Genomic DNA, 72,089 nt, shown 5'->3' on the forward strand with positions numbered 1-72,089 from the left:
CTCTTCCTCCCTGCTCTGTTCATAGTTGCTCTCATTATATCAAAGAAGACATTTGGTATTTGTTTTTTAGGGATTGACTAGCTTCACTAAGCATAATCTGCTCTAGTGCCATCCATTTCCCTGCAAATTCTATGATTTTGTTGGACCTCATTTTTAAAAGCAGAATTATTAGGGCAAGTCAGTTTCTTCTTGCTCACTCTGTGTGGACACACTAGAAGGGAACAAAGTCTCCTTTAGTTCCATAGACACTATGTTAATTGTGCCTATTATAACTAATAGCTAAATCTGCTATCTTCAAGATAGCTTCCAACATGGATACATGTTTTCTCCATTCTCAACACCCACTCAGACAAGAGGGGAGGAGGGAAATAACTCTGCCAGATGGTGTTAAAATCCTGGAGCCTCTCATCTATCCAAGATATTGGAGGAGGATTGGAGGAGGGGGACATGAGTAAGGAGACAAAGGAAGATTGGCTGACAGGAGATCCTGAGACACTGGGCCCTTTTCTCTCCATGGGCACCTCTCCCAGCTCTCCTTAATGCTCAGTTTGACTGGATTTTGTACAAGATAAAAACATTTGAGAGGCCAGTACAGTTTTACAGGAGTGGCCCCACCCATTACCTTGGCTTTCTATGTAACATAGATATTTAAAAAAAGAAGCTTAAACCCACATGGCAGACACTCTGCTCAATATCTCATACCATTTACAATGAGCAATTGGCAATGGTGGGATTCTTCTAATGAAACCAAGGACAAGGAAATACATTAGGGTGTGTTCCCAGGGATAAATGTTATTTTTGAAAACTGATATCTCCAGGCCAGTAGCAATTCAGGACACTGTGTGGTACAAACAGAGTGATTAAGTTGATTTCATATAATCACTGTCCATGTTTCATATTGGATGAAGGTACTGCATGTTCTAAGCACAAATTAGAAACAAAGCATAGCCTCTGAAAACGGACAGTTTCCATCTGGACTGTCCTCAGAGATCTCATACATATGACTTAGGTGCTTGCTAAATGCTTGAAATATAAAAAGCAGGACCCAAGGTGCTTTGAATATTTTTCTTAACTGCTTACCTACCAGAATTCTCTAATAGAAATGTTAAAGGGAGTAGGTAGTGTGCCATTGTTTAAGTCCTCTGTGGTCACCTGGTGCTCTAGAGTACAGTCTGAATGGGAGCTTGGAGGGATGCTCAGGATGTCTCAATTATGAGTTCACAGCAACCCAATAGCTATAGGTGGCTTGGAAAAACTCACTCTTCCAGACTAAGCTTGGTTATTGGTGGCCCATGGTGTGGAGACACTACATTTGGGTTGGCCATGCTTTCTCAGATTTCTTGAGCCAACTACTCTGGCAATCATGCCCATCTTTACTGTGGATAGAGGAGGATATCTCAAACCATATTCTTAACTTACTCAAGGTTACTGCTTACTAGAAGTGGCTCTGGTGACATTTCCACTCAACTGTCCCCTCTTAGCTACCTCTAGAGGGGTGTGTGTGTGTGTGTGTGTGTGTGTGTGTGTGTAGGCAGAGGAAGAAAGAGAAAGAGAATGAACACACCTCAGGGATGATATTGCAGCCTTTTCAAACCACGAACTACATTAACAGATAAAGAGCATGTGAGGAACATTTTGATTCAAAGACTCTTGGGGTAGGTTGGGATTTTTCTTTCAGTAAGAATCCAGATGGCTTTCACTCCATATACTCTGACCTTGGACATCAGACCATACCTTTTGCTCCATCCATGCTTCTAGTGTGTAAGTATGTGCTCTTAACCATTTAAAAAATTTAAAAAAAAATATTTAATTTTTAGTTGTAGTTGGATGCAATATCTTTATTTATTTATTTTTATGTGGTGCTGAGGATCAAACCCAGGGCCTCGCATATGCTAGGCAAGCGCTCTACCACTGATTCACAACACCAGCCCTGCTCTTAACCAATTTGCATGCTGCTCTGCTCAATGTGGAAAGGTTCAGCTTGAAGGGATGTGTGTATGTGTGTGCATGTGTTTGTGTATATGCATACAATTTTGCAACTATGTATTTGTGTGTAATTTTGTGTGAACATGTATGTGACTGCATATATGTGCATGCATTCATTGAAATGGCATTTAGTCATGTCTTACCACATGTCAAGTACCTGCACAAATTCTGGGGACAAGACAGTGAACAAAAGAGAAATGATCTCATCTTTTTAACGTTTATTGGGCCAATTTTCTCTCTAGAAATCCAGAGAGAATTTTTCTGAGAGAGTAGTATTTAATTTTTGTATGAAAAGAAATTCGTTTGGAATAGGGAGTCATAGCCTCACACGGGAGCCAGGGCCTCCATGATGGGATAGAGTGGAAGATACTCTTCTGGCATAAAGGCAAATGCTTACATGCTTCTAGAAATTTCAAGATTTTCCAGAAATATATATGGGTAATTCCAGGGGCCCTTGGTCCTAAAACCAGGCCTATGCACAGAGCACTAATCTCCATTTCTTGTTCTGCCTCTTTGGAAGAAACTGGTAGGCCATTTCCCTACCTCCCAAGCACACTCAGAGACATCATTAATTCTTACTCATATATACTCTCTCTGGATTTCTAGAACAAAGATTGTTATCCTGTTACTTTCTGTGACTACATCCTCTTTACTTCCTTCCTAGTGGTAATCCTATAATTTCTTCAGTTACTCATTTATTTGATATTGGCCCTCTCCTCTACTCAGTAAACGTTAAGAGAGATGAGATCATTTCTCTTTTGTTCACCATCTTGTCCCCAAAATTTGCACAGTTCTTGACATTTGGTAGGACTTGACTAAATGCCATTTCAATGAATGCATACACATATATGCAGTCACATACACGCTCACACAAAATTGAACACAAATACACATAGTTGCAAAAATGTATGCATACACACAAATACATGCACTCACACATGTGCATGTGTGTCTATTTGGGGATCTGGTTCACTCTTTTATAACAACTTACTTTCATAAGAACTAACTTAGGGTCCCATGAGAACTACCCTCAAACTGAACTATCCCTTCAAACTGAACTTTTCCATATTGAGCAGAACAGCATGCAAAATTGTTAAGAGCACAGACTTTGAAGTCAGACAGGCTTGGAGTCCAGTCCCAGATCTTTCATATCTTAGTCATGTGACACTGAGCAAGTCCCCTCCCCCTCTGAGCTTCCTGGGACTGTTGTGAGATTGGGTAAAACAATCCATGCAAAAGGGCTTAGCTTAGTACCTGGTATATACTAGGATCTCAATAAATAGTAGCTCTTTTATTCATATTATTAATCATTTCAGTTTATAAACCCAGTTTGGCTCTTTTTTTCTGGTTTGCAACACTCAGTATAATCAACCCAGGAAGAAACAAGATGGTAATTAAGGTATGAAGCCTAAAGAATCCACCCTGCCATTAGTTATCTAGTGCCAGAGAATGTAAAGGAAGAAAGGACTGAGCTGGGAAGCCCCCAACAGCAGCAGAAGTTGCAGCACTTCAGGGCTGGAATGAAGGAAACAGTAGATATTGGCTATACAGGAAAGATTTCAGAAGCCTTTGCTCAGTCTATGTCCATCCCCAGGGAATAAGATATCAGAAGTGGGCAGGAACAATTTGTAAATATAGATTAGCTTTTGTTTACTGAGCAATGACTATGGATCAGATGTTTTGCTTAGCACTCTGTATATATGAGCTCATGTGATCCTCACAGTAACCAAAATGAGTAAATAGAGTCTGAGAAGTTAAAGTAATTTGCCTTAAGGCCATATGGTCGGTAAGTGAGAATGCTATCTCATTCCAAACCTCATACTCTTACTGGCTGTGCTTCCACAATATTCCAAAGAATGCAGTAAGCTGGGCACTTTCACACACTTCTTGTCTCTTGCCCCTTCCTCTCTGTCTCTGCTTCCTGGATGTCATGAACTGAGAAGATTTTCTCCACCACACCTTTCTGACATGATGTTCTGTCTTATCTTCATCCCAGAGCAATGGAGCCAGCTGACAACGTACTGAAACTGTGAGTCAATATACAGTTTTCCTCTTCTAAGTTGAGATATGGATTCCAGTCATTGGGGGAACTGTCCTCAGAAGGGAAGGTAGTTCTCATGGGACCCGAAGTTAGTTGTTTATGACCAATATTTTGGTCACAGTGATAAAAAACTAACATACAACAAATAAAATGTTGGGGGACACACTTAAAGCATATCCAAACCATAGCACCCAGTCATTCCACTCACCACTGAGATCAATGTCCTCCAAAAGACTCATATGTTGAAGGCATGGTCCACAGTGTAGTAATGCAGCTTATGCAAAGTGATGCTATGTAAAAATTAGCAGGTGTGATTAGATGTTCATGTGGTTTATTTCTTTCCTGAATATGTATCTGTGTTCTCTAAATTTTCAGATATGAACACATATCTTTATTTTATTTATTTATTTTTATGTGGTGCTGAGGATTGAACCCAGGGCGTCACACATGCTAGTCGAGCACTCAACCACTGAGCCACAACCCCAGCCCCAGAAAAAAGCTCACTTTTGAGACAGAATCTTACATGACATGTTGGAAACTTGGTCCCCAGTGGGGCATTGTGAGAGGTAGCAGAATCTTTAAAGAAGTAGACTCTAGTGAGAAGTCATTGAGAGCAATGCCCTGAAAAGGATTAAGGTAGATTATGTCAGTTTGCTCTGTTGCCCAGGCTGCCCTTGAACTCCTGGTCTTAAGTGATAATCCTGTCTCAGCCTCTCAAGTAGTTGGGACTAGAGGTACATACCACTGCACACAGCTAAGCTATTTTTTAAGCAAAAATTTAAGAAACCACTTGATCAGTGAGTCTCCTAAAAGTGAGTTGACAGTTGTAAAGACCAATCCATAATTGCCTGATTTCCCTTCCATTCATCCTTTCTTCTTTCCCACTTCTCCTTGTGCTGTGTGTGTGTATATGTGTGTGTGTGTGTGTGTAAGACCAGTCCTGATTTATGATGAAGGTTAAACCAGACACACATGCGCGCATGCACACACACACACACACACACACATTTTGTCCCACAAATGTCCAAACTTTGGCTTGTCCAGTCTGTACACACTGGCGCTCCCCTCTCTACCAGCATAGCTGGTAGCAATAATCCCTCATTCATTCACCCCAGGATCAAAGCAGGTAGTCCTTGAACTACCTGAAGTTAAAATAACACCACAAGCAGAGGGACAGCTTAGAGAAGAAAGTCCTGCTTTGGGATAACAGAAAACCCTGCTCAGTCCCAATCCCTCCTTCCTAGTCACCTCCCTGGGGTAGCTAGTGCAGATTCCTTGAAGGTAGAGGTCAAATACAAAACATGTGCCTGTATTTTGAAAGTTGAGTGGCTAAGAGCTCAGAATATGGAATCAAGACCATCTGATGACAAACACTATAGTCACCCCTTACTAGCTGTGGTATCTTGGACAAGTCACTTGACTCTGAGCTTCAGTTATCTCACCAGAAATATAAGCACAGAAGGAGTAACCAATAGGGTTGGTGTGAAAATTCAATGAGATAATCTATGTCACAGCCCCTAGCAAAGGGCCAGGCACACAGGAAGTACACACTAAGTGTTAATTGTTGCAAACATCTTCATGGGTATTAACCCTCTCTCTGTGGTGTCATCAGGGTCTACAAAAGCAGGAGAGTAAAGTCAAGAGACTGGCTCTGGAGTCAAACAGACCTGGCTTTCAATCTCTATCATTCACTGGCAAGGTGACCCATCTCTGAGTACTCACCATTGCTGGGTTACAGTTTACTCCTCTGTAAAATGAGGACAAAGTGGTTTTGTGAAATACAAGCAATGTGCAGGAAAATTCACAAATACAAGTTTTCAGCTGGAGGAACTTTCACAAACTGGATAATAAGTACCCAGACAGAAGAACAGAATGTGATTAACACTTCAGAAAGCCCCCTCAGGCACTCTCTCCATCGCTAACCCTGACAAACATCTTCTAACAAGACCAAATCCTGTCTTCTAAGATCATGGATTTGGTTTGCTTATCGTTGAACTTTATAAATCATAGTGGGTTTTAAGGACTGAATTAAGAGTAATAATTTTAATGTGGTGTCTGGCACCTAGTGGAGGCACAAAGTTGTCAATATTCACAGGCACCATAAACAGCCAGCATGACTATAGCTTGTCTAGATATTCACACTAAAAGAGAAATGTAGTGTTTCTTCCTACCCTGCTAATCATGGCAGATGGAAGGCAGGGAAGATCCACTGGGTCCCTTTGAGACTGGTTAAAGAAGATTGCTAGGTGATCAGGTATATAGCTTCTCTTCTCTCAATAGTTCTTGAGCATGTTACCAGGCCTGCTCAAGACTGGGGCTGGGGGTGGTTCAGGAGGAATATGGGTTGAGAAGTGCACGAAGACTGTGTCCCCCAAGAACTTGCAGTTATTGAAGCTTCCCCAATTACTGACTGAAAATTCCCAGGGTCCATCAAAATGGAAGATAATCCAAAGATACCTTCAACTTATATTTTCTTTTCTGAAGTGCAGTCCATATAAATTATACATAAGTAAATTTAAAAATAACTTTGATTTTGGAAGGGAAGCCAGGAAATTCAATGGCTTTTCCTAGCCACACAGGTCTCTTGTGTTTGGGCTTTGCATATTTGACTTGACAGAGTGCCCTTAGAATGTGGGCAAGTCTTCGACGGGAGCCCATGAATGGGGGTCTGTTCTCCTGAATCTGGTTTAGCTGGGGCTGACCTGCAGGGGTTAAGAGGATGCTAACTAGCAGTCAGTAATGAAAGGCCACTTTATAGGTTTCCCACCATTTTCAAAGCTGTATGTGTGTCATTTAACATGTCCAATAAGAACCTCAGCAGGACTGGACTTCTTTCACGGAGCCCTCCCCTGAGGCAGCAGAGTTCGTGAGAAACTTGACTCTTAGCTATGATAAGAGGGGCCTTGAGGGAGACAGTCTTTCCTTCAGTTGCTCAATCACCAGAAAAATATTTGCCTAGCCCACACCAACCTCCATGAGGCAGGCAACATCTTCAGAGTCAGGGGATTTGTGAGATTCTCACAGGGAAAATGCAACAAGAAGATAAGGGAAGAAAACCACCTATCTGTTTGGCTTGTGAAGGCTGGCTTGGCCTAGAAACAGGGCCAAGCCCAAGCTCCCAGACAGAAGCTTCACAGAATTCAATCAAAGTAAAGTCAGAAGGCATAGAAAACATGAAAGCAGCCACACAGCAGGATTCCAAAAATCTTGGAGGCTATAGGAGAGGCCTGCATTCAAAAAACATGTCAGCCTTTGGCATTATCCACACAAAAGTAATTAATACCTACATAGCATTCACTACTTGCTACCTGACACACTTTATCTCATTGACTCCCTCAAAGCACTCTCCTATAGTTAAATATTTGATTTTAGCAGTAAGGAAACTGAGGCATAAGCAGATAAAGTAAGATGCCCAGAAATCATACTGTTAAGAAGTAGTGGAACTGTGTTGGCATCATACTACATAGTTCTAAAGCTGTGTACCACACCATATCTCCTCTCTATGGTGATCCCTATGGTTTGAATATGACTTGTCCCCTCAGAAATTCATTTTAGGATTTAATGTCCTCTGTGACATATTTTGAGGGTGGGCACTTAATCTAACTATCATGCTTAGAGGTGAAACCTTTGGGAGATTATTGGGGACTAGATAAATTTATCAGGGTTGGAGCCCATGATTAAATTATTGGTGGCTTTATGAGAAGAGGGAGAGAGACCAAAGAACACACATATGCTCTCTTAGTCTCTTGTCATGTGATATCTGCACTGTCTTGGGATTCTGGCAGCAAGACAGTCATCACCAGATGTGAGCCCTCAAACTTTGACCACAACAATCTCCTTCCTTCATAATTTACCCAGTCTGTGGCATTGTGTTACTAGCAACAGAAAATGGACTACATACCCCATCTTTAGGATCAATACCCTATGATTCAAATCATAATTTCATTCATTCCAGCAATATTTATTAAGTGCCTCCCATAAGTCAGGCATTGAACTATGTACTTAAAAAGCAGTAATTTTAACAGACTAAATCCTGCTGCCATAGAATTCAGACTAAAGGGTGTGCAAAGGAGTCCAGAAGAATATATATAATGTGCTTGGTGATGACAAATGCTGAGAAGAAAAACAAAACAGGGTAAAATGACAGAGTAGGGGTTTCTCATTTTTACCACATCACCCAAACAATTCATGCCTTTCCACATGTGTACTTAACCCACAAGATTCTCTGAGAAAGTCAATTCATTTGACTGGAAAAATCATTCCTAAGAAAGAAGTAAATTCTGCTATGGAGAGTACATCAGATACACACCAGTGCTCTGTCCAGACCAAACAGGAGAACCAGAGTGATAGTATCTGGAAACAGGTGAGCTCTTTGCCCACAGGCAGAGGCCCCATGTGTTCACTTTGTACAAAGTGTCCCACTTGGAGACCCACAGGTCCTCCAATGGAAGCAAGACATTTAACTTGTGGGCTAGGTAACCGAAATAAAAAGCTCTTAAAATCAATCAAAAAAGGTAAATGGGAGCCATATTGATTCTCCTCTGGCAGGCAGGGGTGCCTCTATTAAGCATAAGAGGCACAGTGACTAGGGCCTGTGAATACTTGTAGCGGTCCACAGAAGTGATGTAACTTATTTCAAAATCAGAAGAAAAAGATGAATGTGATAATGATACCGATTAAAAAGGAATTCAGCTTGGTTTATCCTCATCTCATAACAAACAGCACAGTTATAAAATGTAACTTTTAATACTTTTATGGATCAAGGGCTCCATGAAGGCAGAAGTATCTGGGGTCCATGAGAGACATATTGTGGCCCCTGCCAGCTTAAAATCATACTTTCCTCCAAATCTGCATGCTTTGATATGCACATTGTGACATAACCCTGTTGAGCAATATGCATCCCTGACCCGGAGAAGGGTGGGAGAAGGATGTGGCAAGACCCTTCATTAGTCTCCCTCTGGCCCCTATCCTTGCTCACCAGATTATCCACTATTGGTTGAAAGGAGGCTGAGAGCATCAACCCAGGACATGTTTATCTTATCATGGATGCTTTGGTGTTCTTGCCCTCTGGCCAACAGCAAGAATAATATTACTGATTGATGGTAACAGTGAGTAGTCATGAAGCTCTTATTGTATGTTGAGCAGGGAACCTAGCACTGAATGCAGTTGAAGAAATAATGAAATAAGTGAACTAATTTGATTAGACAATGTCCATTTTTGCATTAAACTTCTAAGAAAAGTTATGACTTCTCACTAGGCAGTGTGACTTGCTTTTAGCAAACATACACATGTAGAATGCATTAAAAACTGGGGCTTACAGTGAAAGCTTGGACAGGAAATTGCAGCCTCCTCCCTCCTGAGATGCTCACCATTCCTCAGGATCACATCTTCACTCTGGCTTGAGGAGTTCAATCCTTGGGGCCTCTTGATATTGCTCAGAGCTCTTGAGAAGTGCTCATCTACGACACTGTTGATGTCTCCTTGGAAATAAGTGAAAATGACACACTGGGAATTCCATTCCGTCTTTATGGGCTTCTGACGATCTTTGGGCTGTTGGATGTCGGTCTTGTTCATTTCTGCCATTGTCAATAACACAGGTGATGGCTGCAAACCAAATACAAAAAGTCACTGGTACTATTTCATCAAGGGGTTTGGCTGTTGTTTAGTTGAGCACCATCCTTAAGGGCAAGCAATTTCTTCCTACCAAGTACAGGCTCTCACTAGAGCCCTGGGGAGTCACTGAGTTCCTGAAGGTCAACAACAATGCTGTGTTGGACTGTGAGAAGCTGAGGAGCTCAATCTGATCAGCGTTCAGGAAACAACCTAAAGTTCTACCAACAGCTGGAGGTGGCCTTCTCTTACAAATGAGAATTGTGAAACAACAGGACTAGAAAAGCAACAGGAGATGTGTCTGGAGGACAGTAAGTCCAAATAGCAATGTAATTTGCCTTCTGGTGAAGTTTCTTCTTCCCAAATGAATGAGCCAGGGTCAGCCCATAACTACTTAGAGACACAGGCTCCCCAAGAAAGGACTAAGCAATGGGTACTGGACAATTTCAGCTAGCATGGCAAACACTACTTTGCAGCATGACTATTTTAATGCAAGAGGATAAAACCCATGAAATTCTGCCCTAATCTATGTAAGATAGTGTCTTGCTTCCACCCAGACTCTGACTTAGAAACTTAACAATTATAAACAATATGAGCTCTAAGGCTTTCAGATGGATATATTCTGAGCCACATACAGATCTCAAAAAATGTGGGAATAAGTTGTAGTAACATTACTGGAAAGCTCCTGAAAGACCATAACCTTGTCAATTCTGTTCACTATCATATCCTCTGTATCTGGAACCATGCCTGGAACAGAGTGGATGCTCAATAGCTGTTTGCTGAATAGATTTCAAATTGGAACCCCTTGGTGGCATCAGCTGATCCCACCTTATGAGTTCCTTGAGGACAGAGGCTGTCCATCTGCACCCAATCCAGGACCCAGAACATGGTGAGCACTCAAGACATGCTGTGACCTTCTTTAACTAGGGAAGTAGTCTGTCTGAATGCCTCTTACCTGGAGCCACCCAACCTGATTTGCCCTGTGCTCTGACCAAAGATGTGTTTAGTCTATTCATTAACTCAATAATTGGGGTTGAATAAATTGTCTCCATCTCTAGTTTATGAGATCTTTGAGATTGGGCACTATTTCTTATTCATTTCTTTATCCCTAGTACCTAGCACAAAGTGGGTGATCAGTAAACAATGGCTGAATGACTGAATGTCATTTCATGCAGAGAAAGCACAACTCAAGGAAATTATAGCAGATTAGGAGTCAGAAGACCTGGGGTTTTCCTTGGCTATGTAATTTTGGGGTAACTGCATAGCCTTTCTGTGCTTCACATTACTCTTGGGTTTGGAGAATAAATAAAGGGTTTGGAAGAGTGTGAATTCTGCAGCCTAAGAAATGTCAATAGGTCACAATGGGAACATTAGGAAGGAATCTGGCAGTGAGCAGATTTTCCAAAAAGATCTTTCAGAGTCATTCTAGCCCCAGTCATAATTGGATTATGTTGTCTAGAGAAGCATTTGATTGAACATTACTGTTTTGTTTCTCCTGGTTGGTAGTCATGCTAAGCATAGCCAGGCATGACTTAAACAAAAACAATTCAATTGTATCTTTACTTCAAAAATCATGTGAACAACCACTTTGAAAAAGCATAGTTTCTTATGAATTATACTTTTCTTACTATATGACCCAGCATCCTTACTTTTAAGTATACAGGGTCAAGATAAACAAAAGCTATGTCCCCATAAAAACTTGTACATGAGTTTTCATAGCAGCTTTATTTCTAATAGCCAAAGTACCACTCCCCACAACAGCATGGAAGAATCTCAAAGCACATTGAATGAAAGAAGCCAGTCATGAAAGGCCACATACTGTATGGAACATACATTTACATGGAAGAAGCATAAATAATCTATAGTGATAGAAGTCAGAACAGTGGTTGTCTGTAGAATGGAGATTGACCAGGAAGGGGCATGAGGTTGATGGTTACTATGTGGACCATCATTTGCCCAAATTTATCAAAATGTACACTTGCGATAGGTGTACTTCACTGTAGGTAAATTATTCCTGAATAAATAGCACAAGTATACTCAGATACTAGGGTAAAAGAAATACAGCAAAGGTGTTGTGAATAAAGTAATAAAGTATAAAGTAATGATAAATGTAGAGACAGCAGCCATTTAAAGATACAGTTTATACAATTCCTATTCTGTTCCAAAAGCTATACACATATCTTCTCCAATCTTTATAACCCTCAAAGTAGGTATTATTATTCCCATTTTATGGATAAGGAAGGTAGAGCTTAGAGAAGGTGAAATAAACTACCCAGGCCACACAGCTAGGTAGTGGTAAAACTGGGATTTGAACCAAGGGTTCTCTGGCACCAATGTCTATCTGATTTTTATTACCTTTTACTGTCAACCCAATGATTGTGATAGTGTCTCCCCTTCCATGGGCCTCATTTTCCATATCTATCAAATGTGGGGACAGAATTGGCTTCTAATCTGTAGGGGAGCATGAGCCAGGACACTAATCCGGCCACATGGTTTCCTTCAGGGAAGGTAGGAATAAACTTTGTGCACTCCCTCATGGCTTTCCTTGAAGCCTCTGCCTCCAGCCACTAAAGACCAGCTAGGACCTCTGGAGGACTCACCCTCTTACTCTCAGAACTATCAGCATTCACTGCTCTAGGCTCAGGCTAGACCCAGTTCACAGCCTGTCTTTGCTGACTGCCTCTGAAAGCCACATGTAAGGAGCTGGCTGGACTCTTGGGACATCATGGCCAAAATCATGTTCCAAATATCCTAGGATAAAGTCCACAGAGACCACAGGCCACCTGGGCACAACCAAGAAAAGTTAGAGATAAACTTGAAGGTGATGTTTCAGCATCATCACACTGGATCCTGAATAAACCACAAGGTCTACCTCTGTCTCTCTGTTCCTCTTCAAACACAGTGGTCACGCAGAAAGAAAACTGTGGGTTACTTTTGTGGATCCAGTTCCCAAGCAATTCCATGGACTGCACTCAGCCCCCAGTGGAAGGAAACTGTATTTGAGAAATATTCAAATTCTGAGAATTAAGTCAGGCATGGTGGCACACAGCTTAGTCTCAGCTACTCAGGAGGCTGAGGCAGAAGGATAACTTGTGCCTAAGAGTTTGAGACCAATCTAGGAAATAGAGCAAGATCCTGGCTCAGAAAAATAATTAAATCTTTTCAAAATGAAAGAAAATTCTGAAGATTGTCATTTGATTTAATCTATGAAGAACTGCATCTTATGGCACCTGTAGAGAAACTTGAATAGCTTTATCCTCAAATGAACTCTGTAAGGGGTCTCTATTCATGTGTGAATTAGAAAGGAGGGTCTGACCTACAAGAAAGGGATTCTGCAAAGCTGCATCTAATGGAATGTCTGTCAAAAAATATAAAGACACCAAGTGCTACAATGGTACCTACAAATGTTGCCCAAACTTTGGGGGAAAAAAGTCTTTGAACATGGAATCTGAAACCAGCCATTTGACTTCCATTCTACCACATGGACACCGCATGGATGTTTTTACCACCTGTACCTAGCACAACAGGGGCAGGGTGGGAAGTCAGAAGGATTGGTTTTCAGAATGGTCACTTGGAACTGACCCCAAAGGGACCATATTGCATTTCATTGAGCAAAATGTGTAATTCCTTCCAATTCCTTCCCAGTTGAATTTCCATCCCTCTTCCCCCTCAAAAATGTCCCCAGTTTCTCTTACCTTAATTCTGGACCATCACCTGAGACAGAGCAAGAGTCTGTGGCTGGGTAAAGGTGGGCTTTGATGGCTAGAGCTGCCTGTCTGGCTTATTCTAGGGCAGCTCAGTGCTTCCGGAAGCAGGAGCTCAGGATCCTTACCCTCCCTTGGCTACTTTCTACCCCTCTAGCTGAGGCTGTGCAAGGCGTTTCCTGCTAGCTATCTATTAAGAATGCAGAAAATGCACTCCAACAAGTCAACCTGGTTGGGCACCTGCAGGAATGAGGAAAACTAATAGCTCTTTTTTTTCTTTCTTTTTGCATTAAAAAAAGTACTGTAATATTGTCTGGCCAACTTGTTGCTCAAAACCACACACGGGGTCAATAACAACTGAAACATCAGTTATGGGGCTTAGATCAAACTGATGTTATATTCCATCTTAGGAACTGAGAGTCAGTTTGGTTTATCTCTAGTTTCTCCTCTCCCCCTAGGAAAGCAAAGGGTAGTCCAGATCCCTAGATTTTCTGGACCTGTTACAGGCTTCTATGGAATGAAGAATCCTATGAACCTGAAATATAGGAAACCATTCAGGGATCCCATCAGGAGGCTGGAGCACGGGGATCCATCCTCTTCTCACCAAATGGCATCATCATTCAGGCCCCAAACCCCAGGGCCATTCCTATTCTTACTTCAACATTAATTCAACAAATATATTCCAGGAACTATTCTGAAAGGTCTGTTCTCAAGTGAACAAAACAGACCAAATCCTTACCATCACAGAATAAGTACTCATACACTGTATGTGTATATATATATATATACACACACATTCTATGTGTAATATCAGACAGTATTAAGTACTGTGAAGAAAATTAAGCAGACAAATGGGAATCAGAAATGCTTGGGTAGGGCACTAATGTAGAGAGGGTAGCCAAAAAGGTGATATTTGAGCAAAACCCTGAGGGAGAAATCCCTGTAGAGACCTGCTTTCCAGCTTTCCTAATCCCTGAGGGAACATCAAATGCAAAACCTGACATCCTGGATGGTCTGTTCACAGAACAGCAGACGCCAGTGTGGTTGAAGAAGAGACAGAGTGGGCAGAGGGAGGAGGAGCCAGAACCAAGGAGACCCCATCTGCCTTTGATTTCTCCTGTACATGAAAAAGAAATACACTGGAGGGTTTGGAGGGGCACATCAAGTTCTGTAAATTCTGCCTTTCAAGCGCCTTTCAAGCCGTTCTCATTACCTCCCTGTCATTACCCTAGTTCAAGTCCACATAATTTCTCCCCAGGACCACTACCACAGCCTCTTAACTGGACTCCTTACTTCTACCCTTCCCCTTTTCTAATTTAATCACCCCAAGATGGTCAAGCAATCATTTTAGAACATACATAGAATTCAGGCATTCCTTGCTTAAACCCTACTTAATCTTTTTTTTTTTTTTTTTCCCAGCAGTATGGCCTATAAGGCCTGCCATGACCCACTCCCTACTTTAGTCTCTGTTCTTATCTCTTAAAACTCTCTGCTTCATTCCATTCCAAACCCACTCACTTCCTGGCTATTTCTTGAGCAAGATAGACACCCTCTAAATTTTACCCTTTCTATTTTCTCTCCCTGGAATGCTCTTCCTCGGGCATCTTCATAACTTTTTCCACTCACTTCATTCAAATCTTTGCTTAGTCACTTCTTCTAAGAAGCCTTCTCTGTCCAGAGTAGCAGCCTGTCAAACTCTCTGACCCGTCACTCTGCTTTGTGTTTATTCAGAGCACTTTTCACCTCTTTACCTCATATTTCATATTTATTTGTTTATAGTTTCTCAGCCCTATGTAAAATAATGCCTGGCTCATAGTATGGGCTCAGTAAGTATTTGTTAAATTAATGTATGAGAGAGAGAAATTATTCAATATCATCACTAATAAATGTACAACTGCCATAATGATGAATCAATGCCTAATACTAGGAAAGCTTATAGTTAGGAACCCTGACTTACTCAGGGAAGACAAGTACATTCCCTATGGAAATAATGCCTTGAGTTGATATTTCATAGGCCCAGAAAGCTGAGCAGGAATTAACCAAGCCAAGAGGAGAGAGGGGGTGCTCTAAGCTTTGGAAACAGCACATGCAAAAGCGCTGAGGTGGGAGGGGCCTGGCAAATATGAGTGACAGGAGAAAAGGAAGCAGTGTATTTGCAGTGAGAAGGAAGATGGTGCAAGTTGAGCTGGAAAGATAGAGAGCAGAGTGAACAGGGCTTGGTAAGCCATATTGAAAAAAATTATCTTTTCTCTAAGAAGAATAAAAAGTTATTGAAGCATTTTACAAAAAATATGTTTTGAAGAGTGTGGGGAAAGGGAAGAAAAGGGAAGTGGCATCCTTAGATTTCATTTTTAAATTATCAATCTGGCCGCACCGTGGAAAAAGGATTGCAGGAATAAATGAATGTGAATAGAGCAGTTAGAGTGCTGTCTGCTGGTGTAGGGAAGAGACGATGACAGCTTTATCTTGAGCTTTGGGTAAAGGAGGAAGAAGTAGGGAGAAATCAATGGATTTGAGAGGTAGTTAGAAAATAAAATCAACATATTTAGTTCTGAATTGGATGTAGGAAAGAAAGGAAATCAAGGATAATCCCTAGTTTCAGGGGTTGCATAACTTTACTGATGAATGTGCCTTTCATTGAGATATGAAATATTGGATGAGTGTCATGTTTGCAAAAGAAAATAAAGACTTCATTTTGAGCATGTTAATTTTGAAGAGTCTTGGAGTTATGGAAGGAAAAAAATGACAGTAGTTGGTCAGGAGAGAGGTCTGAAATAGAGATATAAATTTGGGGGCCAATAATACACAGATGGCTATTGAATCCTTAAATTCTAACTTACCCAGGGAGAGTAGAGACTGAAATATAAAGAAGGACCAAGTCGAAGCTTTGTGTGACTCCAATATTTACCAACCTAGTTGAAGTGATGAGCCCACAAACATCATGGAGAAGAAATGAGCAAGGATGTAGAATGAAAACCAGGAGGATGCTAGTATCCTAAAGCCCAAAGAAAAATGTATTTTTAAGAAGGTAGAACTAATCACCTGTGCCAAATATTACTGAAAAGTGGAAGGTTCTGACCTGAAAAGTGTCTTTTGGATTTAGTAGCATTGAGGTCAGATGTGACCTTGATTAGAGGTGTTTGCTCTGGTGATAAAGCCAAATGAAACTTCACATAGGATGGGAGAAGAGTAGAAGAGCTGGTACTGACAACATGGAGAGTACTTTGCAGGTGTTTGGAAGTAGAATAGAGAGATGAAACAGAATCTGGGGTAGGAGTAGGAGGGTTGAATAAAGCTGTTTCTTTTTATTTATTTATTAATTTATTTAATCTAATTTGTTATACATAACAGCAGAATGCATTTCAATTCATAGTACATAGAGAGCACAATTTTTCATGTTTCTGGTTGTACACAAAGTAGAGTTATACCATTCATGTTTTCATACATGTACTTAGGGTAATGATGTCCATCTCATTCCACCATCTTTCCTACCCCCATGCCCCATTCCTTCTCCTCCCTCCCCTTTGCCCTATCTAAAGTTCCTCCATTCCTCCCATGCTCCCCTCTCCCAATATCCATTGTGAATCAGCATCTTCATATCAGAGAAAACATTCGACCTTTGGTTTGTTGGGATTGATTGGCTAACTTCACTTAGTACAATATTCTCCAACTCCATCCATTTACCTTCAAATGCCATTATTTCATTCTCTTTTAATGCTGAGTAATATTCCATTGTGTGTATATACTAGTTTCCTTACCCATTCATCTTCTGAAGGGCATCTAGGTTAGTTCCACAATTTACCTATTGTGAATTGTGCTGCTATAAACATTACTGTGGCTTTGTCACTATAGTATGCTATTTTTAAGTCCTTTGGGTATAAACCAAGGAGTAAGATAGCAAGAGCCTGTTGAGAGCCACAGCCGGTCAGAATGACGCCTGTCATTTGCCAGAGGGAACGGTTGAAAGGTGACCCAGCGAACCACTGAGATGATGATTTGAGTTAAGCTATATGTAATTGCTGTGATGCTGGATTGATTGTATTGTATATTTGACCTTACTGTTGGGCAATGGGGCGGCTCTTGCTGCCTCGGGTGCCCGCCCGCTACTTTGGAGTTCTCGCAGGGATTCCTGGAGAGTTCCCATTGGTTGGGGAAGTGCCGGAGGAGGGATTTCCGGTGTGTGGGGGTTTTTGGAAGGGCCGCGTGGGTGGGTGGGTGGCGTTGGGGGAAAAGCGCGCCTGCAGTGCCGGTGAGAGTTGAAATAAAGTAGTTGCTGTTTGAACCTACAAGGCTTTGTGGCAGCTCGGTTATTCGTGCCCAGCCAGACTCCGGCAAGAGCCCAAGACCAGCTAGGTACATAGCTGAGTTCTATAAGACCTCCAAAGAAGAACTAATACTAATACTCCTCAAATTATTCCATGAAATAAGAAAAAGAGGGAATGCTTCCAAACTCATTCTATGAAACCAATATCACCCTGATTCCAAAACCACACAAAGACTCATCAAAGAAAGAAAACTTCAGACCAATATCTCTAATGAACATAGATGCAAAAATTCTCAATAAAATTTCTGGCAAATCAAATACAAAAATATATCAAAAAGATAGTGCATCACAATCAAGTTGTTTCTTTTTCTTTTTTTTACTTTTTTTATTAATTGCTCATTACAATACAATGATGTTGACATATCATACATTTGAATCAGATGGGGTATAACTTCTCATTTTTCTGAGTGTACAGGTTGCAGAATCACATTGGTTATACAGACAGTATATACATACAGCAATACTAGTGTCTATTTTATTCTGCTACCCTTCCTATCCCCCTTCCCCTCCCGTCCACTCCCATCACCTCTGTCTACCCAATCTAAAGTGACACATTTCTTTTTTCCCCCTCACATCATCATACCTACATTCTGTATAACAATGAGGGTCTCCTTCCATCTTCCTTGCAACTCCCCTTCTCCCTCCCATTCCCTTCCACCTCTCTTCCCTATTTAGTGGTAATCTTCTTCTTATGCTCTTCCTCCCTACCCCATTTTGAGTCACCCCCCCCCTTATATCAGAGAAGATATTTGGCATTTGCTTTTTAGGGATTGGCTAATTTCACTTAGCATAATCTGCTCTAATTCCATCCATTTTCCTGCAAATGCCATGATCTTGTTATTTTTTAGTGCTGCGTAATATTCCAATGTGTATAAATACCACATTTTGTTTATCCATTCATCTATTGAAAAGGGGCTGGGGTTGTGGCTCAGCAGTAAAGCTCTTGCTTAGCACATGTGAAACCCTGGGTTTGAACCTCAGCTGCATATAATTATAAGTAAATAAAATAAAGGTATTGTGCCCAACTGTAACTAAAGTATAAAATATTTTAAAAATTTTAAAGAAAATTTGGGTATCACAAAAACAAAGGTTGAATGTTTTGTCTGATAGGCAGATGCTAACACACAACCAGATATGGGGAGGAAGAATAGAAGTTCAGTAGGTTAGACAAAGGGGAATGTAGATTTCAACATGATTAAAGGCCAATGAAAAGGGTCTATTTGAAAGCAGGAGGTTGAATATACCACAGAAATAAGGTATTATTAACAATAAAATACTTGAGAAAACAGGAGGAGAGAATGGGATCAAAGTCCAGGTAGAAGGATTGGCTTTCAATAGGAGGAGGTCTTCCTCTGTTTTAAGAGGAGAAAAGGGTATAGGATGGGCACAGACACAAGGAAGTTTATGACCTAGGTCCATGTGGTAGATACTATTAATTGGTTGTAAGAACCTTAATCCAATCAATGAATAAATTCCCTGATTGGGATTAGCTGGGAGGTAGCAATAGGCAGATACGCTGTATGACTGGAGGAGGTGGGTTCCTGCGGGAATGTCTTTGGGGTATACATTTTGTCCCTGGCGAGTGGAGTCTCTCTGTGCTTCCTGGTGCCAAGTTCCTAGCTGCTTTCTTCTGCCATGCCCTTTTGCCATGATGTCCTGCATCCCCTTCAGCCCAGAGCATCAGAGTAGACCATTTATGGATTGAGACCTCTGAAACTGTGAGCCACAAAATAAACTTTTCCTCTTCTAAAATTGTTCTCTCCAGGTCTTTTGGTCACAGCAGCAACAAAGCTGACTAAAACAGAGCGCTAGAAAGCCAGAAAATGTATCACCAACAGACCAGAAAAATATAACTAGCCAGGTACTGTGTTAAACAATTTACATGCATAAAACCATTTAAATAATTCTACAAGGCCGGTACTATTACCAGCCAATTTTAAAAGTTGAGTAAACAGAGCCACAGAGAAGTTGAGTAGCTTGTCCAAACCAGGCAACATGACATTAGTCTGCACATTAGTCTGCTATGTTATGTGACCTTCCAGTAACAGTAAGAACTTTCTTGAAATTATCATACAGAACCCACACCCGGCTAAACCAGGATAAGCAGAAGAATAAAGGAGAAATTATCATGAATCTTCTAAATGGATACCCAGAAAATGCTTAGAGCTAGCAGAGGCTAGGAGCTAGCGTGAGTTGAAGGTCTGCCAAAGTAACTGGGCCATGCTCCAACTCTGTGCACAGTGTCTTGCTGTAGTGCTCACCTCTGGATATAGCTGGTGAGAACAGGATTCTAAGCAAAGCTCTTCTCATGCACAGGCAGGGGAGCCTAGTATGGATTTTGTGGTTGGGAAAGAGTGGGGTGTGCCCAGGTGATTTAGGGGCCATCATAAGGATATGGTTTCAAAAGGCACCTTGGTATCACTGTTAAATTTTCTAATGCACTCTACATTCAATAAGGTACTTTCCCAAATTCTGAACTATTCGCTTCCTTGACTTCAACCAGTTTGCTATCCAAGCTTCATAAATGGAAGTTCTCCTGTCCCTGTGTCCTTAACCATTCACTTGCACAACATGGTCACATTTGGAAAGGACACCTGTTGGGTTAATAGCGATCCTCACAGCTGTTGAGGATCCCAAGCCAGTTACCAAAATGTAGCAATCTAGTGTTTAATATGAATAACCAATCACCAGATATTTAAGGAAAATCAACAGCATGATACAGAAATACTAAGATGATGAGACCAAACAACTGACTTCTAAGGAGAAAATCAATGGAGAAAACAGAAGATACATAAAAATTCTTGTTAGTTTCTTGAGAGATGTCCATGAGAGCACTGCATCCATAGGACAACATTATTCTGGCATGAAAAAAAATCAGAAAATAAAAAAGTTCTTAAAAAATTGAAACCATAATTGCTGAAATAAAATAACTCAGTAAAATAGGTAAGTTGCCATGGAAATAACTTGAAAACTCTTAGTAGTTTAGAAGCTCAAGTCATGGAATGTCATTAAAATAGTCTATGCAATAATATGAAATTCACGTGTGTGTGTGTGAACTTCATATTATATATTTCAAATCAGTAAGGAAAAGATAGGTTAACTGCTGATATTGAAAAAATTGGCTATTCATTGGGAAAAGTAATGAGTTTATGGGTTAAATTAAATATGTTGTCCATTTTCTCTTCTGCTTCTATTTCTTCATCTCTACCAAATCATTGTCATCTTTCAAATGTCTCTCCCATCTCTAACACCTCCTCTTCCATTTCTATGTCTATTTGCAGCAAAACTTCTTGAATTTGTTGTCCATGGTTGGTCACTACCTCTACCTCTCACATTTGTATTCATTCCTAAATTCACTTCTTTGGGGTTTCCATTTCCACCAGTGCAATGTATTTACTCTTGCCAAGATCACAAATTGCCTTGATGATATTAAATCCAATGACCCTGTCTTGTCCTCATCTTGCTCAGTCTCTTAGAGGTATTTGTAGAGTTACCATTTTTCTTTTATTCTTCATTCTCCTATTAGCTTCCAAGGCACTGCCCTTCCCTTTTTGTCTTTGAATTCAGTAGTTCTTTCCTCTCAATCTCCTTTGCTCAGCCACTAAATTGCCTCAAGGATTGACTGGTTATGGGCTTCCTCCACTGATTCTAGAATCTCTCCTTTGATCATTCTAGCTCAGACTTTAATATGTTTGCCAGCCCTCTCCTCAAATAGGCATTTCAAACATAATATGTCTAAATCTGAACTCTTAATTCACTTCTAATCTGTTTCTCATACTGTATACAAACAGATATATCATTAAGATCAAAGATATATACGTAAACATTATGCTACTAAGCTAATAAAAGAATATATGGAAACATACATACAGAAAATACATTAAGGAGGGAATGGCCTTTCAAAGCCTGATATAAAGCTCAGAAGTCATAAAGAGAACAATTTACCAACTGGCACAAAAAAAAAAAAAAAAAACGTGTGTGCGCCAACCCACCAAGTTCCAAGACAAATGGCAGACTGAGAGAACCTACTTGAGGTCCTATCCGTAATGTTGCTATCCATAATATTTCAAAGAATTTCTACAAATCAAAAGGCAAATAAGCTCATGGAAAACTCATCGAAGAATACAAACAACCAAATCAGAGGAAGAAATGCCAAGTCAACCTGTATAAGAATCAATGCTTAACTTCACGAGTTATTAGGGAAGTATAAACTGAGATATCATTTTTGACTATCAGATTGGCTAAAGCTTGAAAAACCAGTAACACCCAGTGTTAACAAGATTATAGGAACAGCATCTTCTGATATGCTTCTCATGAATACAAATTAGATCAATGTTGCTAGAGGTAAATTTGGTCACATTTATCAAAATATAACATATATATATAATTTATGATGTAGCAAAACACTTTATGAAATCTATTTTAAGAACTACTATTTCTCTAAATACAATAGATATTTAAAAAGAAATGTGCATTTAACAAAAACACATTTCTGATTTATAATAATATAACTGTAAGCAAACTACAAAGTCTCATGTTCATCTGCACAAACCTGCAGAAAGACTAATACCACTGTTAGTCTTAATTTAAAAACTAAACTGGGCCAAACTAAAGAATGCCAGTCTGTAGAGAGACAGAGTAAAGCTGCCTCTTTATCAGATAGGTAGAGCCTGAAGCTATTAACTCAACAAGGGTTTCTTGTGGGGGGGGGCAGGGATAGTACATATTTTTCTGAAATGTTGATTAATAATCTATTTTATAATAGAAAATAAAACACACCTGTGTTACTCTTTCTTTCTTTGTAAGTGAATTATGTTTCACAGAATCTAAATTCACAGTACAAAAATAGCCAAGCATTGTTCAATTTTTCCCCATCATATTTGTTTGGTAAGACTAATACATTCATTAAGATTGCATTACCTAAATCAGTATTTCCTTGGAATAGCTGGCAGCACAGCAGATGTGTTTGTTATAGTTTTGTCAACAGTATAAATGGATCATCACATGATCCATTTAGCTTAAGCTGCCACTAAAAGAAACAAATGAGGACCCTATCTCTGTTCCTCTTGCTGGCCTGCCTAACATTTATGCATGTCTACAGCTCACATTCGTCTCCTATTTACCTTTTCCTGATTTTTCCTATCAGAAAAGAGTCAGTCCCTTCTCTGCCCATGGTTCCTGAAGTATGGTCTCTGGTCCAGCATCATTCACATCCCCTAGGATAGTATGAGAAATGTAGAATCTCAGGGTTTACCCTAAACCTACTAAGTTACAATCTCTGGGGGGTGGGCCCTATGTTCTAACTAGTCTTTTGGGGTTTGCATGCTGAAATTTTAAGAACAACTGACCTAAGGGCACTGTATCAGAACATCATCAATTGCTGGGTACCAATGAAGCCACAATCGCACCGGTGCCTAGATGTTACCAGGTCCCTTGATCACCTACATTTGTAGGATTCTCAAATGCTTTCAAGTTCTATTCTATTCCTCTAAAGTATTCTGGGAGTCCCTAGGGCATGTTCACATATTGAATTGGTAATGGGTTTTGCTAATTTCTTCCGTGCCTTATCCCAACTGTTGTTCAATAGGTGACTTTTTTTTTTTGAGAGAGAATTTTTAATATTTATTTTTTAGTTCTCGGCAGACACAACATCTTTGTTTGTATGTGGTGCTGAGGATCGAACCCGGGCCGCACGCATGCCAGGCGAGCACTCTACCGCTTGAGCCACATCCCCAGCCCAATAGGTGACTTTTAAGTGGATAATTATAATGAATCCAGTCACCCCAACTAGACAAAAATACAAGGTGTGATGACTTGATGGAGTGAGATATGGAAGCCATTGGACATAATGCAGGACCAAATGATGAAGGCCACCACCCTACAAGTTGCATTGATAAAAGTGAATTGCCCACACAAAAGCAAGTTGATGACATCTCTCCAATTGAAATAGCCTGTTCCCGGATTTCTACCCTGTTATTGTCCTCTCCTCTATTGCACATGTATTTCTCTCTCCTTCAGTTTCCCCTTTTCACACAACCTGATTTAATAATACCCATTTTTTTTAAAAAAAGAAAACCTTCCTTCCAGAATCTGCTCCATTCTCTATTCTCTTTCATGACAAAACTACTCAAAGTAGTTACCTATAGTTGCTGCCTCCACATTCTTCCCACACATTCTCTTCTCACCACCCCTTATTTGGGTTTAATCCTGAACACGCTACTGAAATGACTCTTAATAAAGATCACCATCAACTTCCAGATTGACAAATGAAATGGCCCACTTTCTATTCTCATCTCAACTTCTAGCAATATTTGGTACAGTTGGCTATTCCTTACATCAGGAAATATTTCATGTCTGTTTCCAGAAACCCACATTCTCCTCTCTTTTATATCACGACTCCTCTATTTCTTTTTCTGTCCCCTCTTTTTCTGTCTTGCCTACAAATGCTCAAGTGTATGAGGGGTTCATCTAGTCCCAGCCTCTTTTCTCTCTATACTCTTTCCTGAAGACAGCTCATCTAGTTCCTTCCTTTAAATATTATCTTTTTCCTGATGTCACCAAGTTTATATCTCCAGTTCTTACTTCATCCCCAAGTTTCTGACTCATATATCTAATTGTCTACTTGACATATCCCATTGAATTTCTTATAGATGACTAAAACTTAACACAATGAAGACAGAAACCTTCAGCTGCTTCACTCCTCAAGGGTACTTGTTTTCCTGTTATCACCTACCAAAATTAATATAGCACCACCAGCCAGTCACTCAGTTGCTCAGGCCAAAATCCTAGAAAGTAATCCTTGATTTATTTCCCTGAATCCCCACATCCAATCCATCAGAAAATGCTATCCTTTGACCACCAAGATATAAACAGAATGAATCCTGTCATTTCTCACCATCTTTCCTAATAGCCTAGTTTGAGCCACCATCACCTCTCACTTGAACTACTATAACAGACCCTTAAGGCCACCCTTTGCCACCAGCCCATAGTTTGTCCTGCTTTTAGCAGTCAGAATGATCTTTCTGAAGCATAATCCAGATCATACAACTCTGTTTAAAAGCTCCATAGTCTGTATGTTGCAGTGTGTGTGTGTGTGTGTGTGTGTGTGTATTTCTTTGCTGGTAATTACTTAAGTAACTGGGGAATAATGTTGGTATTACAGAAGTGGCATTGGTTGTACAATACACTCTACTGTCATGTATATCTAAAAAGAACAAAACAAGAATGAGATCCTAAATAGAATAAGATGTACTCCATGTATGTATATGTCAAAATACACTCTACTTAAAAAGAACTAATATTTAAAAATGGCATCGTTCACATGCCATTTTTCTAGCACATTAATATTTTCAAGCTGTGACCAACTTTTATACTACTAAATAGGAGGCCTTAGCAGTACATGAAGACCTTAAGCATAAGGCAAAACTCTACAGAGAGACCCTCCTTGGTACTAGGGTAAGCAGTTAAATGATTTAAATTTTTGCTGTTTTTTTTTTCCTATGTTAAGCTATCTGATAAAACTGAGTACTGATGAAGATGATGCAAAAGTAATGTGAAAAAGACTATGTCCCAGATCACTTTTTAAATTTTGGTAAAAATTCCTCACTATTAGAAGTGAATGTCCTGTAGGACTTATATCTTGAAGGAGGAAGCTGAGCAGGATTTAAAGGTTAACAAAAGATTAACTGACTGGGTTATGGGATGCAAATGGTATCAGAGATAAACTCCACTATTTCTATCACTGGACTTGGTATTGTGCTTCTGAACGCTCTACTTACTAAGTTCCATGGATTTTGAATGATTTGCCCTAACTCTGCATCTCCCATAAGCCCTATTATTTTTAGCACACATCGTTGCATTGTGTGAAGCATTCAGAGGTGCCATTACACTAGAAACATCTATACTTACTGTAAAACCCAAAATACAAACTTCTTGACATCTTCTCCCCCACTTTTTATATCTACCACCAAAATATATCCTAAATCCAATCACTTTTCACTATTTGCATAGATATCACCATCTTTTGCTTGATTGAGCTACTGAAAAACCCTCCTAATCTTCTAGTTCTGTTTCCTTGATGCAGCTAAAAAAGCTCCCTTTAAAACACAAATCAGATAGAATCACTGCTTTGTTTAAAAGTCAAAGTTCTAATGCCTTTCTATATGCTCCAAATAAAATTCACCTTCTTTCCAGGGCTCTCAAGTCCCTCTCTTTTCCAATCTGGCCCCACTACCTTTCCAGCCTCATCATCCACCACTCCCTCCCTTGCTCATTCTACTCCAGACATAGGGACCTTTTTTTGGATTTTGGACATGTCAAGTTTATTCTTGCCTCAGGGTCTTTTCATTTGCTATTTCTGCTGCCTGGAACCGTCTTACCCCAATCTCTTTATCTGGCAAGACCTTTTCATTGAGTATTGGCTTTTTTTTTTTTTTTTTTTTTTTTTTTTTTTTTAGAGAGTGAGAGAGGAGAGAGAGAGAGAGAGAGAGAGAGAGAGAGAGAGAGAGAGAGAAAGAGAGAGAGAGAGAGAATTTTAATATTTATTTTTTAGTTCTCGGCGGACACAACATCTTTGTTTGTATGTGGTGCTGAGGATCGAACCCGGGCTGCACCTCCTCAGCAACCTTCACTCCTTATCACCCTGGCTAAAGAATCATCTCCACAATAAAAGAGAATAAAATCATGGCATTTGCAGGTAAATGGATGGAGTTAGAGAAGATAATGCTAAGTGAAGTCAGCCAATCCCCCCAAACCAAATTCCAAGTGTTTTCTTTGATATAAGGAGGCTGATTCATAGTGGGATAGGGAGGGGGAACACGGGAGGAATAGATGAACTATAGATAGGGGAGAGGGGGTTGGAGGGGAAGGGAGAGGGCAGGGGGTATTTAATGATGCTGGAATGTGATGATCATTAATATCCAAAGTGCCGCAGTCTGGCTGGGCACGATTCAGGAGCCACTTGTCAAAAGAAACTAACTTTATTTTTAGAACCACACACGCCAAACAAAACAGCTCCTCAGGAAAAACCCTCAGAGCCCAACTGCCACCACCGGCTTCCCACAAGCCTCTCTCACCACCACAAGCCTCTCCACCTCCCACAATCCTCCTGCTCTTGAGGCCGATTGGCTGGGTCGCATGAGCGGAGCCAAAGAAGTCCACCATTTCCCCCAACGAGCAGCTCCGTGGTCTGAAAGGGCAGGGAAACAGCCCAATGAGCATCACCGCAGAGGAGCCAATCAGCTAGATGTTGCTGGGGCCGCTGTGAGCCAATCATCAGCCGGCAGCTGGAAGTTTGCTGGCAGCTGGAAGTTTGCTGGGGCCCCTTCCGCTGTGGCTCTCAACACCAAAGTACATGTAGGAAGACAGGAATCGGTGTGAATATACTATGTATGCAACCAGAGATATGAAAAGTTGTGCTCTATATGTGTAATAAGAACTGTAATGCATTCTGCTGTCATATATAAATAAATAAACAACTAATTTATGTTCCAGAACTTCCACTAATTCAGATTGACAAATCTTTCCAATAACCCTTATTAGTGAAGTTTTCCTTTAAGTAAAATACCTGAATAGCATTATTTTTGTTTCTCAATTAATATTTAATGAGAAAAATGGGTAAGGGTTTACCAAGTTATATTTTACCCCTATAAAAGAAATGTATCTACAAAATGTCAAAAGAAAGAGAGAGAGAAAAAAAAGAATCATCTCCCCAGGCCAGATTGACTCTAGTACATTCTCCTGATTTAATTTGATCCCAGCATCTATCATCAGATTTATCTTTCCCTAATTCCCCCTTGTTAATGAATGGTGGGTTTCATAGTGGCATATTTGTGCATATATAAAAATGTAATTTGATTATATTCCCCACACCTAGACCAATGTCTGGCTCATGGTCTGTATTTATTGTGTGAATAGAGAGTCTAATTAGCACTTTTATAAGCAAACTCCCATTGTATGGAACTTTGGTGTAAAAAGGCTAATGTTCAAAAATTCTCAGGGCTGTTCTTATATTCAATGGATATTCTTACATACTTTCACTCATTCACTGTAAATAGCTTATTGATTCACCATTCTCCCTGTCATCCTTCCTGGTGATTTGAATATAAAGTGGAACTAGAAGTGAAGCTTAGTGCCTTAATATTAAGAAGACTAAATTTGTAACAGAAACATTGGTAAGTATATAAATGAAAAATTGTCTTATTGCCAAATGGCCCAAATTCCTTTGCTTCTACAGTGATACTGGAATTGGGCTCTCATTTCTTTACTGTAATAATAAAGGAAGAAGATACTTCTAGTGACTAGAGATAATACACGTCATCAAGCTGAAAGAGATCCAAACAAATTTGTAAACACACAATAATTTTTGGTAAAATTGCTGGTTATCTGCAGAACAGATGCAGAAACTAAAATAACAGGGAAAAACAGTGTAGGGAAATCAGAAACTAAATTTTAGAGATTGAATCAAGGGGTCTCTCAAAGGAAATTTCACATAGTTCATATTTTAGCATGTTATGCTATCCTTTTTGTGTGTGTGTGGTGCTGGGGATTGAACCCAGGGCCTTGTGCATGCTATACATGTTTTTATTTTATTTTTATTGGTACAGATTAATTATATAGAAATGTGGGTTTCATTGTGGTGTATTTGTGTGTGTGTGTGTGTGTGTGTGTGTGTGTGTGTGTATATATATATATATATATATATATATATATATATATATGGTAATTTGATCAATTTCACTCCCCGATACTTCCCCTACACTCTTCTCCCTCCCCCTATCAAAAAAATTACAGAGATTCCTTTTCTACTATCACAGCATCCTTTTTCTCCTGATTGGTTGTCTGTTTCCTTCTAACTTCTGCATATGAGAGAAAATATATGGTACATTTCTCACTGAGTATGACTTATATTGCTCAAAATTATATTCTCCAGTTCTATCCATTTTCCTGCAAATGACATAATTTTATTCATATTTATGGCTAATATTCCATTGTGTATATGTACCACGTTTTCTTTATCTATTCTCTGTCAATGGACACCCAGGCTGATTCCATAACTTGACTATTGTGAATTGTGCTGTGGTAAGCTTCTATCTGTAAGTATGCTGACTTTAAATCTTTTGAATAAATACCAAGGTATGGTATATTTGGATCATATGATAGTTCTATCTTTAGCTTTTTGAGGAAACTTTAAATGGGTTTCCATTGTGATTTCCAAGAGTATGTAAGAGTTCCCTTTCCTGCATGCTCCCCAGCATTTATTGTTGTTTGAATTGTTGATGATTGCCATTATAACTGGAGTCAGAGAATTTCAGTGTAGTTTTAATGATAAAAATGAACAGTGTAAGCCAGGCATGGTGGCACATGCCTGTAATCCCAGTGTTCAGGAGGCTGAGGCAGGAGGATAGAGAGTTCAAAGCTAGCCTCAGCAACAACAAGGTGCTAAGCAACTCAGTGAGACTCTGTCTCTAAATAAAATACAAAATAGGGCTGGGGAGGTGGCTCAGTGGTCAAGTGCCCCCGAGTTCAATCCTTGCTACTCCCAAAAATAAAATAAAAAATAAACAGTGTAGTTTTGATGCTAGAAATAAAATGATTTGTGTTTCACTGATGGCTAAAAGTGATGTTGAAGATTTTTCCATAAAATTGTTGGCAATTTCTACTTTTTCTTTTGAGAAATGTCTGTCGAGTTTATTTGTTTATATATTGATTGGGTTATTTGTTTTATAATGTTGACTACTTTTAGTTCTTTATTCTGGACATTAATTCTCTTTCAGAAGAGTATCTGACAAAGATCTTCTCCGTTTCTGTAGGTTTTTTCTTCACCTGGGAAATTGCTGGTAAGATTCCATGTTGGACGACTGAAGGATATGGGGTCCAAAGTCCATGGGCAATGGTAGCAGCCACAGATGCATCAACTCAAGAAAAATCAAGCATTCATCCAGTACAGCTTCCTCCTCCCATTTTTTTTATCCCATCTGGGCCCCCAGTCTATTGAACAGTGTCACCATTCAGGGCAAGTGGTCCCCCTCAATTTGCTGTCCCTCATGCCAATTGTCTCTGGAACTACCCTCATAGACATGTCCAGAAGTCTTTTAATCCTAAGCATCTTTAAATCCAATCAAGTTTTAATTCTGATTAACCATCTCAAATGCTAATTGTATGTGGGGCTTTTTTTTTTTTGGCTGTCTTATCTCCATATAGACACTACACCTACCATCTAAGGAAGTATCCATTTCTAATGTTCCCTTTATTCCTCACTGCCTCACCTCATCTAGCATATTATTGGGCACACACTACCCCAGTTCATACTTGCTTTCTATCATTACAACAAAGTACCTAACATAAACAAAAGGAGGAAAGGTTTATTTTGGCTCATAGTTTAACAGGTTTCAGTCCATGGTCACTTGGTTCTACTTTTTTTTTTTTTTTTTTTAGCACCAGGGACCCCATGGGTGCTTAACCACTGAGGCACATCCCCAGCCCTCTTATATTTTGAGACAAGGTCATGCTAAATTGATTAGGGCCTAAATTTCTGAGGCCAGCTTTGAACTTGTAATCCTCCTACCTCAGCCTCCTGAGCTGCTGGGATTATAGGCATGTGCCACTGCACCCCAGCTGACTCTATCATTTCTGCGCCCATTGTAACCATTGTAAGGCAGAATATCATGGCAAGGAGTATTTGGTGAGGAAAAGTTGTTTACCTCGTGGCAGCCAGGAAGAAGAGACAGAGGGAGGAAGGGACAAGGAACAAAATATGCTGTTCTAGGGCATGCTCCCAGTAGCCTACTTCCTCTAAATAGGCCCCACCTCTTATAATTTCCACCAACTCCCAATAATGCAATCAAATTATGAACCCATCGATGAATTAATCCCTTGATGAGATTAAAGCAATCATGAGCCAATCACTTTCCTAAAAGCCCCATCTCTGAGTACTGCTGCTTAGAGGAACAAGCCTTCAGCATGTGAGACTTTGGGTGAGATTCCAGACTCAAACCATAACATAGATGCTACAGTGAGTCTAAATACTCTAAATCAATAGTTTAACATTACAACCATCTCAAATTGACCCACATAGTCCCAGTACATAGTGGTACAAAAAACTTTGAAATACCATACAAAATTTGATTGACTTAATCTATTATTTCTTCAGAATTACCTAAAACCTAAAGATTTCATTATTTAAAAGGTAGTATAAAACACTTAAATAAAAAGAAAGTCAATCACATTTTCAAATCTGAAAATCAGACACATAGTTGACTGGACATTTATACATTTAGATGTTGTGGATTATCATTATTACTTAAGTTGAATTACTGTGATAAACCTGGAAAACAGCAAAACAAAGGCTGTTTTATACTTTGATTCTGCCTTCTAATGTTATCATTACTATCTCAGCAGAAACACTGAGAAATAGTGCCAGCAGTGGAATAATGGCAGTGAAAAAGCCATCTTTGTGCTGTTACTGCTTTCCTGTCTTTGTTTAGCTTTGTACAGCCAGCACATCTTAATATCACAAACTTCAAGTTCTATAAGGTAACTAAACTATGAACACAAGGCCACCTGGTTATGGTTTCTAATTGAGGGTAATACATCTGATCTATCATATAACCTCAGTATATTCTTGGTTTCTAATGGAAAATAAAACCATTATGGCAAAATCTGAACACCTAAAAAGTCAACTTTACATGATGAATCATGTAAAGTACAACTCCCAATAATGCAATCAAATTATGAACCCATCGATGAATCAATCCCTTGATGAGATTAAAGCTATCATGAGCCAATCACTTTCCTAAAAGCCCCATCTCTGAGTACTGCTGTTTAGAGGAACAAGCCTTCAGCTTTTTTTTTTTTTTTTTTTTCTCAAGCAGTTATTCCCTACGCTAACGGGTTTCCAAGAGTTAGGCTATTTGTAATAGCAACTTGTGATTTTAGAAAGGAATAATTTTTTTTTTTACCTTTTTCTAACATCAGGGAGGTATTTTACTGAGAGATATAAACAAAGCCAGTAAATGAAGTGTGGTAACAGGCAAAAAGTATGTGAGCAAACTGACTTTAAATGAAGTGATTGTCTAAAGAAAGGTTGCAACTTGTATCAGAAAGAGATTCAATAAGGAAAAAATCCTTAAGAATATTGACAAATATTCACAAAGGGCAAATTTATAGGGATTCTCCCATTCACCAAAGTATGGCTTTTTTCAAACTAATTAAAAACATTTCTATTACATAAAAATGTTAAGCTTACTTTTTAAAAAGTTTGCATTATTGAGAAAAGCATAATCCAAATACTAGCTAATTCTTAACGTCTCTCCAAGACTTAGAAATAATCAAGTAACTTACATCAGGAAAACAGATCGAACAGGAAGAAGTAGTGCTTTCCAAATGGACTGGATTTGTCTCCTCTGGGCTCCAGAAAGAACGTACTTATGACTGCTTAAGAAAGGAGAATAGATACTTGGAATAACTTACTCCTATTTTTCCCTTATCGTTTCTCCTGTAGAAAGCAGTAACAACTTCAATACTTCATTAATATTGCTCAAGATAAGTAATATTTTTATCTAATATGAAGTTTCAAGTTTCTTGTTCAAGATAGGCGTGGGCTCAGAGAACAGGGCAATCATGCCATTCAAAGGCATGCCTGAAGCCATTTGTGGTTCATACATTCAAGGTTGAATGCAATACAGTATGAAATATCTTGTGCAAATTAACTAGTCTGAAGGAACATTCAATTTAGGAATTGTCAGGCAATTGTTGAGCATTGTTGTGCTTAGAATCCACCCCCATATTTTCTTTTCTTCTGATAATAGGATGTATTGTTGCCTCACAAAAAAACTCAGTTTTTAGGACCAATGAAACCTGATTACTTAGTAAACAGGTGGCTATGTGTGTGTGTGTGCTGTGTGGCTGTTAATTTATATTCTCATGACCATTTTACAGCTATCTTTCACTTCCAGTGTGTTTATATGAAAAGAGCAGGGAGGGGTACTTGATATCAACAAATTAAAGAACAAGAAGAGGTCAGAATATAGGGATATCACCTAAGTAAAAGATGTCTTTTACACACAAAAAAAATGTTCATATTATAGATGGGAATCTGTCAGGGCTTGCAATGCTTTGTTTAGATGATGTAGTCCCCCAAATAGTGAAAGTTTACTACATTCTTTTTAATATTTTTAGTTGTAGATGGACACAATCTTTATTTTTATGTGGTGCTGAGGATTGAACCCAGTGCCTCCTCACATGTGTGAGGTGAGCACTCTACCACTGAGCTACAGCCCCAGCCCAATTTACTACATTCTCCATTCTTATAAATGGTAATATTTAGTAAGCAAAGGTTAATATCTGAAACAATAGATGAAATGTACAGTCTTGCAGATTTGGGATCTTCCAAGATACAATTTTAATGTAAAAAATGAAGTGGCTCCTCTCATGATCGTAGAGCTAACTTCTGTTGTAATGTGTCCCAACCTCTGTTTACAGAGGGTAAAGCATTCTTTTCCTTTTATTTAGAAAACCAATTCTACAATACATCAGTGTTTAAATGACTCTAAATCTTTGAAGGGAACAGTTTGGGTTTGCAATATTCCTATATGTAACTTTTTTACTGACTCATCCCTGGTAAAATCCTGAAGATTTTAAGAAATCCCACACATGAACTAAAAAATCCTCAGAACACAATGGGCTTCAAGTATAGGAACTCTTTGCTGTTTAAGGAAGATAATGATTACAGACGCTATAATGAAAGAGCACCAATGCAGTTTATTTTAATGCTTCTAATTTATGAGAATAATTTCTTACTGCTACATCATTAGTAATCAATACTGAAGTTGGAAAGCACAGTTAAGACCCACAACTGTATTGGACTACACAACTTCACACAATACTAGGCACCATTATTCTAAAACAAAAACAAAAACTGAAGTATGCATGACAAAGTTCTTAATCTTCAGGGGATCCATGAACTCCCCCCCCCAAACTGTACAGAAGTTGTATAGTATGCATGCATAAAATTTTCTGGGGAGCAGCCTCATTAAATCTACTTTTAAAGGGGTACAAGGAGGCTAAGAAACAGTACATGAAAGAATGCTAGTCTCCCCTATATTTTCAATGGTGGAAGGACTGGGCAGGGAAAAACTCTGAAGTGGTGTTTGCTTTATGAGTTCAGGAACATGTTCTGATTTAGAATGGAGAAATCGGCACACAAGTGGTAACATGAGCTGGAAACAAGGACACTCCCAAGAGATTTTGTATGAATAAAGCAATAGCATGAATTTAAGATGCAATTTAACTCCAGTACAATTTTTAGTTTCTGCATATTATCAGCTTATTTTTATTTTTGAATATCACAAACTTCAATCAGAATACTTTTAAAAATATTATTTTGCATGCATTTAACAAATCTGACAAAAAGGACGAGTATCCAGTTTATTTGCGTTATTAACTATGAGGTTTTAACTCAACAGCCAATTAACAGATATTTAAAATAATTAGGTACAGGTAACAATGGAAAAACTTCAATGCATTAATCAGATGGCACCCTATCACTATGCATATGTTCATATAACACTACTAGTAATGACCCTGAAGCACAGGCAAATGGAGATGGAGGACTCTCCCTAAAAAGCAAGTTTAAGGGATTAAATATCATCATCATCATCATCATCATCATCATCATCATCACTACTAAGGACAAAGCTGCTGCCTGTGGATAGTGCATCTTCTTTCACATTCCCCAAAGTCCCTCTGTCATCAGAATCCTCAAACACCTTGTCATTGGAACACTCCTCATCAAACTTCTCACTGGAATTGCCATCTTCAAATACCTTTTCATCTACATCTTCATCTTCCTTTATGTCTGCATCTTCTTCATCTTCCTTTTCATCTGAATCTTCAAACAGCTTTTCATCAGCATCCTCCTCTTCTTCTTTCTCATTAGCATCTTCCTGCTCTTTTTCATTGGCAAAATCTTCATCCTCCTTCTCATCAGACTCATCATCAAAAACCTTTTCATATATATCTTCTTCTTCTTCCTTTTCATCTGAATCTTCATCAAACTCTCTCTCAGAACCTTCCTCGTCATCTAACACTCTCTCAGAGCCTTCATCAAATTCTGATTTGTCGGTGTCATTTTCTTCTAACTCTTTGTCAAGAATGTTTTCAGGAAACTCTTTGTCAGAGCCCTCCTCATCAAAATCATTTTCAAGGCCATTTTCTTCAAATTCTTTTTCGGAGCCTTCTTCTGACTGCTTTTCAGAACCATCTTCATCAGATTCTCTCTCTGAGTCATCCTCTCCGGATTCTTTTTTGGGGCTATCCTCCTCTTCAGACTCCTTTTCAGGGTCATCATCTTCAGACTCTTTGGTAACACCGTTCTCTTCATAATCACGTTTGAGTTTCTTCTTTTTAGATTCTCTCTCAGGGCCATTCTCTTTCAACTCCTTCTTAGGACTACCCCCTTCAAAATCTTTTTCAGAACAGCCTTCTTCATATTCTCTTTTGGGACAGCCTCCCTCACACTCTTTCTCAAGGCAGCTCTCTTCAGACTCTTTTTCAGGGCAGCCTTCTTTGACCTCTTCTTCAGGCCCACCTTCTTTAGCATCTTTTCCAGAAGCCTCTCCTTCAACTTCTTCCACATCTTCTGCTTTTTCAAACTTCTTCTCATCAATAGGTTCTTCAAATGCCACTCCAGTTGCAGCTTCTTGAGCATTCATTTTAGATGTGCTTGGGTGCTCTGAAAAATGCCTTATTCTAGAAGGCCCTGCCCTTTCTGAAGCACAGACAGAATTTGAACGCTGAAGGCCTCTGTTGGCCTCCGGGGCATTGAGGAATGCCTCCCATCCTCTCAGCCTTTCCTCTCTTTCTCTTGAGGTCTCCTCCACCTGTGGATGAGTAGAAACTGCCATTAAAATGAGTTTTAGGCAACAAGAACAATTTCTCTGAGTGTTTCTAATACTGATGAAAATACCCTGATTTTATAAGGCAGCTCCCCTCAGGAAATCCTAGTAATATCTGTCTTCAGTTTTCAAACACTTTACATTTTGATTTACTGACTTTAAATAATAGCCAACCTTAAATCGGATCATTTAACTAAATGAAAACACCACAGTACTGCAGAAATGTTTCATGTCTTAAAAGTTAGTATTTGAGTTCTGTTTGGACACGACAACACAGAAAGGAAAAGAAATGGTTTGGTTTAATGTGTTCTTTTCTTATCACTATTCTGTGCAAGTCTCAAAATTTCAGACTTACAAACTGCAACATTTTTTCTTTCCATCCTCTGAATGCAAAGTGTTATTTTAAAAGAAGTGTTGTTACACTAAACAGATTAAACCAAACCCAAAACTTCATCCTAAAAGACTGCTTGATCAATATTTGTTGGTAATGAAACAATCTGTGTGCCCTTGATAACTGTAGAATTCACCTGATAATCTGTAGTCCCATCCCATGCTTGGGCGGTGATCTGTCGACCACCAAACCATCTTCCATCAAGGGTCTGAATACAATGATCAGCTTCCTCGGGATCCCTAAAGGACACAGAGGCCACACCATCTGGGTGCCTCTAGAAAGACAAGAATGAACAAAAAATAATGAACAATAAGATTAAAAGTAAAACACATTTGATAAAGTATGTAAGGAATAGTATTCTCTTTGATACTTCAAGGTAGAAGACTTTAAGAAGTCTTTCTCCTTTTTATCCCAAAAATGGCATGCATTCAGCTATTTCTTTAGCTACATCTTATCTAGCAAGAGCCAGAAATATTTCTGCAAAAAATATTGTCTAATGAGAGATAAGACAGAGTAATTGTTAAGACTGTGAACACTGAAGTGAGATTCACTCTGGGATTAAATCCTGGCTGTTAGTTACCAGCTGAATAAACCCTGGGCACGGTGCTCCATCTGAAAAGTTTTACTTTTCTCATCTGTAAAGTGGGTAGAATAGTACTTACCTACCTTGGAAGGGTTGTTGAGGGCTAAATGAGATAATATGTAAAGGAGCTAATAGTACAACAAAAATAAATGGTGACTTTAAATTGCTATGTCAATTTTGGAAGTAAAAGAAGGATGAAAAGGGGAAATATACAGTAGAATATTTTCCCCAATTGATCCAAATATAGAGAAGAATAATTTAGAGAGGGGAAAATGTGGACAAATAGGGAAAAATAAAGTCTTGTATATTTTTCTTGTAGTTTCTTTCACCTGATCACATCCTCTAAGAGGGATGAAGAGAAATGAACAAGACATACCAAGTCTATCAAAGCCTTGACTTGTAAAAAATGTCTATCTTTGTTGATAGATGACTACCATCAGATAGCAAACTTACTATATTAAAATATTAATCTAAAATTTAGGGGCTTACTAATGTTCAATAATCATTTATTAAGCTAGAAAAATAATTGCTTTAGGATTCATTTTTCCAAGCCATGAACTTACATCAAAGAGAAGGAGCTTCCTAATTTGTCCAAACTTGGAGCACTCTACTCGAAGATCTTCTCTGATCTCATTCAGCACCAATGGATCGTCCTGTAAAAATTAACATAATTAAAATGTTTTCCTGTTTCTTCAACTATAATTCCTGAGAATCAAATTTATTGCTCTGACAAACCCACAAATAAAAAAGGTTTTGCTTAAGTTTGACTATGTCTATAGTCTACAAAATTAAAAAAAAAATCAAAATCAAATGAAGTTAGACCACTGTAGACAATGCTATTAGTATATGTCTACCCTGCTTTAAGACAGAGGAAATGGACAAACATGGCAAAGAGAAAAGGGGGGCCTATAGTGACAAAGGAAAAAAGGAAGGGAAGTGGGACTGGAAATTCCAAATTAACAGCAGCAGTAAAGGAAGAAACCCTGTGGCACACTTTTAGTCATAGACTGGTAATTCCTGTACTGCACAGGCATCATAGTAATACTGATGAGTCCTTTGTTCTGATTTTCAGATAGATTCCTATTTACAGAAATGTTGCAAAGGAGAAAGAGATATCACTTTTATTGACTAAATTTTCTAAAACCTTTTTTGTGTTTGTGCTTTCAAGATTCTATTTTAACTCACAAGGTAAACCTTAGGAGGATTCTTATTTATCTTATCTTCTGCTGTGTTATAACAAGTCAACACAGCACACAAAGTATAAAGCAAACATTAAGACATATTCTTACTGTTGCTCTTACAACAACCAAGTGTACAGAGAACATTTGAGCATTGCTATTTCTAGTAGCCAAATTCAGGTGTACTTTCCTCCTCATACCAAAAGGATTTTTAATATTCCAATGGGAATATTTGTCTAAGTTTCAATGTATGAAAAGGGCTCAGAGAAAGCTAGGTTTATAAACTTGAATTTCAACTACAAACAAATATAAACGAAAATATGCTATCTAAGAATTTCTATTGAAGTCCATTTATACTAAGAAACATTTGAATGCATCTATCTTTCTCACAGGGTTTTATTTTTCTTACCAACTAAAAAGGAACTACGATGAAGTATCAAAAAGTAGCTTTTCTCCCTTAAAGTTCTCTCAAAAAGCAAAAATAAATTGGGAAGCAGTTACTGAAATCAGATTTAAAAGAAAAAATGTAAAACCCAATTTGCACAAATCTGCAGCTTCTAAAAGTATAACTGGCAGATTGAATTTCCCTATTTATAAAACCTTGTTTTGGAGAAGAAAACCTAATTTTGCAGAACTATCAGATCTGAAAATGGTGCAATGGAACATAAACATCTTTTGATAAAGTCACGCAGTGGCCATTGGTGATGTATGTGTCTAATCAGGTCCTATGGGATCATGTGCTTGCAGAAGGCAGGAATCTTGTTTCACTGAGTTTTGTAAACAGTACACAATTTTATATACAGCCAATAATCAATAAAATCTTTTTCAGAGTTTGACAAACTGTTCCTAATCTCTCTCTTATTCACCAAGAAAAATTAGGGTTATATAAAAAAACAAAAATAAAAAGTTTCTAAATATTTAACAAATTTTGAATTTAAATGTGATTCCATTAGGGTGGGGGACACCATTATTTCTACATCAATTTCTCAGTATTCTTCCTATAAGATAAGTATCAATTCTGAGCCTTAGTCTTGCCAGACCTTTGTTTTCATTTATACCAACTTGAAAAACTAATACATTATCATTGCTGTACAGTATCCTGATGCTCCATGATAACGTTCTCCTCCTTTAGGAAGACTCTTTAACCTAGTGAGCTACACATGGAAATTTTCTGAAGATGGCATTTTGCAAGCAATAGGCCTGTGACTAAAATTGGCCTCACGCACTACAACTTTCTACCATCAATTCTCAGTATTTATTTCCCCCATGATGGTGTTTCATTTTGTATAGAAGAAATAAATGATATTTCTCATGCCTTTCCAATATAAAATTACACTAGCTAAGACAGTGGACACTGATCACACAGGGTTACTGAACATTTGAAATGTGGCTAGTCCACCTCAAGGTACTCTAGGTGTAAAACAGACACTACACTTCGAAAATTTAGTACCAAAAGGAAAAAAAGGAGTATACCTCACTAATATTTTTATACTCACTATATGTCAAAACTGTAATATGCTGGATATGCTGGATTAAATTAAAATTCACAAAAATTTAATTTCCTTACTTTCACATTATATTTTTATTTGGATTACGGAAAAATTTAAAGTTCACATGGGGCTTACCTTATACTTCTATTGGACATTGCTGATACACACAAAGAGAAACATACCTTTGCATTTGAATTTTCACTCCTCATCTCTTGGGATTCTAATCTGCCAGACATTACATTTTTAAATAAGGCTGAATCGAATACTGCAGACCCTCTGAAGTGACATTAAAAACATTAGGCTTCACTGTTTACCCTGCTGCCAAAGAGTATTTTTAGATATGCTGCTTCTAACATTGGTCAATTGTTTAGAATAAAAATATATTACACTCCCAGAATCTTGACTTATTTCTGATAACTTGAAGTAACTTGACAATTCAGTTTTTTGTTTCCCACTAAAAAGCTCAATGCTAATGTCTGTTCTTTAGGCTCACAAGAAGTCTTCAGTCAAATCAAACAATCCCAAAAATTATGTAATGAAAGCAGGCTTTCCTGTTAAACCCTTCTATTCATTGTCACATAACGTCTATACCAGTATTGTCTAATACTTTTTATGATGATAGGAAATTTGCATATCTGCATTATTCAATTTGGTAGCTATTAATTGCATATATAGCTCGTACAGTTGAAGAACTGAACTTTTTATTTAGTTTTAATTAAACTATACATATGTGGCTAGAGTCTACAATATCAGATAGTATAGGTCTACACTATACATTCTGAAGTTCAAGACCACAGAGATAGTGAACAAAAACCAAGACTGTTCTCTCTCTTGCTAACAGGCTCTTGTCAATCTAGTTGGACCACTTGAAACTAGGTTGGTGCACAATCAAGGAGAGGGCCAAGGATTTCTTTGCTTGGGAGTTCTGAAGCCTACCACTGCCAGCACAGACTGTCCTGCCACCCTCTGAAGCATAGCATCTGAGAAGAAAATTGCTTTCATTTACAAAGATGTAAAGCAGAAATATTTTATCCATTGCATGAATGTAGAAACTCTGGCTTGGAAGTGATAGGGATTTCATTCATTCTTTCAATTATTCTTCATATAAATAATAGGGCAGGGGCTGGGAGTGTAGCTCAGTGCTAGAGCATGTGCTCAGCACACACTAGTCTCTGGGTTCAATTGCAGAACCATAAAATATAGGGAGGGCCTAATAATAAATACATATTTAGGGTCTACAATTCTATACCCTGGGACTACAGCAGCAAACAGAGTAGGCAAAGTCCTGGTCTTCATGGAACTCATATTCTAGCAGAAGAGATAAAATTATTTCAGATAATAATAAATGACACAAGGGAAACAAAACAGGGTAAAGGCTCTGTAACAGGGTAAAGGCTCTGTAACTCCAAAGTAAAGTTTACACTAAACCAAGAAGTATTTGTTTTTAAAGAATCAGAAATTTATAAGTAGATCTGTAAGGGTTAAGATGGAATAAATGTAGCTTGGAGGGGATAATATTTATAAAGCTAAGTCAGCTCAGGGTGACAGTTACACATAAATAGGGTCTGTCAATAAGCAAGGCAGGAGGCAGAAACAAGAACATACAAAATTTACAGACTTCTTTAGAGGGTCTAAATGCTTTAAATTAAGTTTGCAATTACATTCACATTTGAATGTCAGGAGTTTGATATATGTGAATCAAGGGCTTCAAGTCACGTAAATAAATATGCCACCTAATCAACAAACCACTTATTCACCAGGGAGATAAAATTCGATGAATCACAGGAAATTCTAGAGTTGTACCTAGTAGACTAGACACTGTGATTTACCTATGAATTGCTTTTAAAGTCCTACCCAGCAAGGACAGCACTTCAAAAAGCAACTACAGATGCTATGCAACTTACAATGGGGTTACGTCCCAACAAACCTATCAGAAATTGAAAGTATACTAAGTACAAAATGCATTTAGTACACTTAACCTACTGAACACCAGACCTTAGCCTAGACTCCCTTAAATATGCTCAGAACATTTACATTAGCCCATAGTTGGGCAAAATCATCTATTTTATAATAAAGACTTGAATACTGGATGTAGTTCGATGAACACTGTATATAAACTGTAGAGTACTGGTTGTTCATCCTCATGATTGCTAGCCTGGGAAAAAATCAAAATCCAAAATTTGAAACACCATTTCTATTGAACATATATTGTTCTTGTACCATCATAGAGTCAAAAATGTGTTAAGTCAAACCCAGGTAAAGTAAGAGACCTTCTGTAGTGTGCTTGTACACATGTGTGTTTTTAAGTCATACTTCATTACTCCTGCAAGTCTACAATAGCTCTGTAATATTTCAAGGTTCTTCTGGATTTCTGGTCAGCAGAGACACCATGCAACTTTACAAATATACCACATGCATCTATCCAATGACTTTGATACTGCATTTTGACACTGTTTACAAACCAAGCACAGAACAACAAGAATGAGCACTGATGGCACCTACCACATTTGTAAAGCTGGAATTTTACATTATGAACAGTTTCTTCATGTATGACTTGCTATAATTCCAGAACCAGACAGAGAATAGAGTTGCTTTGCCAGTAATGATAGTGTCAATCTACATCAGCAAAAATTAGAAGCAGAATGCAGCACAAGATACCTTGACAACTATTAGTATTCCTCAAACCTCTTCAGTACTAGAAAACTTCCTTTATTCATTTATTCCCTGTTCTTAAGAATTTTACATGGACATTAAATATTATAACCTTCTCCTAGTAGCCATTGAAGGGTTTTGTAAAACTGAGGTTCTGAAAAAACAACACCCGTTATTTAAAACATTGGGGGCTTAATTTCATTATACTAAGGATTAAACTTTTAGTAGCAAAGTTGAGTTTTCATTTGCAAGTGTGCAACTGGTACTCTCCACCAAAATCAGCCCATACTTGTTGGATTGCACTCAAAATCCACAAACTATCCTCATTGATTTTTAAATGATGATATTTCTTAACAATTTCCCACACCAAGAGGCTGTTATTTGGGGCCACGATAAGAGTATTAAGCTGAGGGATATAGAAGTTCACTGGACTAGACAAAGGGGAATGAAGGGAAGGAAAGGGAGATGGGACTAGGAAAGCAATGGAATCAATCAGATGTAACTTTCCTATGTTCATATACATACAACCACAAGAATGGGAAGTTATAATCCATGTGTGTTTGATATGTCAAAATATATTCTACTATCCTGTATAACTAAAAAGAACAAATAAAAAAATTTAAAATAAGACTACTAAACAGTTTTACTGGGATACAATTAAAAGAACATGGTGCCAAACAAAGACAAATCCAAAACATCAGATTGATTCTTGGCTCCATTTTTCTGCCTTATCCACTACCTGAACATGTAGGATGTGACATGACAAAGATGGAAGATGACCTTTGGGCTCCCTTGAAAGAAAACATATCAGAATTCCTATTCGTTAGAACACCATTTCCTACCTCAAAATCCATAGGGTGAAACATATTTTTGATGATGACAACTCGCTCATGGCGCATCCGGGATGGCCCAGCTCTCCTCTCAGGTCTCCAATCTAACTGCCTAAATATCATAATATAGTAGAAAGAAAATGAATTTTGTTTCAGACTTGTTGGACAGAAAATGAGTTACTAATATAACCCTTTGAATATTTAATAATGATGATTATTTGATTCTAAAACAATGTATATTTTTGTCACAATTCCATTCACAGAACTTTCTGAAATAAAAACGCTGGGCAGGGGTAAAAATAAATCTGGTACCTGAAACCCTCAGCATATATAAGCAACTCATCTCATACAAACATTCCAATGGGACTCCTAAAATTCCTAATTATTTACTTCTTATTATTCTCTAGGAAGATATGTAGTTGTTCCTCAGCATATATGGGTGACTGGTTCCAGGACCCACCTAGGATACAAAACTCATACTCGAGTCCTTTATATAAAATAGCACAGTATTTGCATAGAACCTACACATATCCTCCTGTATACTTTACGTCACCTCTACATTACTTATCGTATCTTATATGATATAAATGCTACATAAATAGTTGTTATACTGTATTGCTTAGGGAATGATAACAAGAAAAAATTTCTCCATGTTCATTACAGATGCAATTTTTTCTCCAAATATTTCCAATTCACAGTACACTGAGTCCACAGATATAGAACACACGGATATGAAAAGTTGACTGTATTTTGAGGTTAAAAAATGTTTTGTGTTAGTTTTTAGGCACTTTATCATTATAAAGAACAAGCTGCACAGAAATATGTAAAACTACTCACTTTGTTACAGTCTTAAATTCTACTAATACCATTTACAAAATTTGTAGTATCTTTTTAAACTAATCTTGTAAAAACTATGGGACAGTACAACTAAACACTTTTATTATTATTTAACATCAGGGAAAGTATTTATCCTTTTCTTAAAACTAGCATACTTCCGTCTGTTTAAAAATATATTAATAAAAACATGACAACATTACATATATGCTACAGAAAATACAGTAATAAAGCTTATCATTTCTAATTTCTACTAACAAACCTGTATATAAAAATTTAGCTCCTGGTATAACTGATTTCAATTCACATTAAAAATAAACCAAAAGTTCTGGTATATAAGCCTAAACTATCTTGCTAATTTAATGTTCAACATTTTCAAAAAATGATTTTTCTTGGGGCTGGGTTTGTGGCTCAGTGGCAAAGCGTTTGTCTAGCATGTGTGAAGTACTGGGTTTGATTCTCAGCACCACATATAAATAAATAAAATAAAGATCTATTGACAACTAAAAAATATTTTTAAAAAATTATTTTTCTTAGCTCAGTTAATTACCATTATATTATAAATAAATACCACAGAAAAGAAAAATACCACCATTGCCAAATCAGCCCATCAACTAGATTACCAAAGATCCCTGGTGAACTAATGAAATTCTTTAAAAATGATCTGTAGATATTTTTGATGAAACAAAACTAAGTGGCTACTATCAAAAATATACTTTAGGATATTTATATGGAACCTTTCAAAAAGAAAAAAAAATACAAACTTCTGTTGCAGAGACAGCTTCTTCTTATAGTCTTTGCACTTCTTCTTCTTCTTTGAGGCGTCATATTCCCCCTTCAGCTGAAACTTTGCTACCTCGACATGTAATTTGTAGCCTCTAATTTCATCTTCATCCAAAAGTTTTAATGCAAGTTCCACAGATTCCCTCTTTATAAAGGTAAAATAAAATACAGTCAATAAGTTACACACTGAAAACTTGAGAAGTCTTTTAGAAAGGAATGATGACAACTACCTACTTTGAGATAAAGAACTCTAGAATGTAAATAAGGAAACTTGCTTTGGAGACACAGCTGCCCCTAACCAGCTGTGTGAACTTGGGCCCCTTACTTAAACTCCCGAGCCCCAATTTCTTCCTTTGTAAAATGGAATAGTACTATCTTCATCACAGGGCTCCTTGTGAAATGAAATAGTTCACGCAAAGGGTAGGAACTAGCAGACAGTTAAATATTCAATAAAATAATTACTGGGTTAATTTTGCCTCTTGGAATGTCAATTGCACATCTACAAAATAAGGTGAGTAGACTTGCATAATGGAAGGTTGATTCTAGTTTTAAAATCCTATAGTACTCCCACCTGAAAGGCTAGATGACTCAAGGAACTGGGAATAAGATTTCCAGCCTTTAATTTTTTGCTTCAACAACTAAAATATTGGTCTGCAATACACTAATAAGTAGAAGATATCTAGCGGCATATTTATGAAGTACACTTATAGATTGTGGGTCCTACATAAGGTGGGCAGTTATCAGATCCAAAGAGTCTAAGACCTGAAGGTGTGAGGAAAACAAAACTGAACTCAGCTGCTCAAATCAAATATGGATCTTAAAATAATTACCCAAATTTTTCTGGAACTCAATTTACTGGTTTGATAATCTTGTGCTTTTATGGGCCCTAAATTATATATATGAAGTTTCATAAACTCCATTTTTTAAAATCCAATCAAACCCCCTTAAAGAAGCAGCTCACAGATGTTTAATAATCCTTGAAGAACTATAAAACTTACAAATCTCCTTACATTTAAACACTACAAAAGTACTTCCCTCAAATGGTCATGCTTATGTCCCACACCCATCTTATTTAAGAACAAGGTTAAAAACCTACCTACCAAAAAGCTGTCAGCTTAATCCTTCCCTCTTCTGGTCTTACTGAAATACAGCAGATTCACAACACACTTGTAGTGCTTGCACTGCTGTTGTACCATTTTTATTTTACTTTATAATTATTGTCAGGTTCTATGACAAATGTACATTTCATTATCATGTACATTTTGTACCCAGCAATAACACATAATACTCGTTCCTAAGGTGGCAGGTGTTGTTGCCTTTGGCCCTGAGCTACCTCTGTGAAATTTATGGTACCAAGACTACACAAAACATCTGCAAATTTCTGTTAATATCATTCTCTTTTCTCCTATTCAAAAATATTTAAAGCAATAAGCATAAGCTATCATCTCCTTTATGATCTAATTCCAGGGTCAGAAAAGTCATTTTGTAAACAGCCATTTAGTAAGCAGTTTAGGCTTTGTGGGCCATGAGGTCTATGCTCAAATATGCAACTCTGATGAAACACAAAAGCAGTCTCAGACAAATGCATACATGAATGAGTATGGCTGTGCTCCAATAAAGCTTTATTTACAAAAACAGGTGGCAGGCTGGAGTTTGCAAAACCCTGGTCTAATTCATTGCAACAGGCCAAAAAAATGTTTCTGGCTTTCATTTTTCTTCTCAGATTTTTAAACCATTTTCCCAACTGATTACACACATTGATGAACAGATCTTTGCACTGAGAATTTTAAGACAAAAGAAGCACTTCAGGCACATACTTATATACTTCCAAAACACGCAAAAACCTTACCAAAGTAATACACACAGGTACCACCTGAAATTTCAGTTTTCTTTATACCCTGTTTTGAATACTGCTTGGTTTAAGTTATCACCTTTTATAGTCCTGGGCTGGGATTGTGGCTCAGTGGCAGAGCACTTGCCTTGCACGTGTGAGGCACTGGGTTTGATCCTCAGCACCACATAAAAATAAGTAAATAAAATAAAGGTATTGCGTCCATCTACAACTAAAAAAATTTTTTTAAATGATTATAGTCCTGGCTCCTGAAGTAAAAATGGTGATACAAAGGCCAGGTGCAATAAATCATGCCTTTAGTCCCAGCTACTTAGGAGGATGAAGCAAGAGGATCATTTGAGCCCTCAAGTTCAAGATCAGCCTGAGCAACAGAGTGAGACTTCCATTTAAAAAAAATGGAAATACAAGAACTTATTTGATCATATAACTAACCTTCAAATAACAGCAAAGCCCATCTCCTTTAAGATTTCCTTGATTATCTTTGTAAAGTTTGACCTTAAATTCTTCTGTATGAGGATCCCTCATAATAATACCAAACTTGGACATAAGCTGTATAAATTCATCCACTGTAATGTCAGGAGGTAAACCTGTAAAATCAAGAAAATTTTCCAAAATATTTATAAAGGTGAAAGTTACTTAGCATTCTATCAATTAGAAATTTACAACTTAGATGAATGCAAAACTGATTTTCCAAGTGAATGCAAAAATCTTACATCTATCAAACTAAGGAACATTCACATATTTATGTATTCAAATATATATTATTTTTGCTTAGCCCTCACTGAATCTGAAGAGGGCAAACTGTCATCAATTAGCTAACACAGGTAAAATGGATGGTATATGCAAAGTTACATACACTTAATTTTTCTTAGTTCTGTAATAAGCATATTCCTCATTAGTGTAAACAATTGAATAAACAATTCTACAATGAGCCAGGCATAGTGGCACACATCTGTAATCCCAGCAACTTGGAAAGCCGAGGAAGGAGGATCTCAAATTTGAGGACAGCCTAAGCAACTTGACGAGACCCTCTCAAAATGGAAAAAAAAAATGTCTGAGAATGCAGCTCAAGGGCAAAGCACCCCTGGGTTCTATCCCCTGTTCCAAAAAATATATACACATATACATATAAAATACACACATATATATACATCCAATCACAAAGATTTTAAAAATGGACTTCAGAGGAACTAAAACTAAAAATCATTTTGAAAAAATCTCAACATCAAATATTTTCAATCCTGGGCTGGAGTGTGGCTCAGTGATAAAGCACTTGCCTCAGATATGTGAGGCACTGGGTTCGATTCTCAGCACTGCATATAAATATGAATAAAATAAAGATCCATTAACAACTAGAAAAAATTTTTAAAAATTGTTCAATCTTAAGTTTGTTTTAAAAGGTATACATACCAGACACATATACATTTGTATTTCTGTCTTCTTCAACATGAAACCACCCTAAAAATCAAAAAGAAATACATAAAATGCTTAAAAGCCAAGATAAGAATTACATTATGAAATTTTGACAATGTGACAGTTTCTTAAAATTTCTAGGAACTTTCTCTTACCTTTAGAAGACTAATAAACTAACTCAAATCACTGCCTATCTTTCAAATATTTGAACCTTTTGACAAATTTGTTTTCAAGCCCTGGCTAAAAGAGAAGATGGTCATTTTATCTTGATTCTTTATGACTCAGACATCTTAAAGAAAAAAACTCATTTCTTCAGAGCTATTATAATTCCCCCAAAACTAACTATATATGTTTACACACTCACATTTTAAATTTTTATGCTCATGTTTTGCAAGGTACAACCACTTGCCTGATTCAGCCTTTCTTTTTTCTCCCTTCTTTCTAGGATCAGCAGGTTCAGGGGTTTTTCTTTGTGGCGGTTCCTCTGCAGTCCTAGTGTTGGCATCTTGGACATTTGCAGTAGAACTAGATGCGCCATCATTAGAGAAGCCATAATTGGCTTGATAAGTAGCAATGAAATCTTCAGTGATCTGGACAAGAAAGTCAAAATGCATACACAAAAATTCAAAGTTATTTCCACCCATAAAAAGTTTAAACTTCTGCAGATTAACACTTGTAGTAATTAAACTGTAAATGCATAAAATACCAAAGCATTTAAAGAAATATTGGCTCCTTTTCTAATTGTTTCATTTGTAAATTATTACTTCCCTACCATACCCTTGACTAAGGCTACAAATACATAAAACAAAGGAAACAGCAGCTAACAATAATGCAGAACACCAAATGTCATCTAATAATCTATTATAGAAACCAATTTCTTACTGTTTAGATGCAATATATGTGTACAATAAATACACTTCTGTATATGAGAGCATATGGCATGCAACTCTTGATGTTTTGTATGAAGAATGGGGCTAACAATTGTAAAACAAAATGTTCATATTAACTCTATCACTAATTAAATGACACTATCATTCAATGTCAAAACAAATTAAGGACAAGTCCAAATCATATGTGTATTCCTTATTTTTGAAATCAACAACATAAAAAGAGAGTTACAAATTAATCCCTTACCAAATAATTGATAAGTACTCAGAAGGAAAAAGAAAACAAATCTGCACTCAAGCTGGTATCACTATACATAAGTAAACAGTCTACTTTAACAATTTGGAGAGATTGGAATATATACAACAAAAAATGGAAAAGAAAAACACTAAAGTAAAGTTTTAAAATAACCATCCAATCACACAATGGAGACATATTTGGTATTATTAGCTTGCAAGTTACTGTGTTGTTAATATCCTTTGATACTGATGCTCATATGAGTCTTAAGATTATCAGGGAACATTTACCACAAGTTTAGAGAACCAAGTTTAACACTAGTTATTTTACTTCCAAGCTGAAATAAAACAATTAACAAACTCTAAGTACTCCAAACAAATGTACACAGATCATTTCCATCCATCTTTTGTGCATTTTTAGTCACAGTCCTGTGGTTAAACGGTTCAAAGACATATGTCCAGGGACAAAATTTAGTAGGAAAATAAAGCAAAGGGCAAAGAAAAGTTCAAACAATAAAGATATATAAATGGCTATTTTTTTTAAAAAAATCAACATGCTTCACACAGTACATAAGCTTAACATCTGAATTCCCAGGATATATCACCTTGACTATCTTGAGATCAAACGTTACTAAATCTAGTGTTTTTCCTCTTTGCAATAAAAATCAGTCATCAATGTAATAACCAGCTGTGACCTTCACAGACAAAATTAATAAGGCAAACAAAAGGCATTTAAGACACCACCTAAAGATTTACGTTTCTCTACACATAGGTTCTGCAACAGACGCAACAAAAAGACACGTCATGACCAGACATGGGGGGCTAGGATCATGGTCCTTGGCAAAGCAAACGTAATAGGAGTACCAGCAAGGCTGGCCAGGCGGCCCTCTCCGCAGTGGCGCCTGTGCCTCTATCTTACCTTGGGGAACCATGCCTTCTTGTCCAGGTCCCACTCATAGGGGGTGTCAGCCGGCTGCTGCCCAAAAGAATCGGCTTCTCCGCTGGGATCATTCTGGGTGTCACCGTCCTTGGTGTCTCCGTACAATTCTTGCATTCGCAACTGCTCATCAAACTCATCGTTCGCATCCAAGTTGTTGCTGCTCATGTTTCCTACCTAGCCCACCGACAGGGTTTAGACTAGAGAAAAGGCCCAGATGACGCTGGAAGGGAGCAGAGAAAGGGAGGTCCGCTGTGCTCAGCTCGAGCCCCGCCGCCCCCGGCCCGCCTCCCCACTGCGCCCCAGCAGTCCCCGGGAAGTCAGGGCAGTTCTGCCGCCGCACCGCCCCCGGCTCCGCCCGCCCGCCAGCCACACACGCGCGCGCGCATTGCTACTCTGAGCTCGGCCGCGCCGCCGCCCACCTGGCTCACTTCACAGGGCTGCGGTGCCGCTGCTCGGTCCGGGACGCAGCAGTAGCGCGCACGCGCGCCGCCGCCGCTGCCGCCGCCGCCGCCGCCTACCGGGTCTGAGACGATCGCGGCTCCCGCAGCTCCCGCGGCAATGTCAGGAAATGATTTAAAAACGAAGCCCCACAGAGCCTGACGCAGTCGCCATTGCCGCGTCGCGACGTCGCGGATAGCGCCGACACGCCCACAATAGCGTCAGAAGGCGCCGACGCAGGCTTGCGGCTCGCGAATCGGGGGCGGGGCCCCAGGGGGCGCGTAGCTGTCTCGTGTCAACGCCCACCAGAGCCCTCCCGGAAACGGGACGTGGCCCGCTGGGACCCGCAACCCCTTAGGAACCTGAGGCTCAGCGGAGTCTCCCACGGGTTGGGCGAGGTTGGGCTCCGGCGGTGTCCCGAAGGAAGGCGTGGGAATATTCCCATGCAGCGGGCGCCGGGCGGTATCGCGGCAGGCGCCATCTTGGGAAAGTGGGTGGGGCGGGCAGGAGAACTTTCTCTTGCTTAGAGAAAATGACGCGCCGCGCCTCCTTCTCCTGGTAGCCCCTCCCCTGCGCAGGAAAGGTCTTTTACTTATTTTTTTAATGATTGCTCTAGAATAGGCATAGGCTGTAGTTCAACGTGGCCGCCTAAGTACCTGACGCGGGGTCTGGTGTCTAGTGCGGAGTGAGTGTATGAATGAATGAACGAACGATGGGATGAAAGTGGCAACCTTTTCCTAGGCTTATCTCCCTCCTATATTGATCTGGTACCTTCCTCAGGCTGTAGTTCAATTCTATTGGAAGAAAAGATGGGCAGCGACCTTATACTCTAGTACTCAGAGGTACTCAAGGTCCAAACTTGAAGCTCAATTTGTAAACATTCCAGTGTAAATGCCAGTTTCACTGGTTGACTGTTTATTTTATAAATACACAACATGTTTCTTTTTTAAATAGATTTTTTTCAAAAATTGTACACATTGCTGAAAGTGAAGGGGTCCATATTTTTTAATTGGGTGGATACTTATTGAAATACTAAGTGCCAAGCACTATACCAGGCTCTGGCGGCAACAGTGAATAAGACAGGCACAGTTCAAGGGAGAAAAAGTTGGAAAAGCTGGTAAATGATATGGTAGGAGAAGTACATCAGGATGTTGGAGAACAGCATACTTAAACTTTTGGGTCTCTGCACCACTTTACACTCAAAAACTATTGGAGACCCCAGAGAGCTTTTTTTTTATAGGTGGATTATATTTATCAATATTTGTTGCTCTAGTATTAAAAATTCCACTTAAAAACTATTAATTCGTTTAAAATAATACATTATGTGTAAACATGAGTATAATAACCCAGACTTCAGAGTGGGGAAAAGCTTCCCAGAATAAATTATTTCTACTATTCCAGTGACCTTTGCTTATAAACAGAGGTTGTGTGTAGATTCTAGAAAACCCTGGTTCCACACATACCAGCAATGTGAATCTAATTTCAATCATAATAGTGTTTTTAAAATAGTAGTTTGGGGAGCTGGGACTATAGCTCAGTGGTAGAGCACCTGCCTCATGAGGTGTGAGGCACTGGGTTGGATCCTCAGCACCACATAAAAATAAATAAATAAAAAGATACTGTGTCCATCTATAACTAAAAAAAATATTTTAAAAAATAGTAGTTTGGGTTTGTTTTTGTTTTCAATTACATTTTTTTCGTATCATGAAACTCTTTTCTGGTAAGAACAATTAGTGAACTGAATTTCCATGCATTTTATATGGGTTTTTTTTTAGACTCCTTTAAATATTGCTAAAGGTTTCTTCCTAGATCCAAAAATTGTATATAGCTGTTTCCAGCAGTGTTATTGGGCTCCTGTTTCATTCCTGAATTTATAGTATAGGTGATTATATGCTCCTTACCCTGCTGCACATGACAGTGAGTGCCTGCTGTACACCCAAGCCCTTCACAAGCAGGCGCATATTCCTTATGCCTAAGTCCCATGTCACCCAGCCACCCTGGCCCAAAGACTACCCAGAGGTCTGTGGGGTGACCTGGCAGGTTGGGTAGCAATGGTTTTAGACTGGGTTCGGTTGTCAATAAGAGCTTCCCCCAGGAAGATTGAGTATAGAACACATGGGTGTCAGACTAGAGCAGAAGCAAGGAGACTCAGAAGGTAAAAGGAGCAACTGAAGCAGCATTAGTTACTGATACCTGATAATAATTGAGCAGTGGAATTGGGAGCTAAGCACATTTGTACCTATGATGCCATTCTCTTTCCTGACAGTTGCTGTGGTCTATGAGGCCAGGTTCCTCTTTGTGCTTTTTCTATTTGTACAGAATAACTCCTAGTAACAGGTGATCTGGAAACATCTCTCTTTGCAACCTGTATTTTTTTTTTAAAAAAATTTTTGCAAGTCACAGAAACACTCAAAGTAACAAGTAAAACGGGAGTCTATGAAGATAGGTGGTAGCTCCTGAAACTCCAGAGCACAATGGACATGGGTCACATAGATATTGCTGAGCTTAGGAAGAGGAATCTAAATAGCCAGCTTCTCTCTGAATAGTTGCTTCATCCTCCTCTCTCTGACCTCTGAAAGGGGTGATCGTGTGGTACTCCTGGCCTAATAGAACACAGCCTTTGTGGTAAATAGAAATACATGAATTTACCAAAATAGAGAATCCTTGGCCAGAAAAGTCACCTCTCTAGCCTAGGAACTCTTTCTGGAAAGTTAAGGAACTATATCAAACTATATTTTGTAAAAATAGCCTCTTCAAGCCCGTTCTGTTCAGGAATGTTCTTGTCCCCATACCCTGTAATCTCAAGACTTAGTAGAAATAAAAAGACTTCCTTCTGACAGATTGATGGATCCTTGACCTAAGATGGTTCAAATTGCAGAAATTCTTTGCAGCAGGCACACCAGTGTTAAATGTAACACTTTGAACTTTTATGACAGACTTTCCTGATGAACATTATTTTGGTTATACCTAATTTTGGACTATGTTTTCATGATTTATAGTGTATTATTATAGTCCATATCCTAGATCTTGGGTGAGGGAAGACTGAGCAAAATTGAAACATACATGAAGTTTGTTGGGCACATGTCCCACTTCTCCACTATCTAGGGCTCTCTCCAAAGAAATGAAATCTTCCATAGGAACATTTATGGTATGATAAGCAGTAGTGTGAAAGAAATTGTGGATATTGTGGCCTACTTGTAAGGTTACCTCTGACAAAATCTGTTAAAAGAGAGACTACCTCCTCTGAAAAAAATCAAAACAAAGCGATGAATTTTAACTCCAATTCTCCAGCTAGGGATAGGAGGAGGTTGACCCCCTATAAAACTATTTAGGAAATTATTTTGTATCAGATACTCACTTGGGGATTACTAAGAATGAAAATAAAGACATTTCTGTGATCTCTGGTTTTATGAACTACTAAAATGTTCTCTTGGCTTTTGTAACCTGGTACTTTTATTGTTTCTAAAATGTTATGCTTAGTAAATATGTAACTTTTACTCAAAGTGAGGAAAATGGTAATATTTTGGAGTTATGTGACTTGGAGTTAAAATGTGTTCTTAGTTATATTCTGCCAGAAATGCTGTTTTTAAAATATGAATTACACAAAGCCATTTCAAACTTTTATTTCATATTTGTTTCCCCTGCTGATTACAATGTCAACTTTAAAACAATATTAATACAATATCAGCACCCCCACTTTAAGTAAACCAGTTTTACAGAAATTTAGTCTATTGTTGATATATATCCCCTTTTTGAGCCACATCATTAGCAAAAGTTCACAACTACACAAGCCATTTAAAGAAAGCTCAAAACTACCGAAAGCACACTCAAAATTCGAGTTTTTTTTAAATACAAATTTAACTATCTATAGTGATAAACATAAGCTTTAATTTACTTCTGAGAATACATTTTCTGAAACCACAAATCTACACCTGACAAATCTATTGACAACAGTTTTTAAAATGACAGTAACAAGCTTATTGTGGTAGCAAGTAAGAGCAGAGGATAGAAGATCAGATTCTTCCATCTGATTTCCAGGGACACAGATTAATTATGTCATACTCTTACAGGACTTAGGCACCCTTTGAGTTTAATAAAATCAAGCAAGAAAATGATCTGATGATGATTGCACATCCAGGTGTTAGGGATTTCTGTGTGGTACTTCTACATGTTTTTAGAAAGAGGGCACTGCTTACCAGGAGGAAATCAGTTTCCTTAAAGGAAGAATTTCAGACACTGGCAGGATTGCAGATGTTTTGACAGGGTCCCTTAATGACACCATAAAACATGTCCATTTATTCTTCTGCCTGTGAATAAGGTTAATTCTTAAAAATACTTGTGGAAAATAACTTTGCCCAGTTATTAATCGATGATAGTTGTAAGTAGAAGCACAGTCAGTTAAGTGTTGACCCAGTAAAGCAATCATCGGCTCCAGACCCTTACTCAGTATTCACCCCCAAGCATTTACATGTCAATTGCACAGATTTATAATGAGATAGAGACTAATGGAAAAGGGCAGTCACTCTGTGAAGATGTTTTTTTTTTTTTTTAAGAAAACTGCTTAAGAGACATTTTGTCTCTTTTAGATCTCCTTTTCATACACAAATTACAATTGTAGTTGCTATGTTTATACCACATTATAAACACAAACACAATTTTATGACAATCACATGAGTGTGAGAAATTCTAAGCATCAGAGAAGCAGTGGAAACAGTGGGTTTTTTAAGTTTGATCTTGTTTCTTTTGCCTTCCCTCCTGTTCAGCCTCCCTTACATTCACTGGCATATGCAAAAGCATTTTTCTATACTTAACGGTCTTGATTTTATTTAGACAGGCCAAAGGCATTACTGTTTGTACTTTGAAGAAAATCATGATTCATCTCTCATTGATAGGAATCCTTCACTCCTAAGATTCCAACACAATTCACAAACAACAAAAATCTGGACACCATACACCTATTCACAGCTTAGAGTTGGATACACACTTTGGGAGGAAAAACACCATTTTTAATTGAAAAGCTAGACTGTGTCCTCTTCCTTCTTCATGCTGCACCCACTGAACAGGGCCACACTAATTTCAGACACCTGTGTGCTCCCAGTGCCAGGAACTGGGACCCTTCCCATCACAGCCAGATTGTTAAGAGGGGTAGCAGCAGGAGAAGGTTCAGACAGCTCTGCCTTGCAGCAGAAAAGCTGAGCTTTAAAATGCTTCTGGAAGGTTTTGCTCAGCCAGTAGAGAGCAAAGGGGTTTACACAAGAATTGCTAAAAGCCAGCACCCGAGAGAAAATGGTGACAATAAAATGGATGGCAGAAGGATCTACATAGTTTTGGTAAGTGAATGAGTGGTAGAGATACAGTAGGTGATTCGGCAACCAGCAGAGAGCAAACAGAGCCACCAGCACCAGTACCGTTTTGGCAATTCTCTTCCGGGATTCAATCTACAGGGGGGAAGAAAAATGACACAAAAGAATCATTTAGCTGGCAGAGATTTTTTTCAAGCCAGTCTCTATAGATTTACACAGAAATTTACAATTAACAAACTGGTCTCCCTCTGAACATGTGGTGTGAGCTAACTGTCTGGGATGTGCCAGAAGTCAGCCTGTGGCTACAGAATACTGGCAAGTTAATTGGCATGTTTACCCGTGATCTTGGTCTCATTAACTCTTATTTCAGAGATCTCCCACTGGCCCCTGATTTAAAGATACTCTAGGACGTCTCCAGTTAACTCAAGGAGTGTGGTGGAATTCCCAGCAATTTCATTTAATTAAAACCCAGGAAAGACACTATACAAAACTGCTTATGCTACATCAGCAGAGGCTGACAAGGTTAGAATAATCTTCTAGGATTCATGAATGTTGTCATGTTGGTATCCAAAAAGTCTCTAAGGGCTGGTGGTATGGCTCAATGGTAGAGTGCTTTGCTAGCATATGCAAAGCCCCAGATTTGATTCCCAGTACCAAAATGGGGGGGTGTTATTTGTCTATATGAAGTTTAACCATATAGTCAAAGGACTAAAACCAAATGTGCCAGCTTTAATATATAATAATAATAATAATAATAATAATAATAATAATATGCACATTTATTTAAAAGAGAAATTAACCAGATTAAGTGAAGTTAACCCTTTTGTCACAGTCAGAACAAAGTTAACTGTTTCACAAAGCATTAAAAATGCAATTTAAGCCTCTGAGCACCACTGTATAACTAACTGAATGAACTAGCTCCCCCAAAAGGCACAACTCTCCTCATACAGATCAGAAGGTAAATGGAATTACCTCCCTGTGTCCCAAGGGTAGAAACCCTATGAAACTATATTTTGGCAGTATCTATTTTCTTCTGTCCATATTTATATGAGGAGACTACACCTGGCTCTGGCAAAAAGGTTTTAATTAAGCTTCTGTTAGTCACTGTGTTCTCTTGCCACTGCCTTTTCATCCAGCTGCCCCCCGACCCCACCGCAGTTTGCTCATCTGTGTGTAAATGGTTTGCATTGAATAATGTTATGGGTTCTTGCCAGTTCTACAATTCTGTGCATTTCTATTATTCTGTTACATTGTCTAAAACAAAATATGCTTTTCTTTATAATCTCACCTTATGTGATGTTCCTCATTATTCCATGGGATTTTAGCTCTTCACAAATTTCAGCTGTCCCCTCTCTATTAATAATAATAATTCCACCATTTATTTAATTCATACTCTGCACAAGTAGCTATGCTAAGTGTTTCGTCCATATCATCTAGTCCTTGTTTACTTTTTACAGATAAGGAAATCAAAGCTCAGAGATGTTAAGTAGCTTGCTCAAGATTACTCAGCTAATATGTGATAGGGTTAGTATTAAAACCACAGTCATAACAAAAATACTGCTACTGAATTTATGCACAGGTAAATACACAGTTGCAGAAGGAGGAATTTTGGATGTAAATTCAAACTATTTGTATGACTGCCAATTAATACATACCTGTTTGCGGGCATGGCTTTGTTCCTCAGTAGGTATGTTCAAGGTGCTTTTGTAAAGAGTCCTAGCAATCAAAGAATAATAGACAGAGATAATTGAGAGTGGAATAATGTAGAACACTAAGAAGCACAACAGAGAATGTATTTCTTGCAGGAGCCTTTCAGAGACAGGGTAAGAGGCACATGATTCATATGTTGTATTTTTGTCAGGATCTCGAAAAGTATACACATTTGAAAAGATAGCCTCTGGTAGAGCAAATATCATAGACACGATCCAGATGCAGCCAGCTTTTGCACAAGTCTTCAGGATGGCATTGGAGGGCTGTCGCTCAAGTGGCTTCACAACTGCTTTGTATCTAGAAACACATAAGCAAAAGCAAGGGTTAACATAAACACCAACATTATAGACTCTTAGGGTTAGAAGTGACCTTAGCAGTCATCCAGTTCTGTGTGTGTAAACAAATCAACATTAACTGACTAGAATTGGTTACGGTTTCAAAGACACATAATACACCCCAGGATTTTATATTTATGCTAATCAGCTATTCCCTTATTCACTCCTATGAGATATTGCAGATTTGCAATTTTACATCTAGACTCTCTATTTAGAACAAATATTTTTCACTATGATTTTATGTGTGATTGAGAATAATTCACTACCTCTGTATTGCCTTAAGTGTTCTAAAAGAATTCCTTCTTTATAAGTGACTCATGTTAAACTGAATTAACTCTTTTCTTCATGAGTGAGCTGTCTTCAATCTCTCTAGAAAAGAATTCCAGGGACTTACAGCAGTAAAGAGGTGAGGGTTAATTTCTTCTCCATTCATAAGTGCTACTTTGTTGCCTAAACTGATGGATGGAGTAGGGAGATTTAGGACAAGGAAAGAGTGAAATCCAAAGACCTGTGCCTGTACAAGTGCCTCCTCATTGGGACAAATCCACTTTAAAATATATAGCCTTTATGTGAGTCTGCCCTCAAACAGAATATAAGACTAGTCAAAGCAAAAATCCAAAAAAGACTCGGAGGAAAGCTTTTCCTCCTCTCAGATGCCAGAATCGGAAGACGCTATTCCTTCTGGTACTGCCAGGCTTTGGTTACTTACAGGCTTCTTGCAGGCTTTTTAAACACCACTTTTAACATTTGGAGACTCAATTTTTTTTCATGCTTTCACAGTTATCATTCTACAATAGGAACACAGAAAAACACGGTACTTAGACTGAAAACATCCTAACACAAGAGTCCAAACACCCTGATGGTGAGAGGTTCTCACACACTCTCTCCATAAAGCTCCGAAAGTCAATCAGGATTAATTTATTTCTCTGGAAATGAAAATGTCACTGAATGCCTATGGAGAAAACTAATAGAATTAAGTGATGAAATTACACTGAGTTATCAGGGAGTTGAAAACCTCACCGTTTTTCTGTCACTAGCTAGTTTGTTGAATTTCAAATAAATTAGCTGCATGTTATCTCTTTACCTTCCTTCCGGTATACAGTAATGCATATGTGGTGGATTTCACACCTATGCCGATGTTTTCATGTTGCCTATATTGTACCACTAGGCTGCACTAATGTATAAAGCATGTTTTTTTCTTTTACACCTGCAACAATTTGCCTTACTTAATAAGCCGGAGGAAAATAAAAACACTATTCGGTATTCTTTCAAGCAAATAATTACACTTCAAAGAAAATAAATTCCCCTGAAGCATATATTTTCATCGTCTCCCCAGATGCTAATGCCGGAATGTTAACATTTTTACACCAACTTTCATTTAAAATGCCACCAGATTTTCCAATCTTACATCCAGGTTACAGAGCGTGAGAAAAGCAGAATAAAAGCTAGTAAATGCTAAGCACAGGCTTTTCCTTCTTTTTACCTAAATCCACATCCTTGCAAATAAAACAGAGAAAAGAAACTCACCTGTCAGCGCTGAGAATTGTTAATGTGAACACCGACACACCAACAGAAGTGAGCCGGATGAAAGAGAGCACCTTACAACCAATTCTTCCGAACAGCCATCCCTCTGCAAGGTAGTGGGTTGCATCCACTGGCACACAAGTCAGCAGAAGTAAAAGATCTCCAAAAGCCAGGCTGGTGATGAAAATATTTGGAACTGTTTGCATGGATTTGGTCTTGAAAAAGACTTTGATGAGAATAGCATTTCCAAGGATGCCCACTGAAATGATCACAGCATAAGTGATATAGATGGCACACAGTGCTTCTATTCCTGGAGAGTTGTCTCCGGTCCGTGCTTTATTTGTGGTATCGTTGGAAACGACAGAGCTTGATGATTCTGTGTCATTTGTGATTGAAATTAAAGTCTCATTAGGTGACTGAGGCTGCCTTTGAGACATTTCTCCTGGAGACTGGCTGTGTCTTCAATATTTCATCTGCTCAGTTCAAATGTAGTTGATTGTCATGCCCAGTGCCTACCTACGTCTAGCAATGAGGTGGTATTAGGAGAACAGAACAGAACAGAATGGAAAGAAAATCCAAGACATCCGGATACTCCTTCCCTTCAGTTGTTCTGTGACTCCCAGCATGCTTGGCTAAGCGCTTACCAATCTGGCACTAGAGAGTGGGAGGTGGAGGATGGAGGAGTCTTATTGGTGTTCCTGTGACATAAGGGGAGGGAGGGGGCTGAGGAAATGCTCTGCAGTTGCTTATTCCTCCCTGTTGGGTAATCCTTTGATTAATTAGCTTAATTAAGTCATCTTATTGTTTATTAGACTCACCCTGACCTTATATCTAACCACCAGGTCTGTATTGACCTTGGCGATTTTTTCCTAAAAAAAACATCACTTACCCCTCTACAAGCACATGGTAGTCTAATGCATTTTGTTTTACATGAAAAATAAGTGTAGGAGTCCCCCTGAAGCACAAAACTTGAACCCACTCTGCAAGATTTAATGTCAGAGAGGTGCTCAAGCAACAAATCCTTCATACCTTGGCAGGGCTTATATCACCTCCAAGAAGCAATAATTCAGGTAACCCAGGCTTCATACCTAGCTCTGACATATGGTTATTCCTAACTTTGCATATTCCCTGGCTGTGCTGCACCATTTCAAGGCAATCTTTAAAAGATGAAAAATCTAGGCAAACTACCAGTTGCTTTGTGGCTAAATGTCCTAATAGAAAAAAATTTACCATTTGTTTTAATACCACATTTCAAAAAAGAACTGTTTAGGGATTCTCTCTCTTAAAATGGTTAAAATTACCTGGACTTATTCCCAAACGAAATAATACAGAACACCACCACTTGAGATCCTGATACAATAGGATTTGTTAGAATGAAAATCATTATCTTCAGACAAGGATATGCCATAGATTACTCCAGAGGTGAGGGGAAGGTATGTGATGTTTACATCAATTGAAGGAAATAGAAAATTAAGTCCCAGCAAGAAAAGCCCCCTTTTACAGAAAATCGGGGGGGGGGGTGCTTGAGAATTAGATGCCAGCAGTTTGAGGGCAGCTAATAATAAAACCTGCCACAAAAATATTCTCTGAAACTATCAAACTCAATGGATATTGTTTTAGAAGAAACTTGGCATAGTAAGATATTTATAAGTATAACCATATTAGAAATTATTCTAGAAAGTGCAATGAAAAACAGCAAATTATTTAGCTAGTTGATGAAGGGGAGAAGCAAACAGGCTGCTCTTTATACTGATGAATTAGGTTCAATAAATTGCACTGAGCAAAATGGATGAATTATATAGGTGACCTAGTTAATTTGAGACCCTAAACCATACCTATCCTCCTCCCTTTACAGAATCATCTCCACAGTTCAAATTATTCAGTTAAATATGTGCTTTTGATGAGGATGGGGTAAGGGAGTATTTGCATAAGCCTCAATCCCCACGTTTTTCAGTACATATGCTCAAGGAGTTTTATGCACTGAGCAGGCTCTTTAAGATTATCTCTAACCACCCCCTCCCCCAAGAAAGGATCTCTAGAGTTCACATCTTATTCTCACTAAACTAATTATGAACTTCCTCCGGGATTCCTGCATATTATTTAGCAAAGAGTGAACAGTATCTCCCAATTCACACCACAGCTGATATTCACACAGCACTGTTTTCTAAGGAACAAATGCTGACATGTGATTTCTGAAATCAACTGAATTCCCAAGATCTCAGTGATGCTCTTAGCAGGTCGCAGCCATCAAGGTCCTTTGCCTTCCCCTTCTTCCTCTGATCAGGCAGAGGTCAGGAGAGAGCTGCAGTATTGAAGTGGTGGGGTTGTGTGTCTTGGATCCCTGGAATTCCAGATTTTCAAAATATCAGAAATGGAAGTGACCTTAGGGATGATGAAAGCAAATGCTCTCATTTTGCAGAGACAGAAATAAGGTACAAAGTGGGAAAGCATCTGATCCAAGGTCTCATGCACATTCTGTATTGGATTTTCTTTCCATTGTGTTCTGTTCTGTTCTCCTACTTATTTCTGGCTTCTAAATGGTTAAAAAATCAGTGACAGGAGCTAAAAACACTCAGTTCTTGTCAATGAGCCATATTTTCTCATTTGGCATCGTAGACTTAGATTTTCTGCATGTTTTATTAACCCAAGAACCAAAGATTTCCCAGCTAATCAGCCATTCATGATAGATAATTCACCCACAAAACTTAACTACACCTAGTTAATCATTTGTAATTAAGATTGTGGAGTACTTAGGCTACACAAAATGATGAAGTCCTTTTTTTTTAATTTTAGAACATAACTGGTCAACATTATCATCCAGGCTTTTCAAAACCAACAACTTGGTTACAGATTAAACAATTGAAAAACAATCCTAATGTAGCTTTTAACTCAAAGACATATTGCATTTTGAACAAATAAATTAGTAGTTTCCTGAAGTTGGATTTCCTGGTTTTTCCTAGTTTAGTCAGTTCATGTTGTCAAAATCTTTTTTTGAATTTCCAGGGAGCTAGGGACATAGGGATTCTGAAATACCCTTCTCTACTTCCAAGACGGTGGAGAGAACAGTTATAAAGTGAGCTAGAGAGAGTTACAAATATGGCTCCAAGTTTCTAAGCCAACAGTTAAAAAGGAGAAATTTTAGCTTCCATCAGAATTACTAGGAAGGCTTTTATCAAAACAGGGATTGCTGAGTCCTGTATCCAGAGTTTCTAATTTGGTAGGTCTGGAGTGGGACCAAACTTGTACATTTCCCATAAATTCCCAGGTGATGTTGTTGCTGCTGGTCAGGAACCACACTCTGAGAACCACTTATTTAGGATCAAAGTAATCCAGTTTATGCAAGAGAATTATACTTTCTCTATATATTGGGTTGAAGGAATATTTCTATGGATCTTCATTGAAGAAAAACACATTGTATGAGGTGATCAATGTGCCAAAAATCTTCTAGGAGGTGACCCTCCTCTATGGATCTCCATCCCTGGTAAGCCAGATTTGCTGAACTTTTGGGTAGCTCTGCTCAAATGGATGAGGGAGGCTTGGAGTGATCTTACTAATGGGAAAAGATGAACAGGATAAACCTTTTGCCTCTGACACAAGCACAGAAACTCCTTGTATACTTGAGACTGAAAAAATAACTAGAATTTTCAGTTTCTAAGACTCTCATTATAGAGGATCCTTCTTTTATACTCTTTTGCTAGGAAACAGGATGAATTTTCATAAAATCAACTGGGTTTTATTAATTTTAAGAGGATACAATTTGACTTGTGGGTGTATTTGGATCTATGTAATAGTGATTCCTATTGTCACAGAGTTCTGTTCTCCTTCATAATTTCTTGCCCCCAATTTTCTTGCTTTATTAGTACAGTTTCATATACTGACATTACTATTCAGAATGGTCTCTACAGAGAACAAGTAAAATAAATACAAATTGCAATGGTGGACTGTATTAAGAATAGAAATTCCAATTGAATCCTTTAAGTGGAGTTTTTTGTTGAAGGCAAATTCTTACCATGATTAAACCTAAGGTTTCCTGAAAGTGGACATTCATGCAGGCCATTCCTAGTTTTAGGTGATTGATAGATGCCTTTATCTCCACCTTTGTCCACCTCCACATACCTAATCTTACATACTGTGATTAATGTGAAATTCTATGATTATAACAGGTTGTTAGAATTTTGAATTAGATAAAACGTTTAGACTTTTTGAATATTGAGGTACAAATTATGAAGTAGATGAATTCATCTCTTAATGCATTTCTGTCTCTCTTCTCATTAATCTTCTTTCTTTTCCAGAATTTTTTTCTCACACACTCAATCATGTTTTCCATTCCCACATGAATTACTTTCAGCCTCATACTTGTTAAAACCATTAAGATGCTTCAAACCAATGAAGAAAAGACATTTGACGTGTGGTTCCACAATGTCACTCCTAGACATCTATCTATCCCAAATAAATGAAAGCATAAGCATATCTTGACACAAAGACTAGTATACAGATGTATATGGAAGTGTTCTTCATAAAAACAAATTGTAAGTAACCCAAAAGTCCATCAGTTAGAAAATGAGTATACAAAATATTTATTAAGACTGGAATACTATATAGCCATAAAAATGACAAATTTGCTATGTGTTACCATATGGATGCATCCTAAACATATGCAATGAAAGACATCAGACCTACTATATGATTCCTTAATATAATATGTCTAGAAAAGACAAAACTGTAAGTGATGGATAGCATATCAGTGGTTACTTAGGTCTGCAGTTTGGGGCAGGGATGACTGCTAGGGTGAACATGGAAAATTTAGGGATGATGGAAGTACTCTCAAGCTATGTAGTTTGGTGATGGGTGTATAATTGTATACATTTATTAAAATTCACACTCTACACTTAAAATAGGTGAATTCATGATATTTAAATTATACGTCAGTGAAGCTGAAAAAAATGTGGGAAAATGTAAGCTGGGGACAAGGTGCCACTGGAGGATAGAGGTAAGACATAGCAGTATCACAGCATTCTGTCAGGAATAGAATTCATGCTCTTCAGAGAAAGATGAGAAGACTTTTAGCACCTGCTCTCAAAGATCTTAATGAAGGAGAAAAGGAAAGGACACAAACAACCATAAAATATGAATTTCTCTGGCTTCAGCACACACTTGTTCACATGGAGTGTTTAGCTTCTTGTCAATCCTTGTCTGTAGTTTTGGGCTAAAGTTTTATTAGAGTCAGTGGCAATTATTGAATGCTTAGGGTTCTGTCATAGGGTTTCCCCTGTGATGATAAGCGAAGGTATTCCTCCCTGCACTGTTGCTGTTCCACTGGGAGGCCCTACACTCTGCCCTACAGTCTCCATGCCACTCTGCCAGGTCTAATAGCTTTTTCCCACTATTTCACCAAGCATAGCAATTTCTCTCCTCTGGTCTTCTGGGCACTTCCAGTATGACAAAGTATTATAAGGCTGCAAGTTAAAAATTAGTTCTTTTATCCATCAATATCCAACTTACAACAGCATTGAGGGCCCCTGTTTGGGTTTGGTTGTGAGATGTCCTCCAAAAGCTCACATGTGAGACAGTGCAAGAAAGTTTGGAGGAGAAATGATGGTGTCATAGCCTTAACCTAATCAGTGAATCAATTCCTGATAGGATTAACTGTGTGGTAACTGGAGGCAGGCGGGGTGTGGCTGGAGGAGGTGGGCATTGGGGGTGTGGCTATGACGTAGACATTTTGTATCTGGGGAGTGGAGTCTCCTGATCATCATGTGAGCTGCTTCCCTCTGCCACACTCTTCCACCATGATGTTCTGCTTCATCTTGAGCTCTGAGGAATAGCATACAAAATATTTTTAAGACACTGGAATAGTATACAGCCATAAGACACTGGAATAGTACACAGTCTATGGACTAAGACCTCTGAAACTATGAACCTTCAAATAAACGTTTCCTCCTGTACAATTGTGCTGGCCAGATCTTTTAGTCACAGCAGCAAAAATGATGACTAAAACAACCCCCTCCCCTATTTTTTTCCTAGAAAGAATTATAATGATGCTTCTCTTTAAACAGCACCAAGAATCTCTAGGGTTACTTCCACGTATCCACATAATCATAACTCGTCCTGTGATTTTTTAAAATTCAGTCTACTGAGTGATTGGCAACTTAGTCTTCTTGAAATGGACGTCACAATTGCTGACATCAAGGAGGTCCCACTTATTGTTCTCAGTTGACTGACTCTATTATTGCCATTTATATATGAAGAAGCTAAAATACAGAGCAAATCAAGTTATCAAGTTCTAGGAGTTTGGGCTCCTAACTACTACCACAACCAAGCCACTAGCTTTGACTATTTCCAGCATAGAATGCCATATTAATCCATCTTCAAGATGGTTTCTCAAGATGTAATCTGGTATTCTGTCAGATTCAGGCCAGAGATATCCTAAAGATAAACTACACAGATCCATGAGTACCCTGACTCTTCAGTGGCTTAGATACAGCTCTTGCCTTAGAGAGTATCCACCAGGAGTCCAAAATGAAAGCATGTACCTCCTTCCAGTGAACTGAACTGCTTCTATCTCTGAGGAAAGTATCCTCTTAGAGTAGCACACTTGTGCCTTTTCTACAATTTGGCCCCATTGGGACCACCCTGGGCCTTTAGACATCATTTATACTGTTGAATTCAGTGATCAATTTTGGGAAGAGAAGGGTGGGATGCCATTTATTTTGCTGCCATGAGACTTCTTCATCGAGGTGACGATATACCCTAATGGAGCACAGGCATACATCCAAGGAGGCTAGGCTGGAGCCAGATTCAGGTAGTGGTCATCATATTGTGCTACAAATGGCTGCTTCCTATTGTAGACTTGGGTTGTGTCTGATTCACCTCCCCTTAGGAGACTTTGTCATTACCTCCCTCTTAGGAGGCTTTTTCTCTTGGGAGGCCCTCACTCCCACCATTCCCTTAGTGTTTCTAAATCTGGACAAGGGCCACAACCTAGGCTCCAGCTAGAATCCATGCCATAAACAAGATGGAAATGAAATTCTTTTTTTTTTTTGTGCTTCAAAAGAAGTTAACACCAAGTAGGAGGAGGGTTGAGGGTTCAGGAAAGGATTCCTGGCAGGGTCCATTTTTTTTAGATGAACTGTGAAGGATTTAAGTGGGGGCCAGAGAAGAAATCAAAAGTAAAAATAAATTGAAAAGACACAAATGTGGGAGTCTATGGGGTTTGTTTAGGAAATGACAATCCAGTTTTGCTAAAGTGTGGGTGTGAATAGGGAAACAAGGTGAAATAATCTTGGCAAAGTAGATTTAGGTTGCCTTGTGGAAAATATACAAATGTTACGGGATGAGTTTGTACCTCATTCAACATGCAATAAATTTTTTTATTTCAAATATTTTAGCAGGAGAGTGAGTGATCTGGACCCTGTCTTTGCAACCTCACACCAGATATCCAGGGAGCATTCTCATATATTTTGATTGGCAATTTAGGGGTACAAACTGCCACACTTACTTACACTTGTGGTTGGGCTATGTACTGCAGTGAATTAAAGTGATGCCCAGGTCAGCTTGGCTACTACAAAAACATACAGGGAACACTATGTCCCTTAAGAAATGTGCTAGTGATAAAAAGCACATTTAAAGCTTTTGTGATACAGGGGTTAAAGCTTAGTGATACAGGGCTGGGGATGTGGCTCAAGCGGTAGGGCGCTCACCTGGCGTGCGTGCGGCCTGGGTTCAATCCTCAGCACCACATGCAAACAAAGATGTTGTGTGTGCCAAAAACTAACAAATATTAAAAAATTCTCTCTCTCTCTCTCTCTCTCTCTCTCTCTCTCTCTCTCTCTCTCTCTCTCTCTCTCTCTTTAAAAAAAAAAGCTTAGTGATACAGCACTTGCCTGGCATGTACAATGTCCTGGGTACTATCATCAATAATACACATACACACATACAAAAGTATACTGAACCATACCTAAGGGTACCTCATTACAGACTGACAATGTTCCTGGAATGATTTATGAGCATCACTTTAACCTGCCCATACTTCATTTTATTTTTTAAAATTAATTAATTAATTAACGTATGTGGTGCTGAGGATTGAACCCAGTGCCTCACACATGCTAGGCAAGTGCTCTACCACCAAGCCACAACCCCAGCATCCCCACATCTCCTCTTTGACCACACTATCTCCAAATCTTACTTAGTTTTGAGACCTGATCCTGTTTTGCTTTTCTGTCCCACTATTGTCCTGTCTGGCCCAGTATAAGCAGTGTTTATTGGAATATAGTGAGGAACTAGATGAGGAGGGGCTTCAGAAAGAGGTTCCTAGGGCCCAGTTGTGATTAAAAGTTCTGTTTCAAATATTTGAAAAAAATCCTATCATTATGTATAACTATAATGCACCAATAAATATGTGGAAAGAGGGGGAAAATGGCCTGTTTTCTAGAGCTATCTGCTGGGGGAGATAATCCACTTGGTTGTGAAGGGAAATGTCCTTGCTAAAATAAATTAGTAGCTAGGTTCAAATATGAAAAGCATTAAATTAATTTTTCTTTGTCCTCTTCTTAGATCACACAAGTCTTATATTTAGGAGGAATAGGTACTACGTCAATGGCCTGACTTGAGATAGAATAACAGCTACCAGATATTATATATATACCTACTATATGCTTGGTGATATATATTCTTTAATTTAATTTGGAGACATCTATGACAGGTAAATTACATTCTTTTTGCATTTTAGAGGCAAAGGATATACGGTTCAGAAGGCAAAGGGATTTGCTTAAGGTCAGACACATCTGTAAGTGGAAGAGTCAGAATTCAAATCAAGAGCTTTTTAGTATCAAGCTCCATTTTCTTTTTATTCATCTACAAGACCAGACAGAAAAGGAGGAACCATAAAGACAAAATGGAAGCAGAACAAAATCAGATACAAATAATTAAAGCTGCTAATGGGTCAGTTCTGGAGCAGCCCTTTTCTGTGGAGGCACCTCATGCACAATTTAGGAACAGGTGTGGCTGTTCCACTCTCAAGGACCCTGACCTTTCTGGATGATCTTAAACTAAGATTCCTTTGGAACTAATTTGGAACCTTCCAGGACCTGGTGGGCAGTTCTGACTGGCTGGATCCTGCCTTGTTGCTGTAAGTGAGTCCTATATTGAGGAGGGCATTAGACAATATGGCTAAGCAACTAGAGCTTCTATACTGACTCCAGGAGAAAATAGAAGAATATAAATTGGACAGTATGGAATATATGGCATGGGGAGCATGAAGATCAATGACCCTTAGTTGCTTCAAGGGATTCTTCCAGAACCTCACAGTAACACTCCTCCCTATGTTTTATCCAACACTAGTTTCCAACAACTTCCCATCTTGAGAGGGAGATAAAGTATATTTTGTAAATTATCAGAAGAAAGACTTGGGTCCAAGTTCAGAAAAGCTTAAAAAATAGGGATTATCATCTAAATTAAATGCAAAGACAGAGTCATAAAAGTAAGAAAGGTAGTTTAACCTGAGCCCAGAATACCAACCTAGACCTCCTCATACGTCCCTTTTCAAAAAGCCAAGACTGGTCATATGGACTAGAGGGTGGGACCAAATGCATAGGTGGGAAACCTGTGGTCCTATGAATGGAGACAAGATTCCATAGTTTCAGATATGATAGCATCAACACTGTCTCTCTTCCAGGCCATGCAAAGCCTTTACAGTCTGGTACAAGAGAAGAATGACTTTCTTGGGCTTTGTTTACCTCCAGGACAGTTGTTTCTTGGAAGACAGACTTCCAGATTCTAGGGATCATGTCCATGGTGTTTTCATTACTGTTATTTAGGTGTCTAAAACATATTTCTAGCAAAACTGCAGAGGACCTGAATAATAAAACATCATACACCGTGAAACACAAACGAAATATCATCCATAGAAAAATAAACATGTAGATGAGCTGAGCTAAGAGTTGTGACTAATAAACACAGTTTAAAGCTCTGGAGATGCACAAAAATAATAAGTGGACCATGGATTCCTGACAAGCAAAACAAATGACTGTGACACTGTGAATTTGTAATTAAGCTTGAGCTCACATTTTCTTTTTCTTGTATTGCTTTCAGGATGCCTTGGTTTTCACCCTCTAAGCTCTCCTTGCAGCCCAGTGATGTGGTGAATAGCTCTCTGCATTGCCTAGCACATGGAAAGCAAAGAGGCAAGCTCCTGTCTGTCCCCCGTGGGGAGGATATGGCCTCGGCCCCAGCAAGGGGCAGTCAGGGAGAGTGAGGACTAAGAGTCCACTGCACAACCAGATTTTATCACTCCAAAGCCACCCTCACCAGGACATGGCTTCCCAGTGGAGTGCTGTTAGAAACCCCCAGGCTTTCCAGCCTTCTTCCTGCTTGGACTCAAGTGTTCAAGAGGTATAAGGCCCAGCAGGCAGCTCTGTTCCAGAAATGCATAGCACACCAGTCAAGAGGGTGTGTGGACGTGGATGCCAGCATGAGTCCCTTGGTGCTTAGTTAAGTGGGGTCCACAGTGGACCTGAGGCTGAGGAATGAACTTCCCAGATGAACCTGAGGTTGGCTAACAGGCAGAGCGAGGAAAAAGCTGCCAAACAACACCCGCCCACACTCCGTTCCAATTTCCCTTGGCTTTTAGAGTGTATAACAAGGTTTTGTACAAGGACAATGAAATGAACTTTTTGATCCCTCATACACCATATATTTGATTGCACATCAATATGCAAAGTTACTTACATAATCTCAAAGATGATCTCTTGGAAGATCTTGAAAATGATATATGATCACAGTAACCATGGTACTAAAGGGGGATAAGTTGGTGAAGCTGGAATGAAAAATTGCCACTATAGCCATTCTAGAGTTTTCTAGAGTCTAGCTTCCACTTGTCCCAGGGCTGGTACTTGGAGGTGTCTGCTTCACCCCATTCTTTAACTCTCCTTTGCATAAAAGTAGCTATGTTTGGCCTTACAGGGAGTATGGTATGCAATTTAAATAATGTCTTACTCTTTCTGCCATATCTACTATGGACAAGGGGACAAAAATCTTTGTTTCTAAAATGATTAAGCCAAGACTAATCCTTGAATCGTTGTCCATGACTCAATGGCATGCAGTAATGAAGACTTGAAAAGGATTTGTGGGCATGACTTTGAGAAGTATAAAGCAGAAACTGGAAAACAAAGATTCAAACTTTTCCTAAATTAATTCATCCTCTTTACAAAAGGATGAATATACTCTTTCCACACTCCTTTACTCTATTTTCTTCTCTCTGCCCTAAGTCTAGAATATCATACTATTCAGACCTTTCATCCTCTCTTGCATAGAAAGGGCAGCTGAATCTGTGCCTCTGCAGGCACAAATTTTTCCATTTGTCTAGAGCTCCATCTACTTCCAGTAGAAGCAGTTGTGCACCAATAAGTCAAAAATCATCTCCCCTTACTGGCTGATCAACAAAGAAACCCAAAGGGAGACTTAGAGGGAGCTGGGGTCTAGAGAACGCAAGAAGTGGTAGAAGAAATATTGCTACCTTGTAGGGTCTAGAATCTAGTTCACAGGCCTCTAGTACTTTGTGGTCTCTGCAGATTTCTTCTTTCTGAGGGCCTGAGATTGAACAGCTGTCTTAGGTTCTCTACAGAGGCTGAGAACTGTACATACCCTCAGCTTTTCCATTTTCTATTTTCAATAGAACTAACTGTGCACTGATTAAAAGGGGTTTTGATCAAGAGGTCTTCTCCCTTGCTGAGTGTCTGGGAGGAATCCCAGAGGGATAATGGGTTGAATGACCAAGACAGAGAGGTTTGGTATTAGTTTATGAGACAGTAGGAATAGCAGACAACATTGTTGTCCTGTCCACATTAGATTCCCCTTCATAGAGATCCTCTCCTCTGTCATGGGAGGGCACTTAGTATGAAGACCAGACAGCAATCTCTGACACTAATTCTCTGTAGCATAGCAGAAACCGTGGAGAACATGTTTGGTCTTGAACACATGGTATAGGAGATCCCTTTTCTGGGATACAGCAACTGTGTTTTTGCCTGTACAGAGGCATGTGCCTGGAATTACAGCTTTTCTGTCATCCTTAAGCTTTATCTATGTATAAGGAATAAGGGTGGGTGGTAATTTGTGGTAGAAAAATGTGCATCAATAGTGATTCTTGCCTTGTGTTCTGGACTGAAAGATAGCTCTGAAGGTGTTATGCCAAAATGGCTAGACCTGCTTAGGGATTTCTGAAGTCATTCTGTGGATTGGTAGGAACAGTAGTGAAAAACTTGTTGCCTTTCCCCCTGTGGTCCCCCTTTCCATATTTTCATTTTTCATGACCCCCAAAAATTATGTAGCCAGTCCTGTGGAGCTTTGCTATTTATGGCCTGGGCCCTGAGGTCAAGGAGGAAACTGTACACAATGCATTTCCTCCCTGCTAAACCAGGTTCCATTTGGGGTATGAGATACATGCTTTGGGACTTGATTTAGCCATGCCCACCCATCTGACTGGTCAGCCACAGCCCCTTCTCCAGTGACCCTTGCACTCTCCTTGCTGTACCAGGGACTCCACTCAGACTCCCCGTTCTTGGGCTTTTTCAATGTAGACCTTGTCCTCAGCTCTTTACAGATTTCTGCACATGCCTTAGGTCAGCAGGTAGCATTTTCTGGTTGGATGAGATGATGTGCCTTATTGCTAACCATGAAGTTCATTGAAAGACTGACCCACTCAAGAAGCAGCAGGAATCAGGCAAGATATTTCTGCATGATGATTTGTGATGAACAAGCAATCGTTGGCTCAGATTCCTTGGATTTTGTGGACCTGCTTTGCAGTGTGTGTTCCCAGCCATGTTTCTGTGCAGCAAAGCAGGGATGATGAATCAACACTTCCCTGGGGTTCTGCTGGCACTGAGAAGAAGAACCACAGGCAGGATATGGCCCAGCCCCTGAAGTGCTTAGAAAGACTAAGATTCAGGAGGCTTTAGCCCTCTGTGTCTGCTTGGGAATAGGAGAGTAGAGGTCATGGTGTAAGTCCAACATTCTATTCTATTCTATTCTTTGAAATATATATATATAATTTTTAAGTTGTTCATAGACCTTTATTTTACTAATTTATATGTGGTGCTGAGGATCAAATCCAATGTCTCACAAATGCTAGAAAAGCACTCTACCACTGAGCTACAATCCC

At 38.7% G+C, this 72,089-nt stretch overlaps 3 protein-coding genes across 5 annotated transcripts in view; all 3 read right to left on the reverse strand.

Moving 5' to 3' along the window:
• Vgll1 (vestigial like family member 1) overlaps window positions 1-9,610 on the reverse strand; it is a 16,041-nt gene extending 6,431 nt beyond the window's left edge. Inside the window, exon 1 of the mRNA XM_077794015.1 lies at window positions 9,397-9,610. Coding sequence (XP_077650141.1) covers window positions 9,397-9,610 — 214 coding nt within the window. The remainder of the gene's footprint in view (window positions 1-9,396) is intronic.
• A 23,794-nt stretch (window positions 9,611-33,404) lies between these two features.
• Window positions 33,405-50,264, reverse strand: Htatsf1 (HIV-1 Tat specific factor 1). 3 transcript variants are annotated; one of them, XM_026392212.2, is made up of 10 exons: window positions 50,145-50,264; window positions 49,606-49,846; window positions 47,975-48,155; window positions 47,563-47,610; window positions 46,585-46,739; window positions 44,282-44,445; window positions 42,696-42,795; window positions 37,097-37,186; window positions 36,087-36,224; window positions 33,405-35,544 (listed from the first exon to the last, which is right to left on the reverse strand). In XM_026392212.2, the coding sequence occupies exons 2-10, from the start codon at window positions 49,789-49,791 to the stop codon at window positions 34,303-34,305; spliced, it is 2,304 nt and encodes a 767-aa protein (XP_026247997.2). In that variant the 5' UTR covers window positions 49,792-49,846; window positions 50,145-50,264; the 3' UTR covers window positions 33,405-34,302. The 3 variants fall into 3 exon arrangements, with proteins under 3 accessions (XP_026247997.2, XP_026247996.2, XP_026247995.2); XM_026392211.2 differs by having other exon boundaries at window positions 50,055-50,264; XM_026392210.2 differs by having other exon boundaries at window positions 50,046-50,264.
• A 4,818-nt stretch (window positions 50,265-55,082) lies between these two features.
• Brs3 (bombesin receptor subtype 3) lies at window positions 55,083-59,373 on the reverse strand. Its single transcript, XM_026392238.2, has 3 exons — window positions 58,940-59,373; window positions 57,023-57,374; window positions 55,083-55,502 (listed from the first exon to the last, which is right to left on the reverse strand). Exons 1-3 carry the CDS (start codon window positions 59,371-59,373, stop codon window positions 55,083-55,085), a joined length of 1,206 nt encoding a protein of 401 aa, XP_026248023.1.
• Window positions 59,374-72,089: the final 12,716 nt, after the last annotated feature.

Source organism: Urocitellus parryii, chromosome X (assembly GCF_045843805.1).
Source record: "Urocitellus parryii isolate mUroPar1 chromosome X, mUroPar1.hap1, whole genome shotgun sequence".
NCBI lineage: Eukaryota > Metazoa > Chordata > Mammalia > Rodentia > Sciuridae > Urocitellus > Urocitellus parryii.

Excerpts from the sequence above, each read along its gene's own strand:
- Htatsf1 (XM_026392212.2), bottom strand. The coding sequence starts at position 49,791 with ATGAGCAGCAACAACTTGGATGCGAACGATGAGTTTGATGAGCAGTTG. Across the intron at positions 47,611-47,974 it reads AAAAAGAAAGGCTGAATCAG|GGTGGTTTCATGTTGAAGAA; the intron begins GCAAGTGGTTGT and ends TTTGATTTTTAG. Across the intron at positions 37,187-42,695 it reads TTCACCCTATGGATTTTGAG|GACGATCCATTGGTGCTGAA; the intron begins GTAGGAAATGGT and ends TAATTTTTACAG.
- Brs3 (XM_026392238.2), bottom strand. The coding sequence starts at position 59,373 with ATGTCTCAAAGGCAGCCTCAGTCACCTAATGAGACTTTAATTTCAATC. Across the intron at positions 57,375-58,939 it reads ACAATTCTCAGCGCTGACAG|ATACAAAGCAGTTGTGAAGC; the intron begins GTGAGTTTCTTT and ends ATGTGTTTCTAG. Across the intron at positions 55,503-57,022 it reads AAAGCCATGCCCGCAAACAG|ATTGAATCCCGGAAGAGAAT; the intron begins GTATGTATTAAT and ends TCCCCCCTGTAG.